The sequence below is a fragment of the Cuculus canorus genome, unplaced genomic scaffold, assembly GCF_017976375.1.
Source record: "Cuculus canorus isolate bCucCan1 unplaced genomic scaffold, bCucCan1.pri scaffold_73_arrow_ctg1, whole genome shotgun sequence".
In the NCBI taxonomy this organism is placed as follows: domain Eukaryota; kingdom Metazoa; phylum Chordata; class Aves; order Cuculiformes; family Cuculidae; genus Cuculus; species Cuculus canorus.
The window spans coordinates 136,107-207,652 of NW_026527850.1; positions in this window are offsets into that span (position 1 = coordinate 136,107).

The window sequence follows — 71,546 nt, forward strand, 5'->3', positions numbered from 1 at the left end:
GGGCCCACCTGGGGAGTCTAAAGGCATGGAGATCAGGACCTGTCAGCCTGATCTCTGTGCCTGGGAAGGTCATGGAACAGGTCCTCCTAGAAGCTTGCTAAAGCACACGGAGGTGACTGGAGACACCCAACATGGCTTCTCCAAGGGCAAGTCCTGCCTGACCAACACAGTGGCCTTGTGTGATGGAGTGACCATATCAGTGGATACAGGAAATGCAATGGATGTCATCTACCTGGACTTGTATAAAGCCTTTGAGATAGTCCATCCACTACATCCTTCTCTCTGAATTGGAGAGAGACAGATGGGGCGTTGATGGGTGCACTGATGGGAATCACAGGCACAACACATTCTTGGTGGAGAATGGATTGTGAGCAGCCTTTAGGAGAAGGACTTGAGGTGGTTTGGTGCTTGGTGCCCTGGGCTGCATCCAAAGCAGTGGGACAAGCTGGGCCAGGGAGGGGATTCTACCCCTCTGCTCCACTCTGGTGAGAGCCCAGCTGGAGCCCTGTGCTCATTTTCCTGTGAGCTTGGAGAGACCTTGGCGCAGGTGACCCAAAGAAGTCGTGGCGGCCCCACCCTGGAGGTGCTCAAGGCCAGGCTGGATGAGTCTTGGAGCACCATGATCCAGTGGCAGGTGTCCCTGCCTATGGCAACAGTGTGGCACTGGATGGGTTTGAGGTCTCTTCCAACCCAAACCATTCCAGGATTCTATGGATCATTTGGCTGGCAGGGCCTCATTGTCATTGCTTAGAGGGTTCCTGCTGTCCCCGAGCAGGGACGATGTGAGGGCTGCACTCCAGGGTCCCCGCAGCAGCTCCAGCCCCCAGCCCACCAGACAGCCCTGGCTCTCTCGAAAGCCAGCACACGGTGCCTGTGAGCCCAACCTTCTTCCCTCCCCCTGGAACATTCTTCTCCTCCTCCCCCAGGAAGCAACTGTAGTCCCTGCTGCCGGCTCCGCTGCGGGCGCTGCCAGGTGCCTCTCACCAGGGCTGCTTGTGCTGTCCAGCCACACAGCACGACCACGGCTCACGCTGGGACATCTCTACCATCTCTCCCTTCTCCAATAGGTACTTGCACAGTATCTCCCACCAGAAAAGAAGACCGATGTCGTCCTCATGGCCATCGAGGCGATGACAGATTTAAGCCCCTTTCAGAGGGAAGCAGCAAGACTCATGCAGAATGTCATCACGAAAGCCCCTGCCTTCTGGCTGGCGGAGGTAGGTGGCCCATGGAAGGTTGCCCTGCCCTTGAGCCCTGCCAGACCCTGTTCCTCCCTCCATACATCCCAAATCCAGGGGTCTCAGTTACTTGAAGCCACCCGAATAGGGCAGGGAGGGAGGGAAGGAAGGGACAGCTGTAGCTCCATGGGCAGAATGATCCTCACTTGTGTCTCCTCCAGGTATGCAAGATCATGACCTGCATCCATGAAAATATGGGACACCTAAACAGCGTGCCAGCCCCAGTGATCGTGGACTCACTCCTCTTCCTGATGACCAAACACTACTCCCGGGAAGTGGCCACGACGTTAGTGAAGATGTTTCCACCAACTGACAGGTACCAGCTCCAACACCCTTAAGGGCTGATCCCTGTGGGGAGAGGGACCCAGAGACTCTCTGGATGACAGAGCCAAGAATGTCCAGAGGAGGCCACGAGGATGATCCGAAGGCTGGAGCACCTCCCGTACATGGACAGGCGGAGAGAGCTGGAGTTGTTGAGCCTGGAGAAGAGAAGGCTCCAGGGAGAACTTAGAGCATCTTGCAGTCCTGAAATCGGGTTTCAGGAAAGCTGGGAGGGCCTCTTGATCAGGGAGTGCAGGGAGATGAAGAGGGGAAAGGTTTTTATCTTAAAGAGGGGAGACTGAGGTGAGACCTTAGGAAGAAATGTGTTCCTGTGAGGGTGTGGAGGCCCTGGCCAACACCCTCAGCCACACGGTGTGAATCATGGGGTTGTCCTGTTCTGGGACAGGAGTAAACTCGATGGTCCTTGTGGGTCCCCTCACACTCAGGACGTTCTAGGATTCTCCATGCTCCTCTCAGCCCAACAACAAACACCTCCATGGTCCTCTCCTGCTGCCCAGGCCAGTCAATCCAAGGGCAAGGTCCATGTCCTGCAGGGCTGCCCCAGGCCAGGCTGTGGTGGCCAAGGCCGCCCTGCTGATAAACTGCTCTGCCTTGCAGCTCTGCCCTGCCACTCTGGGAGCTCATGTTCTCCGTGCCCGAGACACTGGAGGAGGTTTTGAAGGGGCTGTCCCTGCTCCTGCAGGACAGACAGGAGGGGGAATGTGATGCCCTCCGTGAGGACTCTTGGATTCTTCTCTTGGCGGTGAGTTATCAGGAAAATCCCAAGTGCCATTGTCCTCATCTTCTGGTGGAACCAGGACCTTCATGGTGCCAGGTCAGTGACTGCTGCCTTTCTTCCAGGTGCTGGCCTTCAAGGACTGGGAAAATGAGGCTATTGCAGCAACGTACACTATCTGGCGGAGCCTGAGAGACTCAAACCCAGTGATGACCTTGCTGTTGCTCAGGGCCCTCCGGAGCCTGTCGGAGAGAGCTGAGATGGTAAGCAGGGATTCGGCAAGGGGAGCCACATTGGCAAGGAGGGCCTGAGACAGTGCAGACAGTGGGATTCAAGAGGTGGAGTGAGAGCTCCAAACACTCTCCTTGCCCCGGTGGGGCCTGGAGTCTGCCTGTGGTGTTTCTGGGCATGGACCTTTCAGCCTGACCACTATACCTGGGGAGGTCATGGAACTGCTCCACCTAAAGCTCTGCTAAAGCACCTGCAGGTGATTGGAGCCAACAAGGCTTCTCCAATGTCAAGTCCTGCCTTACCAACCCAGTGGCCTTGTAGACTGGAGTGGCCACATCAGTGGATATTGGAAATACAATGAACATCATCTGCCTCGACTTGAGTAGAGCCTTTGAGACAGTCCCTCACCACATCCATATCTCTCAACTGGAGAGAGAGAGATGGTGGTTTGATGGGTGGACTGTTTGGTGGATGAGGAATTAGTTGATGGTTGTATCCAAAGGATTGTGTTCAATGGCTCAATGTCCAAATGGAGATGAGCGATTTTTGGTGTCCCCCAGTGGTACATACTGATTTCAACGCTGTTTAATCTCTTCATTAACGACTATGAGACCGGGGGCAGCATCAGAAAGTTTGCTGATGACACCAAACTGTGTGGCACAGGTGACACCCCTGAGGGATGGGACATTATCCAGCGGGACATGATCAGGCTAGAGGGGTGGGGCTGTGTGAACGTCATAAAGTTCAACAAGGCGAAGTGCAAGGTCCTACACCTGGGACGGGGCAATCCCAATCACAAACTCAGGCTGGGAGATGAATGGAGTGAGTGGAGGCCTGAGGAGAAGGACCTGGGATGCTGGGGAATGAGAAGCTCCACATGAGCCAGAAACATGTGCTCGCAGCCCAGCATGTAGAACTGTGTCCTGGGCAGCATCCAAAGCAGTGGGACAAGCAAGGCCAGGGAGGGGTTTCTGCCCCTCTGTTCCACCCTGGTGAGACCCAACCTGGAGCCCTGCACTGTTTTCCTTTGAGGGTGGGGAGGTCTTGGCATAGCTTGACCAGAGAAATCATGCCCGCCCCATCCCTGGGGGTGTTCAAGGTCAGTCTGGATGGGTGTTGGAGCACCCTGATCCAGTGGGAGGTGTCCCCGCCATTGGCAGGGGATGGAAACTGAATGGGTTTGAGGTCCATTCCAAAGCAAACCATTCCAGGATTCTATGGATCATTGGGCTGGTGTGGCCTCACTATCCCTTCTTAGAAGGTTCGTGCTCTCCCCAAGCAGGGACGATGTGAGGGCTGCACTCCAGGGTCCCCGCAGCTGCTCCAGCCCCCAGGCCACCAGACAGCCCTGGCTCGTTCAAGGGCCAGAGCACGGTGCCCGTGAGCCCAACCTTCTTCCCTCCCCCTGAGACACCCTTCTCCTCCTGCCCCGGGCAGTGACTGCAGCCCCTGCTGCCGACTCCGCTGCGGGCGCTGCCAGGTGCCTCTTGCCAGGGCTGCTTGTGCTGTCCAGCCATGCAGCATGAAGACAGCTCCATCTGAGACATCTCTACCCTCCCTTCCTTCCTCCGTAGGTACTTGCACGGTATCTCGCACCGTTTGAGAACATGGAATTCATCCTGACGGCCATTGAGGCGATGTGGAACTCCAACATCTTTCAGAAGCAGGTGATAGGACTCATGGAAGATGTATTCCTGCGAGAACCTGCCTTCTGGGTGGCGGAGGTAGGTGGCCCATGGCAAGGCTGCCCAACCCTTGAGCCCTGCCAGACCCTGTTCCTCCCTCAATCCCCCCCAAATCCAGGGGTCTCAGGCACCTGAAGGCACCAATAGGGCAGGGAGGGATGGAAAGGGCAGCTGAGAGTCCAGCGGTAGCACCATCCTCACCTGGTTCCCCCTTTCAGATACCAAACATCATGACGTACATCCATGAAAGGCTGGAACACCTCCCCTCAAGCTCAGACCGGGAGACTGTGGAATCACTGCTTTTCTGGATGTATGAGCACTACCCTGTGGAAGTTGCCACAACATTGTGGAGGAGGTTTCCACCAACTGACAGGTACCACCTCCGACAGCCTTGAGGGCTGATCGCTGTGGGTAAAGGGACCTGGAGACTGTCTGGATGACAGAGCCAAGAATGTCCAGAGGAGGCCACGAGGATGATCCAAAGGCTGGAGCACCTCCTGTACACAGACAGACAGATAAAGTCGGGGTTGTTCAGCCCAGAGAAGAGAGGACTCCAGGGAGAACTTAGAGCATCTTGCAGTCCTGAAGTGGTCTCCAGGAAAGCTGGGAGGGCCTCTTGATCAGGGAGTGCAGGGAGATGAAGAGGGGAAAGGTTTTTATCTTAAAGAGGGGAGACTGAGGTGAGACCTTAGGAAGAAATGTGTTCCTGTGAGGGTGTGGAGGCCCTGTCCCAGGCTGCCCAGAGCAGTCGTGGCTGTCCCACCCTTGGAGGCCAGGATAGATGGGCCTTGGAGCACCCTGATCCAGTGGGAGGTGTCCCTGCCCATGGAAGGGGTTGGAACTAGATGGGCTGAAACCCCTTGAAGCTCAAACCATTCCATGATTCTGTCACTCTTAAACTGCAGGGCTGCCCTGGGGAGGAGGGCCCTCCTTCCCACCATGCTTTCCAGCCCCACAAAAGCCCTGCAGAAGACAAAGCTGGCAAAGCCAGCCCAGAGCTGAAGCCCTCAAAATTGATGAAGGATTTAGAGTGGAAGCAGTAAGACAAGAGGCTGAAGTTCCTTGGTCCGTTCAGCCTGGAGTAGAGGAGGTTGAGGGGAGACCTCATTGCGCTCTGCATCTTCTTCACATGAGGAGGATGAGAAGCAGGCACTGAGCTCTTCTCCCTGGATGTGAGGGCATGGCAGGAAGATGTCAGGAGACAGTTAGGTTGGACATTGGGAAAAAGTTCTTCTCCCAGAGAGCAATGGAGCACCAGAACAGCTCCCCAGGGAAGCAGTCATGGCACCAAGCCTGATAATAGTCAAGAAGCCTCTGGCCAACACCCTCAGCCACACGGTGTGAATCATGGGGTTGTCCTGTTCTGGGACAGGAGTAAACGCGATGGTCCTTGTGGGTCCACTCACACTCAGGACGTTCCAGGATTCTCCATGCTCCTCCCAGCCCAGTAAAGAGCACCTCCATGGTCCTCTCCCACTGCCCAGGCCAGCCAAGCCAAGGGCAATGTCCATGTCCTGTTGGGCTGACCCAGGCTGGGATGAGGTGGCCAAGGCCGCCCTGCTGATAGACCATTCTGCCTTGCAGCTCTGCCCTGCCACTCTGGGAGTTCATGTTCTCCATGCCCGAAACACTGGAGGAGGTTTTGAAGGGGCTGTCCCTGCTCCTGCAGGACGGACAGGAGAACGACTGTGATGTCCTCCCTGAGGACTCCTGCATCCTTCTCTTGGCAGTGAGTTATCAGGAAAAATCCCAAGTGCCCTTGTCTTCAGCTTCTGCTGGAACCAGCAGCTTCATGGTGCCAGGTCACTGACCGCTGCCTTTCTTCCAGGTGCTGGCCTTCAAGGACTGGGAAAATGAGGCTATTGCAGCAACGTACACTATCTGGCAGAGGCTGATGCTATCGAACACAGTGACGCTCTCACTGGTGCTCAGGGCCCTCCTGAGGCTGTCGGAGAGAGCCGAGATGGTGAGTAGGGCTTCGGCAAGGGAGCCACATTGGCAAGGAGGGTCTGGGACAGTGCAGACAGTGGGATTCAAGAGGTGGAGTGAGAGCTCCAAACACTCTCCTTGCCCTGGAGTGGCCTGTACGCTGTCTGGGGAGGTCATGGAACTGCTCCACCTAATGCTCTGCTAAAGCACCTGCAGGTGATTGGAGCCAACAAGGCTTCTCCAATGTCAAGTCCTGCCTTACCAACCCAGTGGCCTTGTAGACTGGAGTGGCCACATCAGTGGATATCGGAAATACAATGAACATCATCTGCCTCGACTTGAGTAGAGCCTTTGAGACTGTCCCGCACCACATCCTTCTCTCTGAAATGGAGCGAGAGAGAGATGGTGGTTTGAGGGGTGGACTGTTTCATGGATGAGGAATTGGTTGATAGTTGCATCCAGAGGTTCGTGTTCAATGGTTCGATGTCCAAATGGAGATGAGCAATGTCTGGTGTCCCTCAGTGGTACATACTGGTTTCAATGCTGTTTAATATCTTCATTAACGACTTTGAGATAGGGGGCACCGTCAGAGACTTTGCTGAGGACACCAAGCAGTGTGGTACAGGTGACACCCCTGAGGGATGGGACATTATCCAGTGGGACATGGACAGGCTAGAGAGGTGGGGCTGTGTGAACGTCATAAGGTTCAACAAGGCCAAGTGCAAGGTCCTTCACCTGGATGGGGCAATCCCAATCACAGATCCAGGCTGGGAGATGAATGGAGTGAGAGCAGCCCTGAGGAGAAGGACCTGGGATGCTGGGGAATGAGAAGCTCCACATGAGCCAGAAACATGCGCTCACAGCCCAGAAAGTAGAACCATGTCCTGAGCAGCATCCAAAGCAGTGGGACGAGCCAGGCCAGGGAGGGGATTCTGCCCCTCTGCTCCACTCTGGTGAGACCCAACCTGAAGCCCTGCACTGTATTCCTGTGAGGGTTGGGAAGCCTTGGCATAGGTTGACCAGAGAGATCATGGCTGCCCCATCCCTGGGGGTGTTCAAGGCCAGGCTGGATGGGTCTTTAAGCACCCTGATCCAGTGGGAAGTGTCCCTGCCATTGTCAGGGAATGATAACTGGATGGGTTTGAGGTCCCGTCCAACCTAAACTATTTCAGGATTCTATGGATCAGTGGGCTGGCGTGGCCTCACTATCCCTTCTTAGAAGGTTCCTGCTGTCCCCGATCAGGGATGATGTGAGGGCTGTACTACAGGGTCCCCGCAGCTGCTCCAGTCCCCAGGCCACCAGACAGCCCTGGCTCGCTCGAGGGCCAGCACACAGGGCCCATGAGCCCAACCTTCTTCCCTCCCCCTGGGACACCCTTCTCTTCCTCCCCCGGGCAGCGACTGCAGCCCCTGCTGCCGGCTCTGCTGCAGGTGCTGCTGGGCACCTCTCACCAAGCCTGCTTGTGCTGCCCAGCCACACAGCACGACCGCGGCTCCATCTGGGACATTTCTACCCTCCCTTCCTATCTCCTTAGGTACTTGCACGGTGTCTCGGATCAGCTGAGGACACAGAAGTCATCTTGGCGGCCATTGAGGCAATGTGGAACTCCAGCGTCTTTCAGAAGGAGGTGATAAGACTCATGTGGGATGCGTTCTTTCACAGACCTGCCTTGTGGGTGGCGGAGGTAGGTGACCCTGACAAGGTTGCCCTGTCCTTGAGCCCTGCCAGACCCTGTTCATCCCTCAATCTCTCCCAAATCCAGGGGTCTCAGGCACCTGAAGGCACCTGAATAGGGCAGGGAGGGATGGAAAGGGCAGCTGAGGCTCCAGGAGCAGCAACATCCTCTCTTGGGTCTGCCTTCCAGATACCAAACATCATGACGTACATCCGTGAAAGGCTGGAACACCTCAACTCGAGGTCAGACCGGGAGATTGTGGAACCACTGCTTTTCTGGATGTCCAAGCACTACCCCATGGAAGTTGCCACAACATTGTGGAGGAGGTTTCCACCAACTGACAGGTACCAGCTCCAACAGCCTTGAGGGTTGATCCCTGTGGGGAGAGAGACCTGGAGACTCTCTGGATGACAGAGCCAAGAATGTCCAGAGGAGGCCACAAGGAAGATCCGAAGGCTGGAGCACTTCCCGCACACAGACAGGTGGAGAGAGCTGGAGTTGTTGAGCCTGGAGAAGAGAAAGCTCCAGGGAGAACTTAGAGCATCTTCCAGCCCTGAAATGGGCTCCAGGAAAGCTGGGAGGGCCTCTTGATCAGGGAGTGCAGGGAAATGATGAGGGGAAAAGTTTTGATCTTGAAGAGGGGAAACTGAGATGAGACCTTAGGAAGAAATGTGTTCCTGTGAGGGTGTGGAGGCCCTGTCCCAGGCTGCCCAGAGCAGTCGTGGCTGTCCCATCCTTGGAGGCCAGGATAGATGGGCCTTGGAGCACCCTGATTCAGTGGGAGGTGTCCTTGCCCATGGAAGGGGTTGGAACTGGATGGGCTGAAACCCCTTGAAGCCCAAACCATTCCATGATTCTGTCACTCTAAAACTGCAGGGCCCCCCTGGGGAGCAGGGCCCTCCTTCCCACCACGCTTTCCACCCCGATATTGGGAGAAAGTTCTTCTCAGAGAGCAATGGAGCACAACAATGGAACAGGTCCCCAGAGAAGTAGTCATAGCACCAAACCTGATAATAGTCAAGAAGACTCTTGCCAACACCCTCAGCCACACGGTGTGAGTCGTGCGGTTGTCCTGTACAGGGACAGAGTTTGACTTGATGGTCCTTGTGGGTCTCTTCCCACTCAGGACATTCCATGATTCTCCATGTTCTCCCAGCCCAACAATGAACACCTCCTTCCTCCTCTCCTGCTGCCCAGGCCAGCCAAGCCAAGGGCAATGTCCATGTCCTGCTGGGCTGACCCAGGCTGGGATGAGGTGGCCAAGGCCGCCCTGCTGATAGACCATTCTGCCTTGCAGCTCTGCCCTGCCACTCTGGGAGCTCCTGTTCTCCATGCCCGATTCACTGGAGGAGCTTTTGAAGAGGCTGTCCCTGCTCCTGAAGGAGGGACAGGAGAACGACTGTGATGCCCTCCGTGAGGACTCTTGGATCCTTCTCTTGGCGGTGAGTTATCAGGAAAAGCCCAAGTGCCCTTGTCTTCAGTTTCTGTTGGAAACAGGAGCTTCACGGTGCCAGGTCACTGACCGCTGCCTTTCTTCCAGATGCTGGCCTTCGAGGATTGCGAAAATGAGGATATTGTTTCAAAGTACGGTATCTGGAGGATTCTGAAACACTCGAACCCAGTGATGCTCTCACTGGTTCTCAGGGCCCTTCTGACGCTGTCGGAGAGAGCCAAAATGGTGAGCATGACATCGGCAAGGGGAGCGACATTGGCTAGCAGAGGCTGCAGCTGCGACAATGCAGACAGTGGGATTCAAGAGGTGGAGTGAGAGCTCCAAACACTCTCCTTGCCCTGGTGGGGCCTGTACGCTGCCTGGGGAGGTCATGGAACTACTCCACCTAAAGCTCTGCTAAAGCACCTGCAGGTGATTGGAGCCAACAAGGCTTCTCCAATGTCAAGTCCTGCCTTACCAACCCAGTGGCCTTGTAGACTGGGGTGGCCACATCAGTGGACATTGGAAATACAATGACCATCATCTGCCTCGACTTGAGTAGAGCCTTTGAGACTGTCCCTCACCACATCCTTCTCTCTGAAATGGAGAGAGAGAGATGGTAGTTTGATGGGTGGACTGTTTGGTGGATGAGGGATTCCAGGCACAAGCATAGGCTTGGTGGAGAATGAATGGGGAGCAGCCTTGGGGAGGAGGACGACTTGGGGTGCTGGTGTGGATCCACATGAGCCACCAAGGCCAGAAGGAAGACATGGAGATGGTCTGAGGTCTGGAGCACCTCCCATATGAGGATAGGCTGAGAGAGTTGGAGTTGTTTGGCCTGGAGAAGAGTACCATGGAATCATAGAGTCATAGAATGACCAGGTTGGAAGGGACTCACTGGGTCATCAAGTCCAACCATTCCTAACACTCCCTAAATCATGCCCCTCAGCACCTTATCCACCCATCCCTTAAACACCTCCAGGGAGGATGACTCAATCACCTCCCTGGGCAGCCTATTCCAGTGCCCAATGACCCTTTCCATGAAAATTTTTTTCCTGGCAAAGCTTGAAGTCTTGCCCCTTGTCCTATCCTTTGTCACTTGGGATAAAAGGCCAGCTCCCTCCTCTCCACAACCTCCTTTCAGGTAGTTGTAGAGAGTAATAAGGTCTCCCCTCAGCCTCCTCTTCTCCAGGCTAAACAACCCCAGCTCTCTCAGCCGCTCCTCGTAAGACTTGTTCTCCAGCCCCCTCATCAGCTTCATTGCTCTCCTCTGGACATGCTCCCGAGTCACAACATCCTTCTTGTGGTGAGGGGCCCAGAACTGAACACTCAAGTTGCAGTCTCACCAGTGCCGAGTACAAAGGGAGAATAATCTCCCTGGACCTGCTGCTCACACCGTTTCTGATACAAGCCAAGATGCCATGGGCCTTCTTGGCCACCTGGTCACATTACTGGCTCATGTTCAGTCAGCTGTTAACCAACACCCCTAGGTCCTTCTCCTCTGGGCAGCTTTCCAGCCAGACTTCTCCTAGTCTGTAGCACTGCATAGGGTTGCTGTGCCCCAAGTGCAGGACCCGGCATTTGGCTTTGTTAAACCTCATGCCATTGGTCTCAGCCCAGCGGTCCAGACTGTTCAGATCCCTTCGCAGAGCCTCCCTACCCTCCAGGAGATCCACGCTTCCACCCAGCTTAGTGTCATCCGCAAACTTGCTGAGGGTGCACTCAATGCCTTCATCCAGGTCATTGATAAAGACATTGAACAGAGCTGGACCCAGTACTGAGCCCTGAGGAACCCCACTTGTAACTGGCCTCCAGCTGGAGTTAACTCCATTGACCACCACTCTCTAGGCCCGGCCATCCAACCAGTTTTCAACCCAGGAGAGTGTGCACCCATCCAGGCCAGAGGCTGACAGTTTCTGAAGCAGAATGCTGTGAGAAACTGTGTCAAAGGCTTTACTGAAGTCCAAGAAGACTACATCTACAGCTTTTAGAGCAGCCTCGAGTCCTGAAATGGGCTCCAGGAAAACTGGGGATGTGCTCTTGATCAGGGAGGGCAGGGAGATGACGAGGGGGAATATTTTTTGAGCTGAAAGAGGGGAGATTGAGATGAGGTCTTAGGAAGAAATGTTTTCTTGTGAGGGTGAGGAAGGCCCTGGCCCAGGTTGCCCAGAGCAGTGGTGGCTGCCCCTTCCCTGGAGGGGTTCAAGGACAGGTGCGATGGGGCTCGGAGCAACCGCATCTGGTTTAAAGACATCCCTGCTCCTGCAGGGGCTTGGACTGGATGACCTGTAAAGGTCCTTTCAAATACAAACAGTTCCATGATTCTGTAACCTTTTCACTACAAGGAAATTTGCTTTTTCATACAGGCACGAAAAATGCTGGGCCTCCTCCCATAACAGTGATGGAAGTCATGAATGATGGCAATAGCGACATCGTGTTGAAGGCCCTGCAGCATCATTTTAAGAGTGACGGGGTCACCCTGGAGATGGAAGCCAGACCTTTTGCTGTGCAGCTGACAGAGAAGCTCCTGCCTGTCTTTAATCATGTAAGGATGATGATGGAGCCTGGTCCTGCAGCTCAAACATGCCAGAACGCACCCGAGGCAGAAGCTTCTAGTCCCCCCGACGTCCTGTGGGAGGACTGAGAGGAGATCTGGGGAAGCCATGTTTTCCTGTGAGTGTGGGGTGGCCCTGGCGCAGGTTGCCCAGAGCAGTCACGGCTGCCCCATCCATGGAGGGGTTTCAAGGTCAATGTTGGCTTTGAGCAACCGCTGATCCAGTGGGAGGTGTCCCTGCCCGTGGCAGGCGGTTGGAACTGGATGGGCTTTGAGTTCCCCGCCAGCCCAAAGAATTCTATGATTTTATGATTTTGAGGTTGTCCTGTGCAGGGACAGGAATTGGACTCGATGACCCTTGTGGGTCTCTTCCAGCTGAGGACATGCTATCATTCCATGCTTCACTTTGGCAGAGAGCTACTGGTGCTGAAGTCCTGTATGTCCTTCTCCCTACCAGGAGTCTGCAAGGTCGAGACAGATCTCCATCATCCTCTTCAGAGACCAGATGAAAGAGCGTGGTGCGCAGGAACAAGAAACAGATGAAGAACAATGTGCGAATGGCCCTTCTCCCGCTCTTCTTTCATTTGAACGACGAAACAGAGAGGGTGGCCAAGGTATGGAGGGAAGAGACTCCAAGGCATTTGGGTCAGGGCACGTCCCAGCTTCCTATGGCCACTGGAACAAAGTCAAGAGGAGGGGAACACGTGGTTGTGGTGCCATCTCCCAGCTTCTACTGCTCCACAGGCATCCGAGGAAGCGCTCCTGGCTGCAGCACAGTTCCTCAGATGGGCGCAGCTCAGACATCTCATCCAGACGCAGCAGACGTGGAGTATTGCTGAATGCTTGGTAAGGACATATCCTAAAGTTTGGGCGAGGGCTGCCTCACGTGTCTGCAGTGTGGGCCTTGCCTGCCCTGCTCCAGGCTGGAGCCCACAGCCCCCTGATCCAGTGGGAAGATCCTGGCCATGGCAGGGGGATGGAACTGGATGGGATTGGAGGCCCCTTCCAGCCCAAGCTGTTCCAGGATTCCATTCCCATACCCCTGTGCTCTCTCCAGCTCGCGCGGCACAGGAGCAAGGCTGAGGAATACTTAGATCGGAGCGTGCCGTACCTGAAGGATGCTCGCAGAAGACTTGCGCTTGGCAGCCGTGAGGTTCATCGGTGAGCCACCACCCCTGGGTCTCTCTTTGGTACACCCTGGCCCCAGGTTCCTACCATGGCACTGCGGGAGCAAAGGGATCTGACGCGAGCTCTGTCCCTAGGGCTTGCTGCGCGACATCTCAGGGACCAAGCCCAGAGAAGACATCAAAGATCTGCTGCGGTGAGGAGGGGCCAAGGTTGGGTTAGCCAGGCCTGGTGGGGAACACGGAGACAGTGAGTGAGCAGGGCCGCCACCTTGCCTGGTCTGCTCCAGGAACGTGTCTGGGGCAGTTGGGGCATTCCTGCACAGCAGCTCTCTCCTGGCTGGGGCTGGTGGGTCTGGAGGGGATGCTCAGGGGGTCTCTGTAGACACGGGGCTTCATCTCGGCTCTGTTTGTTTCCACCACAGTCCTTGAGCCCACTGACAGAAGACAGCGACATCGCAGTCCGTTCCCTGGCTACACAGACCATCCCTCATCGTGAGCCGTCCAAGGCAGCAGTCAAGAGCCAGGCGCATTCTGCAAGCGCTGTGCTCCCTGGGGCCTCTGAGCCAGGCAGAGGTGCTGGAGGTGCTTGCAGAGAGAGAGGTCATGGAATCATAGAATCACAGAGTCATTAAAGACCTCTAAGCTCATCCAGCACAACCATCGGCCCCACCCACCGTGCTGAATAAACCACGTCCTGAAGAACCACCTCTATGTGGCACGGCGCTGTTGTGTCGAGGGTTGGACCAGATGGTCTTAGAGGTCTTTTCCAGCCTTAATGATTCCATGGTCCCATGATCTACACTCTGTCTGAACACCTCTGGGGATGGGGACTCCACACCTCCCTGGGCAGCCTCTACCTGTGCTTCATTCTTTCAATAAAGAAATTGTTCCTCATATCCAGCCTAATCCTCACCTGGTGCAACTTGAGGCCATTTCCTCTCATTCTGTCCATTCTGACTTGAGAGAAGAGCCCAGCACCCACCTCACCACAATTTCCTTTCCGGGAGCTGCAGAGAGCGATGAGGTCTCCCCTCAGCCGCCCCTTCTCCAGGTTAAACAGCCCCAGGTCCCAAAGCCATACCCAGAACCCTGGGGTTCCACCCCTTCGCCAGCTCTGTTCCCTTTTCTGGACATGCTCCAGCCCCTCCATGTCCTCCTTGGAGCGAGGGGCCCAACACTGAACATGGAGGGGACTCTTTGGCTGCTGCCCAGTTCCCAGGGGTTGCATGGGGCTGGGTTTGGCATGAGGGGGGCTCTTTCCCGAGGACACGGGGGAATCCACTCACCTGTGTGGGGCTGTCCTGGTGCCTGTGGGGATTTGGGGTGGAGGGGGTCCCCCACGTGCACGCTCACACCTCCTGCCCTTCCCGTCCTCCACGTGTGCTTGTGTCATGGAATGCGGGATGGGTGGCAAAAGGCGTGCAGGGAGGGAAGGGGGAGGGAAGGGGGAGGCACCATTTCTGGTGTTGGGGACACAACTTTATTTGAGGGAAAGGTTGCTATCACAAGAGGTAAAATGCTTCCTTAATGCTTCCCGCTTGGAAGTCAGCCCTGGCATTTTGTGGGCACTGTCGACAGCGACATCCATCAAGGGGAGAAGCACATCGTGTCCTACTCACATTATCACTCCCACAGTGGGATTTCCAAGTTGTCCCGCCCTGTGCCTTTATGCCAGGCATTTTTTTCTGATCTGGCAGACTGCACCGGCTTTGGGGGATGGAAGAAAAGGAAAGAGGTGAGCTCAAGAGTGCAACACGGGGCTGAGATGTTTCTTGGAAGCACTGCTGTTCATCTTCTTTGTTCCCCTCACAGATAAAACAGCCCAGAATTGTGATCCTTTTGCAGGACGGAGAGGAAGAACAGCATTGATGGATGATGGAGAGGAAGTACTATGGCTGGTGGAGAAGAAGAGTACTGTTGGGGGGCGAATGGGAGGAAGAGCAGTGGATGATTGAGAGGAAGAGCAGTACATATGGATGATAGAGAGGAAGAAACTGGACGACAGGTAGGAGGAGTGGCATGGACAGACAAAGGAGAGGAAGAGCAGCAGACAACGGCACTGCAGTTTTGTAGTAGACTGCGCCAAAATAACTCCCAGCAAGGTCCGACCAAGGCAGAATGCAATACAAACACAATTCTAATCCAGCCAACCCAGGGACAGAAACAAAGCCCAAAGCCCGGCCCCTCCCAGATAAATTCCTTGCCCTGGTCGTTTACAGTCAATGTACCCCCTTGGTGCACGGGCCAAGCCGCTGCTCTACCTACCCCTGCCTGCACATCACCCATCACCAGCAGAGCCTCTGCACCAGCTCAATCAGTTTGGAACTGGGAATGCTAGGACTCTGCGATGGGCTGGGAACTGGGCTGACCAAGCTGCTGCCTGGGAAGCATTATCTCAACAAAATTCCAGCCAAAAGGTGGGGGGGTCCCAACTTGCCAGGAGTCAAAAGCAATTTAAGGGTTCAGTTTCATCCCTGACACTCCTTAAATGCTGTTTTGTTTGGATATTTGTTTGGATATAATATAAAAATATCCAGCACGGTGTTTTGATTGGAGTTAAATCCCTGACTAATACTGGATCTGGGAGTGAAATTGGGATTGGCCGCAGGCCTGTGGCACACCATAGGATCATAGAATAGTTCGGGTTGGAGGGGAACTTAAAGATGATCCAGCTCCAACCCCCCTGCCATGGGCAGGAACACCTCCCACTAGATCAGGCTGTCCAAGGCCCATCCAACCTGGCCTTGAACACCTCCAGGGATGCGGCAGCCACCACTTCCCTGGGCAACCTGTTCCAGTGTCTCACCGCTCTCATGGTGAAGAAATTCTTCCTAATGTCTAGTCTCAATCTGCCCCTCTGCAGCTTATACCCATTCCCCCTGGTTCTGTCCCCACAAGCCTTTATGAACAGTCCCTCTCCAGCTTTCCTGTAGCCCATTCAGGTACTGGAAGATCACTATAAGATCTCCTCGGAGCCTTCTCTTCTCCAGGCTGAACAAGCCCAATTCTCTCAGCCTGTGCTGCTATGGAAGGTGCTCATCTTCGTAGCGTCCTCTGGACCCCTTCCAACAGCTCCGTCTCCTTCTTACTTTGAGGATTCCAGAACTGGACACAGTATTCCAGATGAGGTCTCCCAAGAGAGGAATAGAGAGGCAGAATCCCCTCCCTCGCCCAGCTGGCCATGCTTCTTTGGACGCAGCCCAGGATACGACTGGCCTTCTGGGCTGAGAGCCTAAATCTGCCCTTCTCCAGTTTATACCCACTGCCCCTAGTCCCATCACCACAAGCCTTGGTAAAAAGTCCTTCTCCAGCTTTCCTGCAGCCCCTTCAAGTACTGGAAGGTCGCTATAAGATCTCTTTGGACCCTTCTCTTCTCTAGGCTGAACAACCCCAGGTCTCTCAGCCTGTCCTCGTATGGGAGGTGTTCCAGCTTTCATTCATCCTTGTAGTCTCCTCTGGACCCATTCCAACAGCAACATCTCCTTCTTACATTGAGGATTCCAGAACAATACTCCAGATGAGGTATCACAAGAGAGGAACAGATGGATGGAATCACCCTAATTTTTAACGTTAAACAATAATTTAACAGAAGTCTGTGTATTGAACAAGCACTAATGCCAAAATACCTCTTAACTCAACGTAATTCTTATAAATGTGGGACACTTTCATAACCTGCCCCAACACTGAGGAATGTGTAGCATAGTTCCTATCGTCATACGCAGAAATCAGACCACACAATAAAGAGCCAAAGCACAATCACGCAAATTCCGGTCAAAGCAGTCATAACTTTGGGGTTTTAGCTTTAATTTTGAGCATCCTAATGACTGTAATCACAATCGCGCTATGTTTCAATCTCTTTGTTTGAATCTCCCACATTTGAGTCAGGCCTAGAAGACTTTTGATGGGGAAAAAACACCCAGAGCTGTGCCTGGGAAACCACTTGGAAAAGAGCACACAGCTCTGCAGAAACATAAAGTCACTGCCTTGTTCCCACCGTTCAGCAGAAGCAGAGTAGTAAGAGTTAAACCGAAAGATCATTATGGAAAATGGGGAGGGGGGGTGGAAGACTTCAACTGTCCAATTTTGCTCAGCAAATTTCACTTCCAGTTCTGTCACAGCAAGTGCAGACTAACCCTGCCCTCCCTTCAAGAGGCAATACGATTTCTGAAGTAAAAATCAATGCCTGTTTGCATATCTTGTCTGTTTTCTTTAAAAAGAAAACCTTGAACCGATTCACTCTTTCAATAGGGAAAGTAGAAAAATACATTCTTCTGAATCCAAGGAGAAAATGGATCAGTTGTGAAAAAGCAATTTAAACATATTTCATACTGCCATGTGTTCTGTTTTTCACTGGGAAGCATACACAGCTAGGTGTGGGGAGGGACAAGGGGCAATGGCTGTAAACTGGAGAGGGGCAGACGGAAGGAGGGATTTCTTCACCATGAGAGTGAAGAAACCATGAGGTTGCCCAGGGAAGTGGTGGCTGCCCCACCCCTGGAGGTGTTCAAGGCCAGGCTGGATGGGCCTTGGGCAGCTGATCCAGTGGGAGGTGTCCCTGCCCATGGCAGGGGTTTGCAACTGGATGATCTTTAAGGTCCTTTCCAACCCAAACCGTGATGCCACGATTCTACAATTCTGTGATTCTATATGTATGAACTAAGATGTCCAAATCAAGCTTCTGTATAAGCCAAGTTACCACACCCACAAACAGATACTAGTGAGTATAACTATGCCACAGCAGACACACACGCAGCTTGTGTGCTTATGAAAACTAGGAAACCAGACCTTGAAATCTGGTTTCTAGTACCCAGTACCCTAAAATTACCACAACTAATTCACATGCAAAAGTTTGCTGATCCAGTATAGTATCGTGGAACCACTAGGTTGGAAAGGACCTACTGGATCATCGAGTCCAACCATTCCTATCAATCCCTAAACCGTAGCATCCACTACAGACAATAATAGTATCTTCACTGGCACTGAAGCACACTGACAACAACTGAAGATAACAATAAGAAGTTCAGAACAAAACATAACAAGGCATCACATGAAATGCGAGCGTTAGTAAAACGATGGGGCTCATGTTTAAAGTTTTGCTCAAAAAAGGTTAAAAATAAGCTAACTCTAGCAGATGTGTACCACACAAAAGACAAGTACTCCAGGTAGAACAACAGCAAACATTTATTAATTCTATCTTCTTTTTATTTATTAATTTATCTACTAATTCTTCTTTTAATTCTAAGGAAACCTATGTAGGCCTTGCCGTTTGGTAGATAATCCGTCTTCACACTGAAAGCAGCATAGTTAAAAAATAATCTTTTACTGTGTTAAAACCGTTGCTATTAAGTAGACTAACATCCCTTCATTCCCATTCACTCTTGCACAGCAATGAAAGCTCAATTCTGGTTTAAGGTTTCACTCAATTGCAGAGATGCCAATGGCACTATTTCAGAACTCCATGGTATCAGAAATGTTTGTTGCTATTAGCATGCAGACTGTTAAGTTTATCAAAGGGTGTGTTATAAATAGCTTAGAGCTATTAGAAATGCAACGATTAGCTGATAAATTAATAAGACAGACAGGCAAATTATCAGCCATGGCACTCCTAACATAATTAGCATAAATTAAACAGGATCACAGATTACTGCAGCTGTTGCACAAAATAAGAGCATCTACTTCAGCTGTTCAATAACTCACATATTTTAACACAAAAAGTACACTAGACAATGCTCAAAAGATGAAAAAGGAGACCCCAAGATAACAATCACAAATATTCATTGGTAATTCTCTGCCCGCGAGTTGTTTATAGTAAATGGTATAGTAGATACTGGTTGAGATACAGGCAGAGAGAGCGGGGACGGGTTGAGATACGGGCAGAGAGAACGGATACGTGTGGGGATATGGGCAGAGAGACAGGATACGGGCGGGGACACAGGCAGAGAGACCAGATATGGGTAGGGATACAAGTAGGGACACGGGCAGAGAGACTGGAGATGGGTGGAGATAAGGGCAGAGAGACCAGATACAGGCTGGGACACAGGCAGAGGGACTGGATATGGGCGGGCATACAGGCAGAGAGACCAGAGACTAGTTGATATACGGGCAGAAATACCGGAAATGGGCGAGGATATGGGCAGAGAGACCAGAGACGCGTTGAAATACGGGTAGAGAGACCAGATACAGACAGACATATGGGCAGAGATACGCTTTGAGATATGCTTTGAGATAAGGGCATGTAAGGCTCCCTGCTAACCACTATTGTGAAAGACCCACGAAGCGAAGCAGGAAAATTAACGATGGGACTTACCACAGACCCATACCCCAACACAAGATGCGCAAGAACAAGCTCATCCAAAGTATAAGGTGATGATGACTACTAGCCTTCATCGGGGACCCCAAAATCGACCACTGATCCCAGGAGGAGCATGCAGGCATATGGGCAGGGATCATCTCCATGAGGTTCTTTGGCCTCTCACCTCCATGGTGCCATTCTCCCGTACCAGTACACACCAGTGGGTGGGCTCAGGTTTGTAGTGGTGTGGGTGGCGGTCGGTGGGGCAGAGGCTGCTGCACCGCGGTTCCTCCTTGGCCGGGCTGAAGAGCGTCCCCAAGTCCCCGTAGAGCATTCCTTGTCACCTTCCTGCTGCCCTGCCTGAAGACGGGACAAGAAAAGTGATTTTAATGCCCAGCTATTTTTCCAACAGGAAAAAGGACAGTGTGGGACAGCAGTGTCTCTGCCGGCTGAGGGAGGGAACATCAGGGATGGCTTCAGCCTGTTTCTCAGCAGGTTCCCCTGGAGCCCCAGGGACACCTCGAGGGAGCCCCGAGGGGGCAGAGAAAGGGCAGCGGAAAAGGCAGGCAGCCAGGGGAGAGGAGGGAGGCAGAGAGAGGGGAAAGGCAGGGGGGTGATTTCTGACTCAATTGTGCATATTTAAGCCCTTTTGCTTAAATATTTCTATTTGGGGAGAAAAAAGTGAACTTTGAGGGAAAAAAAAAGGGGAATTTGGGGAGAAAAGTGTCAATTTTGTGGGAAAATGGAAAATTTGGGGGGAAAATGTGAATTTAGGGGGAAAATGTGAGTTTTGAGGAAAAATGGGAATTGGGGCAAAAACAATTATTTTTATGAGAAAATGGGACATCATGCGGAGGAAAAGAGTGGAATTTGAGGAGAAAATGGGAAAATCCGTTGTGAAAAATAGAAATTTGGGGCAAAATATGTGAATTTTGAGTGAAAAATCGGGAATTTGAGGACAAAAATGTTAATTTTGAAGGAAAACAGAAATTTGTATGGAAAACAAGAATTTGTGGAGAAAATGGGAAATTTTTGGGGGGAAAATGGGAAATCTGGAGAGAAAACCAGGATATTTGGGAGAAAGGGGGAATTTTGAGGAGAAAATGGGTGGGAAAATGAATTTTGAGGGGGAAATGGAAACTTTGTGGGGAAAACCAGGAAATTTGGGGAAAAATGCATCCTAGTGCGACCCAGTGCCCTCCCAGCATGTCGCAGTGACTCCCAGTATGTCCCAGTGCCCTCCCAGTGCTCCCAGTATGGCAGCAGTAAGGTACCAGTGTGGGACCAGTGCTCCCAGTATGGTCACTAGGGACACCAGTATAGCACCAGTAAGGCACCAACACAGACCGGTGTGGCACCAGTGCTCCCAGTATGGACACAAGGCACACCAGTATGGACATCAAGGCTCCCAGTGCTCCCAGTATGGCACCAGTGAGGTACAAGTGTCGGACAAGTCCTCCCAGCATAGCACCAGTATGGACCAGTAAGGCCACCAGTCTGGGACCAGAGGCCTCCCAGTGACTCTCAGTGCATCCCGTGACTCCCAGTATCCTCCCAGTTTCTCCCAGTGACTCCCAGTGTGTCCCAGTGAGTCCCAGTGCATCCCCGTGCCCTCTCAGTGCATCCCAATGAACTCTCAGTGCCTTCCCAGTGCATCCCAGTAACTCCCAGTGCCTCCCAGTCTGTCGCAGTGCCCTCTCAGTGACTCCCAGTCCATCCCATGTCCTACTAGTGCCCCCAGTGATTCCCAGTTCATCCCAGTGCCCTCCCAGTATGTCCCAGTGACTCCCAGTGCTCCCAGTGTTGCAGCAGGAAGGTACCAGTGTGGAACCAGTACTCCCAGTATGGACCAGTAAGCATCAATGTGGGAACAGGATGGGATCCGTGCTCCCAGTACAAAACACAAGTCACACCAGTATGGACAAACAGTGCTCTCAGTATGGCACCATATGGACCAGTAAGACCCTAGTGTGGGACCAGGATGGGACCAGTGCTCCCAGCATGGACACCAGGATGGACACCAAGCTCCCAGTACAGCACCAGTATGGGCAAATTAGGGACAGCAGCCACACCAGCATTCCCAGTATGGGCCTCCAGTACAGCCCAGAAAGACATCGGTATGGACAACAGTGGTCCCAGTATGGACACCAGCACACCCGGTGTTCCCAGTTTTGGCACCAGTACAGACTAGTCGGAGACCAGCGGGGGCCCAGTGCTCCCAGGATGGACACAGGATGGACACTAGGGCTCCCAGTACAGACCTGTAAGGCACCAGTACGGACCAGTATGGCAACAGCATGGGACTAGGGCTCCTAGTGGCAGCACTGGGAGGGCACTGCGCCATACTGGGCTTCACTGGGAACACAGGCTTGGACTTTATTGCCCTGGTGGGGGGAAGGGGGGCATTAAAGGCAGTTGGGGAGGGAGTCCCCGTCCCTCCCAATCCAGACCAGTAAGGCACTAGTGCAGGACCTGTATTCCCAGCCTGGAAACCAAGACCGAAAGCAGGCCCTCCTAGCGCTCCCAGTCCCTTCCAGTCGCCTCCCAGTTCCTCCCAATCCCCTCCCAGGCCCTCCCAGTCCCCTCCCAGGCCCTCCCAGTCCCCTCCCAGGCCCTCCCAGTCCCCTCCCAGTCCTCCCAATCCCCTCCCAGGCCCTCCCAGTGCCCTCCCAGTCCCCACCCAGTTCCTCCCAATCCCCTCCCAGGCCCTCCCAGTCCCCTCCCAGGCCCTCCAATCCCCTCCCAGTGCCCTCCCAGTGCTCTCCCAGTCCCCACCCAGTTCCTCCCAATCCCCTCCCAGGCCCTCCCAGTCCCCTCCCAGGCTCTCCAATCCCTCCCAGTCCTTCCCAATCCCCTCCCAGTCACCTCCAATCCCCTCCCAATCCCACCCAGTTCCTTCACAATCCCCTCCCAGTCACCTCCATCCCCTCCCAATCCCTAACCCAGTCCTTCACAATTCCCCTCCCAGTCCCCTCCCAATCCCACCCAGTCCTTCACAATCCCTCCCAATCCCCTCCCAGTCACCTCCAATCCCCTCCCAATCTCCTCCCAGTCACCTCCAATCCCCTCCCAATCCCCTCCAGTTCCACCAATCCCTCCCAGTCCCCCAAATCCTAATGCCAGTCCCTCCCAGTCCCTTCCAATCTCCTCCCAGTCACACCCAATTTCCAGGGGGGAAAGGGAATAGAGGAGTGTGGTCACGTGACACAAGCAGTTCCCATGGGGGGTGTGTCACGTGACCTAAGCATGTTCAGTCCATATCACATGACCCAGGGAAGTCCACCAGGTCTCACATGACCTAAGCATGTCTGATTCATGTCACGTGACCTGCACACATCAAACGAGGTGTCACATGACCTAAGCGTGTCCACTTCATGTCCTACAAAGGTCACATGACCTAAGCATGTCCGATGGAGATCACGTGACCTAAGTATGTCCGATGGAGATCATGTGACCTAAGTGTGTCCAATGGAGGTCACTTGCCCTAAGCGTGTCCCATCCATGTGACGCCCCCCCCAGGCGTCTCTGCTGGCGCTCCCATGACGCAGGTGTGTTCCTCCCCCCATGCGTCGCCGGGGCTGCTCACGACCCCACCAGGCAGCTCGAGCCAAGCAGGCACCGGTTCCCAGCAAAGCCCAGAGCGCGTGGAGGGACCTGGCCCACAGCCACCAGCACCCCACCTGCCAAACCAGTACAAACCAATACGGACCAGTAGGGACAACTCACCTTCCCCCAGCAGCCTTTAACCCAGGGCCTCCCACTTCCCCCCACTTCCTCCCAGTTCCTCCAAGTGCTTCCCAGTTCCTCTCAGGGACAGCCTCACAGCCACCACGACCCCATCTGCCAAACACTACAAACCAGTATGGACCAATGAGAACCCCCAGTGCCCCCTCACTGCCTCCCAAGCCGCATACAGGGAGTGGGGGACCCACGCTTATGAGATTGGGACCCATATCTATGGGGCGGGGGGTCACCTATAAGGGACTGGGTACCCATATCCTTGGGGCTGGGACCCATATATGGGGGACTGGAGGTCACATACAGGGGACTGGGACCCACATCTGTGGGGCTGGGACCCATATATGGGGGGCTGGGGGTCACATATAGGAGACTGGGACACACATCTGTGGGGCTGGGACCCATATACAGGGGACTGAGTATCACATATAGGGGACTGGGACACACATCTATGGGGCTGAGACCTATACAGGGGGACTGAGGGTCACATATAGGGGACTGGGACGCACATCTGTGGGGCTGAGACCCATATAAGGGGGACTAGGTGCCACCTATAAGGGCCTGGGACCCACATCTGTGGGGCTGGGGGTCACATATATGGGGCTGTACCCCAATCTATGGGGCTGGGACCCACATCTATGGGTCAGGGCTCCGATCTACGGGCCCTACTCCCACATTGGGATTTGTGTCCCAGCTCCTGTTCCCAAGCCCCCAGGTCAGGATCCATGGCCTGGGTTTCCCACCTCAGCACCCAACCCTGCTCAGGAGTAAGGATCTGGATCCCAAAGCCCGGCCTCCTAGAATCATTTGCTTGGAAAAGACCTTGGAGATCATTGAGTACAACCATTCCTGTCCTCTACTGAACCAGCCCTGAGCACCTCATCTACCCGCCTTTTAAATCCCCCAGGCATGGTGACTCCACTGCCACGGCCCAAGAACACTTTCAGTGAAGACATTTTCCCTGATGTCCATCCTAAACGTGCCCTGGTGCAACGGGAGGGCCATTTCCTCTCGTCCTGTCACTGGGGAGGAGAGACCAGCATCCACCTCACCACGACCTCCTGTCGGGTGGTTGTAGACACTGATGAGGTCTCCCCTCAGCCTCCTCTTCTCCAGATTCAACAGCCCTCAGGTCTCTCACTGCTCCCGAAGCCCTGGGCTCCAGACCCTTCCCCGGCTCCAATCCCCTTCTCCAGGCACGCTCCAGACCCTCAATGTCCTTCCTGGCGCGACAGGCCCACACCTGAACCCACGATTCGAGGAGTGGGGACCTGAGGGTAGTTGAGAAGGCTTTGGACAAGGCCCTCAGACACAAGGGGCGAATGCTTGGGGGTTGTCCTGCGCAGGGACAGGAGTTGGACTCAATGACCCTTGTGGGGCCCTTCCAACTCAGGACATGCCACGATTCGGTGGTTTCTTGTCCTGCTGTGTTGGGCAGATTCAGGGCTGCTGTGCTGGGCCCTTCTCTCTTCCACCCTTTCTCCTCATGCTCCACTTGGTGCCTCTCACGCCCTTCCAGGGCCACCCTGCCCCTCCCTGCCATGTTGCCAAGTCACGGGGGTGACCCTCTGTGACCTCACTTTGGGACCACCCCCTGCACTGCATGTGGTAACAGTGGCTGCAGCCCTCAGCCCTCAGTGTCTGACAGGACAGTGCCGGGACAGGCAGCAGAGCTCACAGCTCCTGAGCAGAGCTCACGTCTCACCCCCGTGGTGCCAAAGTTTCTTCTCCCTTTCTCGGTCTGTACCGTGTCCCAAAGGATGGCAGAAGGACCTTCCAGCTGCCCCAGGGTGGCCCTGGAGGAGGAGGTTTCTGCGCAGGTGAGCAGCTCTGCACCGGGGCCCCATGGCGTGCATACGGAGCAGCCCCTAAAGATCAGGGGGTGAGGGGGCCTGGGGGGCTGGGCAGGACTCAACACCAGCATCAGGGAAGGGGATTCTGTCCCTCTGCTCTGCTCCCACCTGAGCCCTGCGTCCGGTTCTGGAGTCCTCAGCACAGGAAGGACTTGGAGATGTTGGAACGGGTAGAGAGGAGGCCATGAGGAGGACCCAAGGGCTGGAGCACCTGCTGTACAAGGACAGGCTGAGAGGGTTGAGGTTGTTCAGCCTGGAGAAGAGAAGGTTCCAGGGAGACCTTAGATCAGCTTCCAGTCCTGAAAGGGGCTCCAGGAAAATGGGGGAGGGGCAGGGACAGGATGAGGGGAGTGGTTTTGAGCTGAAAGAGGTAGATTCAGGGGGAGATCTTAGGAAGAAATGTTGCTACACTCGCTCGAGGGCCAGCACACGGTGCCCGTGAGCCCGACCTTCTTCCCTCCCCCTGGGACCCTTTTGTCCTCCTCCCCCGGGCAGCGACTGCAGCCCCTGCTGCCGGCGCCACTGCAGGCACTGCCTGGCGCCTCTCACCAGTGCTGCTTGTGCTGTCCAGCCACGCAGCATGACCACAGCTCCCACTGAGACATCTCTACCATCCCTTCCTCTGTAGGTACTTGCACAGTGTCTCCAAACAGCGAAGACAGATGTCGTCCTCAGGGCCATTGAGGCGATGACAGACTCAAATTCCTCTCAGAGAGAGGCAAACAACACTCATGCAGGATGTGATCATGCACGACCCTGCCATCTGGCTGGCAGAGGTAGTGCCCCATAGCAAGGTTGTCCTACCCTGAGCCCTGCCAAGACCCTGTTCCTCGCTCCATCCCTCCAGATCCAGGGGTCTTGGGTACCTGAATCCAGCAGAGGGATAGAAAGGGCAGCTGAGGCTCCAGGGGGCAGAACCATCTTCACTTGGGTCCCTTTCAGGTACCAAAGATCATGACCTGCATCCATGAAAATATGGATCACCTCAACACAGAGTCAGCCCAGGAGATTGTGGAGTCCCTGCTTTTCCTGATGACCAAGCACTACCCCAATGAAGTCGCCACAATGTTGTGGAAGATATTTCCACCAAAGCACAGGTACCAGCTCCAGCAGCCTTGAGGGTTAGTTCCTGCAGGGAGAGGGACCCAGAGACTCTCTAGGAGCCAGAGCCAAGAATGTCCAGAGGAGGCCACGAGGATGGGAGATTCTGTGATTCTCCATGCTCCTCCCAGCCCAACAACAAACACCTCCTTGCTCCTCTCCTGCTGCCCAGAGCAGACCAGCTAAGGGCAAGGTCCAAATCCTGCAAGGCTGCCCCAGGCAGGGTGGCAGTGGCCAAGGCCACCCTGCTGATGGACCTGCTCTGCCTTGCAGGTCTGCCCTACCATTCCGGGAGCTCATGTTCTCCATGCCCGAGACACTGGAGATTATTTTGAAGAAGATGTTCCTGCTCCCCCAGGACAGACAGAGGAGGACTGTGATGCCCTCCCTGAGGACTCCTGCATCCTTCTCTTGGCGGTGAGTTATCAGGAAAAGCCCCAGGTGCCCTTGTCCTCAGCTTCTGGTGGAACCAGGAGCTTCACAGTGCCAGGTCACTCACTGCTGCCTTTCTTCCAGATGCTGGCCTGCAAGGATTGGAAGAATGAGGATTTTGGGGCAAAGTACAACATCTGGAGGATTCTGAGGCACTCAAGCCTGGTGATGCTCTCGCTGGTATTCAGAGCCCTCCTGAGGCTGTCGGAGAGAGCTGAGATGGTGAGCAGGGCGTCAGCAAGGGGAGCCACATTGCAGCCATGGCCCAGGACAGTGGGATTCAAGAGGTGGAGTGAGAGCTCCAAACACTCTCCTTGCCCCCGGTGGGGGCCTGGGGCCTACCTGGGGAGTTTAAAGGCATGGGCCTGTCAGCCTGATCTCTGTGCCTGGGAAGGTCATGAACAGGTCCTCCTAGAAGCTTGCTAAAGCACATGGAGGTGACTGGAGGCACCCACCATGGCTTCTCCAATGTCAAAGTCCTGCCTTAGCAACCCAGTGGCTTTGTGTGATGGAGTGACCATATCAGTGGATACAGGAAATGCAATGGATGTCCATCTACCCTGGACTTGTGTAAAGCCTTTGAGACAGGCCATCCACTACATCCTTCTCTCTGAATTGGAGAGAGAACCCAAACCATTCCAGGATTCTATGGATCAGTGGGCTGGCATGGCCTCACTGTCATTGCTTAGAGGGATCCTGCTGTCCCCAGAGCAGGGACGATGTTGAGGGCTGCACTCCAGGGTCCCCACAGCAGCTCCAGCCCCCAGCCCACCAGACAGCCCTGGCTCTCTCGAGGGCCAGCACACGGTGCCCGTGAGCCCAACCTTCTTCCCTCCCCCTGGGACCCTCTTCTCCTCCTGCCCCGGGCAGTGACTGCAGCCCCTGCTGCCGACTCTGCTGCGGGCGCTGCCAGGTGCCTCTCGCCAGGGCTGCTTGTCCCTGTCCAGCCACACTGCACGACCAACGGCACTCACTGGGACATCCTCTACCCTCTCTCCCTTCCCCAATAGGTACTTGCACAGTATCTCCCACCAGAAAAGAAGACCGATGTCGTCCTCATGACCATCGAGGCGATGACAGATTTAAGCCCCTTTCAGAGGGAGGCAGCAAGACTCATGCAGAATGTCATCATGAAAGCCCCTGCCTTATGGCTGGCGGAGGTAGGTGGCCCATGGAAGGTTGCCCTGCCCTTGAGCCCTGCCAGACCCTGTTCCTCCCTTGATACATCCAAATCCAGGGGTCTCAGTTACTTGAAGCCACCCGAATAGGGCAGGGAAGGAGGGAAGGGGCAGCTTCGGTTCCACGGCAAAATGATCCTTACTTGTGTCCCCTCCAGGTATGCAAGATCATGGACCTGCATCCATGAAACTATGGAACACCTAAACAGCGTGCCAGCCCCGGAGATCGTGGACTCACTTCTCTTCCTGATGACCAAACATTACCCAGGGAAGTCCGCCACGACGTTAGTGACGATGTTTCCACCACTGACAGGGTACCAGCTCAAACACCCTTGAGGGCTGATCCTGTAGGGAGAGGGACCAGGAGACTCTCTGGATGACAGAGCCAAGAATGTCCAGAGGAGGCCATGAGGATGATCCGAAGTCTGCAGCACCTCCCATACACACACAGGCAGAGAGAGCTGGAGTTGTTGAGCCTGGAGAAGAGAAGGCTCCAGGGAGAACTTAGAGCATCTTCCAGTCCTGAAATGGGCTCCAGGAAAGCTGGGAGGGCCTCTTGATCAGGGAGTGCAGGGAAATGTCGAAGGAAAAAGTATTGATCTTAAAGAGAGGAGACTGAGGTGAGACCCGAGGGAGAAATGATTTCCTGTGAGGGTGGGGAGGCCTTGGGCCAGGTTTGCCCAGAGCAGTCCGTGGCTGTCCCACCCTTGGGAGGCCAGGATAGATGGGCCTTGAAGCACCCTGATCCAGTGGGAGGTGTCCCTGCCCATGGAAGGGATTGGAACTAGATGGGCTGAAACCCTTTGAAGCCCAAACCATTCCATGAATTCTGAACACTCTGAAACTGCAGGGCTGCCCAGGGGAGGAGGGCCCTCCTTCCCACCACGCTTTCCAGCCCCACAAAAGCCCTGCAGAAGACAAGCTGGCAAAGCCAGCCCAGAGCTGAGGCCCTTAAAAGTTTGATGAAGGATTTAGAGGGCAACCAATAAGACAAGAGGCAAGAAAATAAGACAATAAGAAACGGTCTCTTGGTCCGTTCAGCCTGGGGAAGAGGAGGTTGAGGGGAGACCTCATCACGCTCTACATCTTCTTCACTTGAGGAGGATGAGGAGCAGGCGCTGAGCTCTTCTCCCTGGACGTGAGGGCATGGCAGGAAGATGCCAGGAAAACAGTTAGGTTGGACATTGGGTAAATGTTCTTCTCCCAGAGAGCAATAGAGCACTGGAACAGCTCCCAGGGAAAGCAGTCATGGCACCAAGCATGATAATAGTCAGGAAGCCTCTGGCCAACATCCTCAGCCACATGGTGTGAATGAATAGGGTTGTCCTGTAACATGGAAAGGAGTAAACTTGATGGTCCTTGTGGGTCCCCTCACACTCAGGACATTCCAGGATTATCCATGCTCCTCTCAGCCCAACAAAGAACACCTCTGTGCTCCTCTCCTGCTGGCCCAGGCCAGCCAAGCCAAGGGCAAGGTCCATGTCCTGCAGGGCTGCCCCAGGCCAGGCTGTGGTGGCCGAGGCTGCCCTGCTGATAGACTGCTCTGCCTTACAGCCCTGCCCCTGCCACTCTGGGAGCTCATGTTCTCCGTGCCTGAGGCACTGGAGGAGCTTTTGAAGGGGCCTGTCTCTGCTCCTGCAGGACAGACAGGAGAACGACTGTGATGCTCTCCCAGAGGACTCCTACATCCTTCTCTTGGCGGTGAGTTATCAGGAAAAGCCCAAGTGTCCTTGTCCTCATCTTCTTGTGGAACCAGGAGCTTCATGGTGCCAGGTCACTGACCGCTGCCTTTCTTCCAGGTGCTGGCCTTCAAGGACTGGGAAAATGAGGCTATTGCAGCAACGTACACTATCTGGCCAGAGCCTGAGAGACTCAAACCCAGTGATGACCTTGCTGTTGCTCACGGCCCTCCTGAGCCTGTCCGGAGAGAGCCGAGATGGTGAGCAGGGATTCGGCAAGGGGAGACACATTGGCAAGCAGGGCCTGGGACAGTGCAGACAGTGGGATTCAAGAGGTGGGAGTGAATGCTTCAAACAGTCTTCTTGCCCTGGTGGGGCCTGAGGCTGCCTGGGGTGTTTCCGGGCATGGACCTTTCAGCCTGACCACTGTGCCTGGGGTGGTCATGGGAACTGCTCCACCTAAAGCTCTGCTAAAGCACCTGCAGGTGAACTGGAGCCAACAAGGCTTCTCCAGTATCTAGTCCTGCCTTACCAACCCAGTGGCCTTGTAGACTGGAGTGGCCACATCAGTGGATATTGGAAATACAATGAACATCATTTGCCTTGACTTGAGTAGAGCCTTTGAGACAGTCCCTCACCACATCCATATCTCTCAACTGGAGAGAGAGAGATGGTGGTTTGAGGGGTGACTGTTGTGGATGAGGAAGTAGTTGATGGTTGTATCCAAAGGGTCGTGTTCAATGGCTCGATGTCCAAATGGAGATGAGTGATGTTTGGTATCCCTCAGTGGTACGTACTGATTTCAACGCTGTTTAATATCTTCATTAACGACTATGAGACTGGGGGCAGCATCAGAAAGTTTGCTGATGACACCAAACTGTGTGGTACAGGTGACACCCCTGAGGGATGGGACATTATCCAGCGGGACATGGACAGGCTAGAGGGGTGGGGCTGTGTGAACGTCATAAGGTTCAACAAGGCCAAGTGCAAGGTCCTACACCTGGGATGGGGCAATCCCAATCACAGATCCAGGCTGCGAGATGAATGGATTGAGAGCAGCCCTGAAGAGATGGACCTGGGATGCTGGGGAATGAGAAGCTCCACATGAGCCAGAAACATGTGCTCGCAGCCTAGCATGTAGAACTGTGTCCCGGGCAGCATCCAAAGCAGTGGGACAAGCAAGGCCAGGGAGGGGATTCTGCCCTTCTGCTCCACCCTGGTGAGACCCAACGTGGAGCCCTGCACTGTTTTCCTTTGAGGGTGGGGAGGCCTTGGCATAGCTTGACCAGAGAAATCATGCCCGCCCCATCCCTGGGGGTGTTCTAGGTCAGTCTGGATGGGTCTTGGAGCACCCTGATCCAGTGGGAGGTGTCCCCGCCATTGGCAGGGAATGGAAACTGAATGGGTTTGAGGTCCCTTCCAACGCAAACCATTCCAGGATTCTATGGATCAGTGGGTTGGTGTGGCCTCACTATCACATCTTAGAAGGTTCCTGCTGTCCCCGAGCAGGGACGATGTGAGGGCTGCACTCCAGGGTCCCTGCAGCAGCTCCAGCCCCCAGGCCACCAGACAGCCCTGGCTCGCTCACGGGCCAGTGCACGGTGCCCGTGAGCCCAACCTTCTTCCCTCCCCCTGAGACACCCTTCTCCTCCTGCCCCGGGCAGTGACTGCAGCCCCTGCTGCCGACTCCGCTGTGGGCGCTGCCAGGTGCCTCTCGCCAGGGCTGCTTGTGCTGTCCAGCCATGCAGCATGATGACAGCTGCATCTGAGACATCTCTACCCTCCCTTCCCTCCTCCGTAGGTACTTGCACGGTATCTCCCACCGGCTGAGAACACAGAATTCATCCTGACAGCCATTGAGGTGATGTGGAACTCCAACATCTTTCAGAAGCAGGTGATAGGACTCATGGAAGATGTATTCCTGCGAGAACCTGCCTTCTGCCTGGTGGAGGTAGGTGGCCCATGGCAAGGCTGCCCAACCCTTGAGCCCTGCCAGACCCTGTTCCTCCCTCAATCCCTCCCAAATCCAGGAGTCTCAGGCACCTGAAGGCACCTGAATAGGGCAGGGAGGGATGGAAAGGGCAGCTGAGGGTCCAGCAGTAGCAACATACTCACCTGGTTCCCCCTTTCAGCTACCAAACATCTTGACGTACCTCCGTGAAAGCCTGAAACACCTCACCTCAAGCTCAGACCGGGAGCCTGTGGAATCACTGCTTTTCTGCATGTCCGAGCACTACGCCGCGGAAGTTGCCAAAACATTGTGGAGGACGTGTCCACCAACTGACAGGTACCACCTCCGACAGCCTTGAGGGCTGATTGCTGTGGGTAAAGGGACCTGGAGACTGTCTGGATGACGGAGACACGAATGTCCAGAGGAGGCCACGAGGATGATCCAAAGGCTGGAGCACCTCCCATATAGGGACAGGCAGAGAGAGCTGGGGTTGTTCAGCCCAGAGAAGAGAAGGTTTTAGGGAGAACTTAGAGCATCTTCCAGTCCTGAAGTGGGCTCCTGGAAACCTGGGAGGGTGTCTTGATCGGGGAGTGCAGGGAAATGACGAGGGGAAAGGTTTTGATCTTAAAGAGGGGAGACTGAGCTGAGACCTTAGGAAGAAATGCTTTCCTGTGAGGGTGAGGAGGCTCTGGGCCAGGTTGCCCAGAGCAGTTGTGGCTGCCCCATCCTTGGAGGCCAGGATAGATGGGCCTTGGAGCACCCTGATCCAGGTGTTCCTGCCCATGGAACTGGATGAGCTGAAACCCCTTGAAGCCCAAACCATTCCATGATTCTGTCACTCTAAAAATGCAGGGCCGCCCTGGGGAGGAGGGCCCTACTTCCCACCATGCTTTCCAGCCCCACAAAAGCCCTGCAGAAGATGAAGCTGGCAAAGCCAGCCCAGAGCTGAGGCCCTTAAAGTTGATGAAGGATTTAGAATGGAAGCAGTAAGACAAGAGGCTGAAGTCCCTTGGTCTGTTCAGCCTGGAGAAGAGGATATGAGGGCATGGCAGGAAGATGCCAGGAGAGGGTTAGGTTGGACATTGGGAAAAAGTTCTTCTCCCAGAGAGCAATGGAGCACCAGAACAGCTCCCTAGGGAAGCAGTCATGGCACCAAGCCTGATAATAGTCAGGAAGCCTCTGGCCAACACCCTCAGCCACACGGTGTGAATCATGGGGTTGTCCTGTGCAGGGAAAGGAGTAAACTCGATGGTCCTTGTGGGTCCCCTCACACTCAGGATGTTCCATGATTCTCCATTCTCCTCCCAGCCCAATAAAGAACACCTCCATGGTCCTCTCCTGCTGCCCAGGCCAGCCAAGCCAAGGGCAAGGTCTATGTCCTGCAGGGCTGCCCCAGGCCAGGCTGCGGTGGCCGAGACCACCCTGCTGATAGACTGCTCTGCCTTGCAGCTCTGCCCTGCCACTCTGGGAGTTCTTGTTCTCTATGCCCGAAATACTGGAGGAGCTTTTGAAGGGGCTGTCCTTGCTCCTGCAGGACAGACAGGAAAAGGGCTGCTATGCCCTCCCTGAGGACGCCTGCATCCTTCTCTTGGCGGTGAGTTTTCAGGAAAAATCCCAAGTGCCCTTGTCTTCAGCTTCTGTTGGAACCAGGAGCTTCACGGTGCCAGGTCACTCACTGCTGCCTTTCTTCCAGGTGCTGGCCTTCAAGGACTGGGAAAATGAGGCTATTGCAGCAACGTACAGTATCTGGCGGAGCCTGATGCTCTCAAAGCCAGCGATGCTCTCACTGGTGCTCACGGCCCTTCTGAAGCTGTCGGAGAGAGCCGAGATGGTGAGTAGGGCATCGGCAAGGGAGCCACATTGGCAAGGAGGGCCTGGGACAGTGCAGACAGTGGGATTCAAGAGGGGGAGTGAATGCTTCAAACACTCTTCTTGCCCTGGTGGGGCCTGGATGCTGCCTGGGGAGGTCATGGAACTGCTCCACCTAAAGCTCTGCTAAAGCACCTGCAGGTGATTGGAGCCAACAAGGCTTCTCCAATATCAAGTCCTGCCTTACCAACCCAGTGGCCTTGTAGACTGGAGTGGCCACATCAGCGGATATTGGAAATACAATGACCATCATCTGCCTCGACTTGAGTAGAGCCTTTGAGACTGTCCCGCACCACATCCTTCTCTCTGAAATGGAGCGAGAGAGAGATGGTGGTTTGAGGGGTGGACTGTTTGATGGATGAGGAATTGGTTGATAGTTGCATCCAGAGGTTCGTGTTCAATGGTTCGATGTCCAAATGGAGATGAGCAATGTCTGGTGTCCCTCAGTGGTACATACTGGTTTCAACGCTTTTTAATATCTTCATTAACGACTGTGAGATAGGGGGCACCCTCAGAGAGTTTGCTGAGGACACCAAGCAGTGTGATACAGGTGACACCCCTGAGGGATGGGACATTATCCAGCGGGACATGGACAGGCTAGAGGGGTGGGCTGTGTGATCGTCATAAGGTTAACAAGGCCAAGTGCAAGGTCCTACACCTGGGATGGGGCAATCCCAATCACAAACCCAGGCTGGGAGATGAATGGAGTGAGAGCAGCCCTGAGGAGAAGGACCTGGGATGCTGGGGAATGAGAAGCTCCACATGAGCCAGAAACATGCGCTCACAGCCCAGAAAGTAGAACCATGTCCTGAGCAGCATCCAAAGCAGTGGGACGAGCCAGGCCAGGGAGGGGATTCTGCCCCTCTGCTCCACTCTGGTGAGACCCAACGTGGAGCCTTGCACTGTATTCCTGTGAGGGTTGTGAAGCCTTGGCATAGGTTGACCAGAGAGATCATGGCTGCCCCATCCCTGGGGGTGTTCAAGGCCAGGCTGGATGGGTCTTGGAGCACCCTGATCCAGTGGGAGGTGTCCCCGCCATTGTTGGGGAATGATAACTGGATGGGTTTGAGGTCCCGTCCAACCTAAACTGTTCTAGGATTCTATGGATCATTGGGCTGGTGTGGCCTCACTATCCCTTCTTAGAGTTTTCGTGCTCTCCCTGAGCAGGGATGATGTGAGGGCTGTATTACAGGGTCCCCGCAGCAGCTCCAGTCCCCAGGCCACCAGACTCGAGGGCCAGCACACAGGGCCCATGAGCCCAACCTTCTTCCCTCCCCCTGGGACACCCTTCTCTTCCTCCCCCGGGCAGCGACTGCAGCCCCTGCTGCCGGCTCCGCTGCAGGTGCTGCTGGGCACCTCTCACCAGGGCTGCTTGTGCTACCCAGCCACACAGCACGACCGCGGCTCCATCTGGGACATTTCTACCCTCCCTTCCTATCTCCTTAGGTACTTGCACGGTGTCTCGGATCAGCTGAGGACACAGAAGTCATCTTGGCGGCCATTGAGGCAATGTGGAACTCCAGCGTCTTTCAGAAGCAGGTGATAAGACTCATGTGGGATGCGTTCTTTCACAGTCCTGCCTTCTGGGTGGCGGAGGTAGGTGGCACTGACAAGGTTGCCCTGCCCTTGAGCCCTGCCAGACCCTGTTCGTCCCTCAATCCCTCCCAAATCCAGGGGTCTCAGGCACCTGAAGGCACCTGAATAGGGCAGGGAGGGATGGAAAGGGCAGCTGAGGCTCCAGGAGCAGCAACATCCTCTCTTGGGTCTGCCTTCCAGATACCAAACATCATGACGTACATCCGTGAAAGGCTGGAACACCTCAACTCGAGGTCAGACCGGGAGATTGTGGAACCACTGCTTTTCTGGATGTCCGAGCACTACCCCACAGAAGTCGCCACAACGTTATGGAGGAGGTTTCCACCAACTGACAGGTACCAGCTCCAACAGCCTTGAGGGTTGATCCCTGTGGGGAGAGAGACCTGGAGACTCTCTGGATGACAGAGCCAAGAATGTCCAGAGGAGGCCACAAGGAAGATCCGAAGGCTGGAGCACTTCCCACACACAGACAGGCGGAGAGAGCTGGAGTTGTTGAGCCTGGAGAAGAGAAGGCTCCAGGGAGAACTTAAAGCATCTTCCAGCCCTGAAATGGGCTCCAGGAAAGCTGGGAGGGCCTCTTGATCAGGGAGTGCAGGGAAATGATGAGGGGAAAAATTTTGATCTTGAAGAGGGGAGACTGAGATGAGACCTTAGGAAGAAATGTGTTCCTGTGAGGGTGTGGAAGCCCTGGCCCAGGCTGCCCAGAGCAGTCGTGTCTATCCCACCCTTGGAGGCCAGGATAGATGGGCCTTAGAGCACCCTGATCCAGTGGCAGGTGTCCTTGCCCATGGAAGGGGTTGGAACTGGATGGGCTGAAACCCCTTGAAGCCCAAACCATTCCATGATTCTGTCACTCTAAAACTGTAGGGCCCCCCTGGGGAGGAGGGCCCTCCTTCCCACCACGCTTTCCACCCCGATATTGGGAGAAAGTTCTTCTCAGAGAGCAATGGAGCACAACAATGGAACAGGTCCCCAGAGAAGCAGTCATAGCACCAAACCTGATAATAGTCAAGAAGACTCATGCCAAAACCCTCAGTCACACGGTGTGAGTCGTGCGGTTGTCCTGTACAGGGACAGAGTTTGACTTGATGGTCCTTGTGGGTCTCTTCCCACTCAGGACATTCCATGATTCTCCATGCTCCTCTTAGCCCAACAATGAACACCTCCTTGCTCCTCTCCTGCTGCCCAGGACAGCCAAGCCAAGGGCAAGGTCCATGTCCTGCAGGGCTGACCCAGGCTGGGATGAGGTGGCCAAGGCTGCCCTGCTGATAGACCATTCTGCCTTGCAGCTCTGCCCTGCCACTCTGGGAGCTCCTGTTCTCCATGCCCGATTCACTGGAGGAGCTTTTGAAGAGGCTGTCCCTGCTCCTGAAGGAGGGACAGGAGAACGACTGTGATGTCCCCCCTGAGGACTCCTGCATCCTTCTCTTGGCGGTGAGTTATCAGGAAAAGCCCAAGTGTCCTTGTCCTCAGCTTCTGGTGGAACCAGGAGCTTCATGCCACCAGGTCACTCACTGTTGCCTTTCTTGCAGATGCTGGCCTTCGAGGATTGTGAAAATGAGGATATTGTGGCAAAGTACAACATCTGGAGGATTGTGAGACACTCGAACCCAGTGATGCTCTCGCTGATGCTCAGGGCCCTTCTCACACTGTTGGAGAGGGCCGAGATGGTGAGCAGAACATCGGCAAGGGGAGCCACATTGGCAAGCAGAGGCTGGGACAATTGGGACAGTGGGATTCAAGAGGTGGAGTGAGAGCTCCAAACACTCTCCTTGCCCTGGTGGGGCCTGGAGGCTGCCTGGGGAGTTTCCAGGCATGGACCTTTCAGCCTGACCACTGTGCCTGGGAAGCTCCACCTAAAGCTTTGCTAAAGCACCTGCAGGTGATTGGAGCCAACAAGGCTTCTCCAATGTCAAGTCCTGCCTTACCAACCCAGTGGCCTTGTGTGATGGAGTGACCACATCAGTGGATACGGGAAATGCAATGGATGTCGTCTGCGTGGACTTGTGTAGAGCCTTTGAGACAGTCCCTCACCACATCCTTCTCTCTAAACTGGAGAGAGAGAGATGGTGGTTTGATAGGTGAACTGTTTGGTGGATGTGGAATTGCAGGCAGAAGCACAGGCTTGGTGGAGAATGAATGGGGAGCAGCCTTGGGGAGGAGGACTTTGGGTGCTGTGGGATGAGAAGATCCACGTGAGGCACCAATATGTGCTCGCAGCCCAGAAAGCCAAATGTGTCTTCTGCTGCATCCAAAGCAGTGGGAACAGCAGGGAGCGGGAGGGTATTCTGCACCTCTGCTACGCTCCAGTGAGAGCCCAGCTGGCATCCTGTGTCCAGTTCCAGACTCCTCAACACAGGAGGGACATGGATCTTTTGGAGCAAGGCCTAAAGGAAGACACGGAGATGGTCTGAGGTCTGGAGCACCTCCCATATGAGGATAGGCTGAGAGAGTTGGAGTTGTTTGGCCTGGAGAAGAGTACCATGGAATCATAGAGTCATAGAATGACCAGGTTGGAAGGGACTCACTGGGTCATCAAGTCCAACCATTCCTAACACTCCCTAAATCATGCCCCTCAGCACCTTATCCACCCATCCCTTAAACACCTCCAGGGAGGATGACTCAATCACCTCCCTGGGCAGCCTATTCCTGTGCCTAATGACCCTTTCCATGAAAAATTTTTTCCTGGCAGAGCTTGAAGACTTGCCCCTTGTCCCGTTCCCTGTCACTTGGGATAAAAGGCCAGCTCCCTCCTCTCCACAACCTCCTTTCAGGTAGTTGTAGAGAGCAATAAGGTCTCCCCTCAGCCTCCTCTTCTCCAGGCTAAACAACTCCAGCTCTCTCAGCCGCTCCTCGTAAGACTTGTTCTCCAGCCCCCTCATCAGCTTCATTGCTCTTCTCTGGACACGCTCCCGAGTCACAGCATCCTTCTTATGGTGAGGGGCCCAGAACCGAACACTCAAGTTGCGGTCTCACCAGTGCCGAGTACGAAGGGAGAATAATCTCCCTGGACCTGCTGCTCACACCGTTTCTGATACAAGCCAAGATGCCATGGGCCTTCTTGGCCACCTGGTCACATTACTGGCTCATGTTCAGTCAGCTGTTAACCAACACCCCTAGGTCCTTCTCCTGTGGCCAGCTTTCCAGCCAGACTTCTCCTAGTCTGTAGCACTGCATAGGGTTGCTGTGCCCCAAGTGCAGGACCCGGCATTTGGCTTTGTTAAACCTCATGCCATTGGTCTCAGCCCAGCGGTCCAGACTGTTCAGATCCCTTCGCAGAGCCTCCCTACCCTCCAGGAGATCCACGCTTCCACCCAGCTTAATGTCATCCGCAAACTTGCTGAGGGTGCACTCAATGCCTTCATCCAGGTCATTGATAAAGACATTGAACAGAGCTGGACCCAGTACTGAGCCCTGAGGAACCCCACTTGTAACTGGCCTCCAGCTGGAGTTAACTCCATTGACCACCACTCTCTAGGCCCGGCCATCCAACCAGTTTTCAACCCAGGAGAGTGTGCACCCATCCAGGCCAGAGGCTGACAGTTTCTGAAGCAGAATGCTGTGAGAAACTGTGTCAAAGGCTTTACTGAAGTCCAAGAAGACTACATCTACAGCTTTTAGAGCAGCCTCGAGTCCTGAAATGGGCTCCAGGAAAACTGGGGATGTGCTCTTGATCAGGGAGGGCAGGGAGATGACGAGGGGGAATATTTTTGAGCTGAAAGAGGGGAGATTGAGATGAGGTCTTAGGAAGAAATGTTTTCTTGTGAGGGTGAGGAGGCCCTGGCCCAGGTTGCCCAGAGCAGTGGTGGCTGCCCCTTCCCTGGAGGGGTTCAAGGACAGGTGCGATGGGGCTCGGAGCAACCGCATCTGGTTTAAAGACATCCCTGCTCCTGCAGGGGCTTGGACTGGATGACCTGTAAAGGTCCTTTCAAATACAAACAGTTCCATGATTCTGTAACCTTTTCACTACAAGGAAATTTGCTTTTTCATACAGGCACGAAAAATGCTGGGCCTCCTCCCATACGTGATGGAAGTCATGAATGATGGCAATAGCGACATCGTGTTGAAGGCCCTGCAGATCATTTTAAGAGTGACGGGTCACCTGGAGATGGAAGCCAGACCTTTTGCTGTGCAGCTGACAGAGAAGCTCCTGCCTGTCTTTAATCATGTAAGGATGATGATGGAGCCTGGTCCTGCAGCTCAAACATGCCAGACGCACCCGAGGCAGAAGCTTCTAGTCCCCCCGACTCCTGTGGGAGACTGAGAGGAGATCTGGGGAAGCCATGTTTTCCTGTGAGTGTGGGGTGGCCCTGGCGCAGGTTGCCCAGAGCAGTCACGGCTGCCCCATCCATGGAGGGGTTCAAGGTCATGTTGGCTTTGAGCAACCTGATCCAGTGGGAGGTGTCCCTGCCCGTGGCAGGCGGTTGGAACTGGATGGGCTTTGAGTTCCCCGCCAGCCCAAAGAATTCTATGATTTTATGATTTTGAGGTTGTCCTGTGCAGGGACAGGAATTGGACTCGATGACCCTTGTGGGTCTCTTCCAGCTGAGGACATGCTATCATTCCGTGCTTCACTTTGGGCAGAGAGCTACTGGTGCTGAAGTCCTGTTGTCCTTCTCCCTACCAGGAGTCCTGCAAGGCGAGACAGATCTCCATCATCCTCTTCAGAGACCAGATGAAGAGCGTGGTGCGCAGGAACAAGAAACAGATGAAGAACAATGTGCGAATGGCCCTTCTCCCGCTCTTCTTTCATTTGAACGACGAAACAGAGAGGGTGGCCAAGGTATGGAGGGAAGAGACTCCAAGGCATTTGGGTCAGGGCACGTCCCAGCTTCCTATGGCCACTGGAACAAAGTCAAGAGGAGGGGAACACGTGGTTGTGGTGCCATCTCCCAGCTTCTACTGCTCCACAGGCATCCGAGGAAGCGCTCCTGGCTGCAGCACAGTTCCTCAGATGGGCGCAGCTCAGACATCTCATCCAGACGCAGCAGACGTGGAGTATTGCGGAATGCTTGGTAAGGACATATCCTAAAGTTTGGGCGAGGGCTGCCTCATGTGTCTGCAGTGTGGGCCTTGCCTGCCCTGCTCCAGGCTGGAGCCCACAGCCCCCTGATCCAGTGGGAAGATCCTGTCCATGGCAGGGGGATGGAACTGGATGGGATTGGAGGCCCTTTCCAGCCCAAGCTGTTCCAGGATTCCATTCCCATACCCTTCTGTTCTTTCCAGCTGGCATGGCACAGGAGCAAGGCTGAGGAATACTTAGATCGGAGCGTGCCGTACCTGAAGGATGCTCAGAAAGACTTGCGCTTGGCAGCCGTGAGGTTCATCGGTGAGCCACCACCCCTGGGTCTCTCTTTAGGTACACCCTGGCCCCAGTTCCTACCATGGCACTGGGGAGCAAAGGGATCTGACGGAGCTCTGTCCCTAGGGCTTGCTGCGCGACATCTCAGGGACCAAAGCCCAGAGAAGACATCAAAGATCTGCTGCGGTGAGGAGGGGCAAGGTTGGGTTAGCCAGGCCTGGTGGGAAAGGAGACAGTGAGTGAGCAGGGCGCCACCTTGCCTGGTCCTGCTCCAGGAAACGTGTCTGGGGCAGTTGGGGCATTCCTGCACAGCAGCTCTCTCCTGGCTGGGGCTGGTGGGGTCTGGAGGGGATGCTCAGGGGTCTCTGTAGACACGGGGCTTCATCTCGGCTCTGTTTGTTTCCACCACAGTCCTTGAGCCCATGACAGAAGACAGCGACATCGCAGTCCGTTCCCTGGCTACACAGACCATCCTCATCGTGAGCCGTCCAAGGCAGCAGTCAAGAGCCAGGCGCATTCTGCAAGCGCTGTGCTCCTGGGGCCTCTGAGCCAGGCAGAGGTGCTGGAGGTGCCTGCAGGGAGAGAGGTCATGGAATCATAGAATCACAGAGTCATCAAAGACCTCTAAGCTCATCCAGCACAACCATCGGCCCCACCCACCGTGCTGAATAAACCACGTCCTGAAGAACCACCTCTACGTGGCACGGCGCTGTTGTGTCGAGGGTTGGACCAGATGGTCTTAGAGGTCTTTTCCAACCTTAACGATTCCATGGTCCTATGATCTACACGCTGTCTGAACACCTCTAGAGATGGGGACTCCACATCTCCCTGGGCAGCCTCTACCTGTGCTTCTTCATTCTTTCAATAAAGAAATTGTTTCCCATATCCAACCTGATCCTCCCCCGGTGCAACTCAAGGCCGTTTCCTCTCATTCTGTCCATTCTTACTTGGGAGAAGAGCCGAGAACCCACCTCACCACAATTTCCTTTCTGGGAGCTGCAGAGAGCGATGAGGTCTCCCCTCAGCCGCCCCTTCTCCAGGTTAAACAGCCCCAGGTCCCAAAGCCATACCCAGAACCCTGGGGTTCCACCCCTTCGCCAGCTCTGTTCCCTTTTCTGGACATGCTCCAGCCCCTCCATGTCCTCCTTGGAGCGAGGGGCCCAACACTGAACATGGAGGGGGCTCTTTGGCTGCTGCCCAGTTCCCAGGGGTTGCACGGGGTTGGGTTTGGCATGAGGGGGGCTCTTTCCCGAGGACACGGGGGAATCCACTCACCTGTGTGGGGCTGTCCTGGTGCCTGTGGGGATTTGGGGTGGAGGGGGTCCCCCACGTGCACGCTCACACCTCCTGCCCTTCCCGTCCTCCACGTGTGCTTGTGTCATGGAATGCGGGATGGGTGGCAAAAGGCGTGCAGGGAGGGAAGGGGGAGGGAAGGGGGAGGCACCATTTCTGGTGTTGGGGACACAACTTTATTTGAGGGAAAGGTTGCTATCACAAGAGGTAAAATGCTTCCTTAATGCTTCCCGCTTGGAAGTCAACCCTGGCATTTTGTGGGCACTGTCGACAGCGACATCCATCAAGGGGAGAAGCACATCGTGTCCTACTCACATTATCACTCCCACAGTGGGATTTCCAAGTTGTCCCGCCCTGTGCCTTTATGCCAGGCATTTTTTTCTGATCTGGCAGACTGCACCGGCTTTGGGGGATGGAAGAAAAGGAAAGAGGTGAGCTCAAGAGTGCAACACGGGGCTGAGATGTTTCTTGGAAGCACTGCTGTTCATCTTCTTTGTTCCCCTCACAGATAAACAGCCCAGAATTGTGATCCTTTTGCAGGACGGAGAGGAAGAACAGCATTGATGGATGATGGAGAGGAAGTACTATGGCTGGTGGAGAAGAAGAGTACTGTTGGGGGGCGAATGGGAGGAAGAGCAGTGGATGATTGAGAGGAAGAGCAGTGCATATGGATGATAGAGAGGAAGAAACTGGACGACAGGTAGGAGGAGTGGCATGGACAGACAAAGGAGAGGAAGAGCAGCAGACAACGGCACTGCAGTTTTGTAGTAGACTGCGCCAAAATAACTCCCAGCAAGGTCCGACCAAGGCAGAATGCAATACAAACACAATTCTAATCCAGCCAACCCAGGGACAGAAACAAAGCCCAAAGCCCGGCCCCTCCCAGATAAATTCCTTGCCCTGGTCGTTTACAGTCAATGTACCCCCTTGGTGCACGGGCCAAGCCGCTGCTCTACCTACCCCTGCCTGCACATCACCCATCACCAGCAGAGCCTCTGCACCAGCTCAACCAGTTTGGAACTGGGAATGCTAGGACTCTGCGATGGGCTGGGAACTGGGCTGACCAAGCTGCTGGCTGGGAAGCATTATCTCAACAAAATTCCAGCTTAAAGGTGGGGGGGGTCCCAACTTGCCAGGAGTCAAAAGCAATTTAAGGGTTCAGTTTCATCCCTGACGCTCCTTAAATGCTGTTTTGTTTGGATATAATATAAAAATATCCAGCACAGTGTTTTGATTGGAGTTAAATCCCTGACTAACACTGGATCTGGGAGTGAAATTGGGATTGGCCGCAGGCCTGTGGCACATCATATGATCATAGAATAGTTCGGGTTGGAGGGGAACTTAAAGATGATCCAGCTCCAACCCCCCTGCCATGGGCAGGAACACCTCCCACTAGATCAGGCTGTCCAAGGCCCATCCAACCTGGCCTTGAACACCTCCAGGGATGCGGCAGCCACCACTTCCCTGGGCAACCTGTTCCAGTGTCTCACCGCTCTCATGGTGAAGAAATTCTTCCTAATGTCTAGTCTCAATCTGCTCCTCTGCAGTTTATACCCATTCCCCCTGGTTCCGTCCCCACAAGCATTTATGAACAGTCCCTCTCCAGCTTTCCTGTAGCCCATTCAGGTACTGGAAGATCACTATAAGATCTCCTCGGAGCCTTCTCTTCTCCAGGCTGAACAAGCCCAATTCTCTCAGCCTGTGCTGCTATGGAAGGCGCTCATCTTTGTAGCGTCCTCTGGACCCCTTCCAACAGCTCCGTCTCCTTCTTACTTTGAGGATTCCAGAACTGGACACAGTATTCCAGATGAGGTCTCCCAAGAGAGGAATAGAGAGGCAGAATCCCCTCCCTCGCCCAGCTGGCCATGCTTCTTTGGATGCAGCCCAGGATACGACTGGTCTTCTGGGCTGAGAGCCTAAATCTGCCCTTCTCCAGTTTATACCCACTGCCCCTAGTCCCATCACCACAAGCCTTGGTAAAAAGTCCTTCTCCAGCTTTCCTGCAGCCCCTTCAAGTACTGGAAGGTTGCTATAAGATCTCTTTGGACCCTTCTCTTCTCTAGGCTGAACAACCCCAGGTCTCTCAGCCTGTCCTCGTATGGGAGGTGTTCCAGCTTTCATTCATCCTTGTAGTCTCCTCTGGACCCATTCCAACAGCAACATCTCCTTCTTACATTGAGGATTCCAGAACAATACTCCAGATGAGGTATCGCAAGAGAGGAACAGATGGATGGAATCACCCTAATTTTTAACGTTAAACAATAATTTAACAGAAGTCTGTGTATTGAACAAGCACTAATGCCAAAATACCTCTTAACTCAACGTAATTCTTATAAATGTGGGACACTTTCATAACCTGCCCCAACACTGAGGAATGTGTAGCATAGTTCCTATCATCATACGCAGAAATCAGACCACACAATAAAGAGCCAAAGCACAATCACGCAAATTCCGGTCAAAGCAGTCATAACTTTGGGGTTTTAGCTTTAATTTTGAGCATCCTAATGACTGTAATCACAATCGCGCTATGTTTCAATCTCTTTGTTTGAATCTCCCACATTTGAGTCAGGCCTAGAAGACTTTTGATGGGGAAAAAACACCCAGAGCTGTGCCTGGGAAACCACTTGGAAAAGAGCACACAGCTCTGCAGAAACATAAAGTCACTGCCTTGTTCCCACCGTTCAGCAGAAGCAGAGTAGTAAGAGTTAAACCGAAAGATCATTATGGAAAATGGGGAGGGGGGGTGGAAGACTTCAACTGTCCAATTTTGCTCAGCAAATTTCACTTCCAGTTCTGTCACAGCAAGTGCAGACTAACCCTGCCCTCCCTTCAAGAGGCAATACGATTTCTGAAGTAAAAATCAATGCCTGTTTGCATATCTTGTCTGTTTTCTTTAAAAAGAAAACCTTGAACCGATTCACTCTTTCAATAGGGAAAGTAGAAAAATACATTCTTCTGAATCCAAGGAGAAAATGGATCAGTTGTGAAAAAGCAATTTAAACATATTTCATACTGCCATGTGTTCTGTTTTTCACTGGGAAGCATACACAGCTAGGTGTGGGGAGGGACAAGGGGCAATGGCTGTAAACTGGAGAGGGGCAGACGGAAGGAGGGATTTCTTCACCATGAGAGTGAAGAAACCATGAGGTTGCCCAGGGAAGTGGTGGCTGCCCCACCCCTGGAGGTGTTCAAGGCCAGGCTGGATGGGCCTTGGGCAGCTGATCCAGTGGGAGGTGTCCCTGCCCATGGCAGGGGTTTGCAACTGGATGATCTTTAAGGTCCTTTCCAACCCAAACCGTGATGCCACGATTCTACAATTCTGTGATTCTATATGTATGAACTAAGATGTCCAAATCAAGCTTCTGTATAAGCCAAGTTACCACACCCACAAACAGATACTAGTGAGTATAACTATGCCACAGCAGACACACACGCAGCTTGTGTGCTTATGAAAACTAGGAAACCAGACCTTGAAATCTGGTTTCTAGTACCCAGTACCCTAAAATTACCACAACTAATTCACATGCAAAAGTTTGCTGATCCAGTATAGTATCGTGGAACCACTAGGTTGGAAAGGACCTACTGGATCATCGAGTCCAACCATTCCTATCAATCCCTAAACCGTAGCATCCACTACAGACAATAATAGTATCTTCACTGGCACTGAAGCACACTGACAACAACTGAAGATAACAATAAGAAGTTCAGAACAAAACATAACAAGGCATCACATGAAATGCGAGCGTTAGTAAAACGATGGGGCTCATGTTTAAAGTTTTGCTCAAAAAAGGTTAAAAATAAGCTAACTCTAGCAGATGTGTACCACACAAAAGACAAGTATTCCAGGTAGAACAACAGCAAACATTTATTAATTCTATCTTCTTTTTATTTATTAATTTATCTACTAATTCTTCTTTTAATTCTAAGGAAACCTATGTAGGCCTTGCCGTTTGGTAGATAATCCGTCTTCACACTGAAAGCAGCATAGTTAAAAAATAATCTTTTACTGTGTTAAAACCGTTGCTATTAAGTAGACTAACATCCCTTCATTCCCATTCACTCTTGCACAGCAATGAAAGCTCAATTCTGGTTTAAGGTTTCACTCAATTGCAGAGATGCCAATGGCACTATTTCAGAACTCCATGGTATCAGAAATGTTTGTTGCTATTAGCATGCAGACTGTTAAGTTTATCAAAGGGTGTGTTATAAATAGCTTAGAGCTATTAGAAATGCAACGATTAGCTGATAAATTAATAAGACAGACAGGCAAATTATCAGCCTGTTATCAGTTAGGCACTCCTAACATAATTAGCATAAATTAAACAGGATCACAGATTACTGCAGCTGTTGCACAAAATAAGAGCACCTACTTCAGCTGTTCAATAACTCACATATTTTAACACAAAAAGTACACTAGACAATGCTCAAAAGATGAAAAAGGAGACCCCAAGATAACAATCACAAATATTCATTGGTAATTCTCTGCCCGCGAGTTGTTTATAGTAAATGGTATAGTAGATACTGGTTGAGATACAGGCAGAGAGAGCGGGGACGGGTTGAGATACGGGCAGAGAGAACGGATACGTGTGGGGATATGGGCAGAGAGACAGGATACGGGCGGGGACACAGGCAGAGAGACCAGATATGGGTAGGGATACAAGTAGGGACACGGGCAGAGAGACTGGAGATGGGTGGAGATAAGGGCAGAGAGACCAGATACAGGCTGGGACACAGGCAGAGGGACTGGATATGGGCGGGCATACAGGCAGAGAGACCAGAGACTAGTTGATATACGGGCAGAAATACCGGAAATGGGCGAGGATATGGGCAGAGAGACCAGAGACGCGTTGAAATACGGGTAGAGAGACCAGATACAGACAGACATATGGGCAGAGATACGCTTTGAGATATGCTTTGAGATAAGGGCATGTAAGGCTCCCTGCTAACCACTATTGTGAAAGACCCACGAAGCGAAGCAGGAAAATTAACGATGGGACTTACCACAGACCCATACCCCAACACAAGATGCGCAAGAACAAGCTCATCCAAAGTATAAGGTGATGATGACTACTAGCCTTCATCGGGGACCCCAAAATCGACCACTGATCCCAGGAGGAGCGTGCAGGCATATGGGCAGGGATCATCTCCATGAGGTTCTTTGGCCTCTCACCTCCATGGTGCCATTCTCCCGTACCAGTACACACCAGTGGGTGGGCTCAGGTTTGTAGTGGTGTGGGTGGCGGTCGGTGGGGCAGAGGCTGCTGCACCGCGGTTCCTCCTTGGCCGGGCTGAAGAGCGTCCCCAAGTCCCCGTAGAGCATTCCTTGTCACCTTCCTGCTGCCCTGCCTGAAGACGGGACAAGAAAAGTGATTTTAATGCCCAGCTATTTTTCCAACAGGAAAAAGGACAGTGTGGGACAGTCTCTGCCGGCTGAGGGAGGGAACATCAGGGATGGCTTCAGCCTGTTTCTCAGCAGGTTCCCCTGGAGCCCCAGGGACACCTCGAGGGAGCCCCGAGGGGGCAGAGAAAGGGCAGCGGAAAAGGCAGGCAGCCAGGGGAGAGGAGGGAGGCAGAGAGAGGGGAAAGGCAGGGGGGTGATTTCTGACTCAATTGTGCATATTTAAGCCCTTTTGCTTAAATATTTCTATTTGGGGAGAAAAAAGTGAACTTTGAGGGGAAAAAAAAGGGGAATTTGGGGAGAAAAGTGTCAATTTTGTGGGAAAATGGAAAATTTGGGGGGAAAATGTGAATTTAGAGGGAAAATGTGAATTTTGAGGAAAAATGGGAATTGGGGCAAAAAACAATTATTTTTTTATAGAAAATGGGACATGTGGGAGGAAATATGGAATTTGAGGAGAAAATGGGAAAATCGTTGTGAAAAATAGAAATTTGGGGCAAAATATGTGAATTTTGAGTGAAAAATCGGGAATTTGAGGACAAAAATGTTAATTTTGAAGGAAAACGGAAAATTTGTATGGAAACAAGAAATTTGTGGAGAAAATGGGAAATTTTTTGGGGGAAAATGGGAAATCTAGGGAGAAACTCGGGATATTTGGGAGAAAAGGGGAATTTTGAGGAGAAAATGGGTGGGAAAATGAATTTTGAGGGGGAAATGGAAACTTTGTGGGGAAAACCAGGAAATTTGGGGAAAAATGCATCCTAGTGCCACCCAGTGCCCTCCCAGCATGTCCCAGTGACTCCCAGTATGTCCCAGTGCCCTCCCAGTGCTCCCAGTATGGCAGCAGTAAGGTACCAATGTGGGACCAGTGCTCCCAGTATGGTCACTAGGGACACCAGTATAGCACCAGTAAGGCACCAACACAGACTGGTGTGGCACCAGTGCTCCCAGTATGGACACAAGGCACACCAGTATGGACACCAAGGCTCCCAGTGCTCCCAGTATGGCACCAGTGAGGTACAAGTGTCGGACAAGTCCTCCCAGCATAGCACCAGTATGGACCAGTAAGGCACCAGTCTGGGACCAGGGCCTCCCAGTGACTCTCAGTGCATCCCAGTGACTCCCAGTTCCTCCCAGTGACTCTCAGTGTGTCCCAGTGAGTCCCAGTGCATCCCAGTGCCCTCTCAGTGCATCCCAATGACTCTCAGTGCCTTCCAGTGCATCCCAGTAACTCCCAGTCCCTCCCAGTCTGTCCCAGTGCCCTCCCAGTGACTCCCAGTCCATCCCAGTGTCCTACTAGTGCCTCCCAGTGATTCCCAGTTCATCCCAGTGCCCTCTCAGTATGTCCCAGTGACTCCCAGTGCTCCCAGTGTTGCAGCAGGAAGGTACCAGTGTGGAACCAGTACTCCCAGTATGGACCAGTAAAGCATCAATGTGGGACCAGGATGGGATCCGTGCTCCCAGTACAAACACAAGTCACACCAGTATGGACAACAGTGCTCTCAGTATGGCACCAGTATGGACCAGTAAGACGCTAGTGTGGGACCAGGATGGGACCAGTGCTCCCAGCATGGACACCAGGATGGACACCAGAGCTCCCAGTACAGCACCAGTATGGGCAAATAGGGACACCAGCCACACCAGCACTCCCAGTATGGCTCCAGTACAGCCCAGAAAGACATCGGTATGGACAACAGTAGTCCCAGTATGGACACCAGCACACCCGGTGTTCCCAGTTTGGCACCAGTACAGACTAGTCGGAGACCAGCGGGGGCCCAGTGCTCCCAGGATGGACACAGGATGGACACTAGGGCTCCCAGTACAGACCTGTAAGGCACCAGTACGGACCAGTATGGCAACAGCATGGGACTAGGGCTCCTAGTGGCAGCACTGGGAGGGCACTGCGCCATACTGGGCTTCACTGGGAACACAGGCTTGGACTTTATTGCCCTGGCGGGGGGAAGGGGAGCATTAAAGGCAGTTGGGGAGGGAGTCCCCGTCCCTCCCAATCCAGACCAGTAAGGCACTAGTGCAGGACCTGTATTCCCAGCCTGGAAACCAAGACCGAAAGCAGGCCCTCCTAGCGCTCCCAGTCCCTCCCAGTCGCCTCCCAGTTCCTCCCAATCCCCTCCCAGGCCCTCCCAGTCCCCTCCCAGGCCCTCCCAGTCCCCTCCCAGTCCTTCCCAATCCCCTCCCAGTGCCCTCCCAGTCCCCACCCAGTCCCCACCCAGTTCCTCCCAATCCCCTCCCAGGCCCTCCCAGTCCCCTCCCAGGCCCTCCAATCCCCTCCCAGTGCCCTCCCAGTGCTCTCCCAGTCCCCACCCAGTTCCTCCCAATCCCCTCCCAGGCCCTCCCAGTCCCCTCCCAGGCTCTCCAATCCCCTCCCAGTCCTTCCCAATCCCCTCCCAGTCACCTCCAATCCCCTCCCAATCCCCACCCAGTCCTTCACAATCCCCTCCCAGTCACCTCCAATCCCCTCCCAATCCCTACCCAGTCCTTCCCAATCCCCTCCCAGGCCCTCCCAGTGCCCTCCCAGTCCCCACCCAGTTCCTCTCAATCCCCTCCCAGGCCCTCCCAGTCCCCTCCCAGGCCCTCCAATCCCCTCCCAGTGCCCTCCCAGTGCTCTCCCAGTCCCCACCCAGTTCCTCCCAATCCCCTCCCAGGCCCTCCCAGTCCCCTCCCAGGCCCTCCAATCCCCTCCCAGTCCTTCCCAATCCCCTCCCAGTCACCTCCAATCCCCTCCCAATCCCCACCCAGTCCTTCACAATCCCCTCCCAGTCACCTCCAATCCCCTCCCAATCCCTACCCAGCCCTTCACAATCCCCTCCCAGTCCCCTCCCAATCCCCACCCAGTCCTTCACAATCCCCTCCCAATCCCCTCCCAGTCACCTCCAATCCCCTCCCAATCTCCTCCCAGTCACCTCCAATCCCCTCCCAATCCCCTCCCAGTTCCACCAATCCCCTCCCAGTCCCCCAAATCCTATGCCAGTCCCTCCCAGTCCCTTCCAATCTCCTCCCAGTCACACCCAATTTCCAGGGGGGAAAGGGAATAGAGGAGTGTGGTCACGTGACACAAGCAGTTCCCATGGGGGGTGTGTCACGTGACCTAAGCATGTTCAGTCCATATCACATGACCCAGGGAAGTCCACCAGGTCTCACATGACCTAAGCATGTCTGATTCATGTCACGTGACCTGCACACATCAAACGAGGTGTCACATGACCTAAGCGTGTCCACTTCATGTCCTACAAAGGTCACATGACCTAAGCATGTCCGATGGAGATCACGTGACCTAAGTATGTCCGATGGAGATCATGTGACCTAAGTGTGTCCAATGGAGGTCACTTGCCCTAAGCGTGTCCCATCCATGTGACGCCCCCCCAGGCGTCTCTGCTGGCGCTCCCATGACGCAGGCGTGTTCCTCCCCCCATGCGTCGCCGGGGCTGCTCACGACCCCACCAGGCAGCTCGAGCCAAGCAGGCACCGGTTCCCAGCAAAGCCCAGAGCGCGTGGAGGGACCTGGCCCACAGCCACCAGCACCCCACCTGCCAAACCAGTACAAACCAATACGGACCAGTAGGGACAACTCACCTTCCCCCAGCAGCCTTTAACCCAGGGCCTCCCACTTCCCCCCACTTCCTCCCAGTTCCTCCCAAGTGCTTCCCAGTTCCTCTCAGGGACGGCCTCACAGCCACCACGACCCCATCTACCAAACCACTACAAACCAGTATGGACCAATGAGACCCCCCAGTGCCCCCTCACTGCCTCCCAAGCCGCATACAGGGAGTGGGGGACCCACGCTTATGAGACTGGGACCCACATCTATGGGGCGGGGGGTCACCTATAAGGGACTGGGACCCATATCCTTGGGGCTGGGACCCATATATGGGGGACTGGAGGTCACATACAGGGGACTGGGACACACATCTGTGGGACTGAGACCTATACAGGGGGGACTGAGGGTCACATAAAGGGGACTGGGACGCACATCTGTGGGGCTGAGACCCATATAAGGGGGACTGGGTGCCACCTATAAGGGCCTGGGACCCACATCTGTGGGGCTGGGGGTCACATATATGGGGCTGTACCCCAATCTATGGGGCTGGGACCCACATCTATGGGTCAGGGCTCCGATCTACGGGCCCTACTCCCACATTGGGATTTGTGTCCCAGCTCCTGTTCCCAAGCCCCCAGGTCAGGATCCATGGCCTGGGTTTCCCACCTCAGCACCCAACCCTGCTCAGGAGTAAGGATCTGGATCCCAAAGCCCGGCCTCCTAGAATCATTTGCTTGGAAAAGACCTTGGAGATCATTGAGTACAACCATTCCTGTCCTCTACTGAACCAGCCCTGAGCACCTCATCTACCCGCCTTTTAAATCCCCCAGGCATGGTGACTCCACTGCCACGGCCCAAGAACACTTTCAGTGAAGACATTTTCCCTGATGTCCATCCTAAACGTGCCCTGGTGCAACTGGAGGCCATTTCCTCTCGTCCTGTCACTGGGGAGGAGAGACCAGCATCCACCTCACCACGACCTCCTGTCGGGTGGTTGTAGACACTGATGAGGTCTCCCCTCAGCCTCCTCTTCTCCAGATTCAACAGCCCCAGGTCTCTCACTGCTCCCGAAGCCCTGGGCTCCAGACCCTTCCCCGGCTCCAATCCCCTTCTCCAGGCACGCTCCAGACCCTCAATGTCCTTCCTGGCGTGACAGGCCCACACCTGAACCCACGATTCGAGGAGTGGGGACCTGAGGGTAGTTGAGAAGGCTTTGGACAAGGCCCTCAGACACAAGGGGTGAATGCTTGGGGTTGTCCTGCGCAGGGACAGGAGTTGGACTCAATGACCCTTGTGGGGCCCTTCCAACTCAGGACATGCCACGATTCGGTGGTTTCTTGTCCTGCTGTGTTGGGCAGGTTCAGGGCTGCTGTGCTGGGCCCTTCTCTCTTCCACCCTTTCTCCTCATGCTCCACTTGGTGCCTCTCACGCCCTTCCAGGGCCACCCTGCCCCTCCCTGCCATGTTGCCAAGTCACGGGGGTGACCCTCTGTGACCTCACTTTGGGACCACCCCCTGCACTGCATGTGGTAACAGTGGCTGCAGCCCTCAGCCCTCAGTGTCTGACAGGACAGTGCCGGGACAGGCAGCAGAGCTCACAGCTCCTGAGCAGAGCTCACGCCTCACCCCGTGGTGCCAAAGTTTCTCCCTTTCTCGGTCTGTACCGTGTCCCAAAGGATGGCAGAAGGACCTTCCAGCTGCCCCAGGGTGGCCCTGGAGGAGGAGGTTTCTGCGCAGGTGAGCAGCTCTGCACCGGGGCCCCATGGCGTGCATACGGAGCAGCCCCTAAAGATCAGGGGGTGAGGGGGCCTGGGGGGCTGGGCAGGACTCAACACCAGCATCAGGGAAGGGGATTCTGTCCCTCTGCTCTGCTCCCACCTGGAGCCCTGCGTCCGGTTCTGGAGTCCTCAGCACAGGAAGGACTTGGAGATGTTGGAACGGGTAGAGAGGAGGCCATGAGGAGGACCCAAGGGCTGGAGCACCTGCTGTACAAGGACAGGCTGAGAGGGTTGATGTTGTTCAGCCTGGAGAAGAGAAGGTTCCAGGGAGACCTTAGATCAGCTTCCAGTCCTGAAAGGGGCTCCAGGAAAACGGGGGAGGGGCAGGGACAGGATGAGGGGAGTGGTTTTGAGCTGAAAGAGGTGAGATTCAGGGGAGATCTTAGGAAGAAATGTTGCTCACTCGCTCGAGGGCCAGCACACGGTGCCCGTGAGCCCGACCTTCTTCCCTCCCCCTGGGACCCTTTTGTCCTCCTCCCCCGGGCAGCGACTGCAGCCCCTGCTGCCGGCGCCACTGCAGGCACTGCCTGGCGCCTCTCACCAGTGCTGCTTGTGCTGTCCAGCCGCGCAGCATGACCACAGCTCCCACTGAGACATCTCTACCATCCCTTCCTCTGTAGGTACTTGCACAGTGTCTCCAAACAGCGAAGACAGATGTCGTCCTCAGGGCCATTGAGGCGATGACAGACTCAAATTCCTCTCAGAGAGAGGCAACAACACTCATGCAGGATGTGATCATGCACGACCCTGCCATCTGGCTGGCAGAGGTAGGTGCCCCATAGCAAGGTTGTCCTACCCCTGAGCCCTGCCAGACCCTGTTCCTCGCTCCATCCCTCCCAGATCCAGGGGTCTTGGGTACCTGAATCCAGCAGAGGGATAGAAAGGGCAGCTGAGGCTCCAGGGGCAGAACCATCTTCACTTGGGTCCCTTTCAGGTACCAAAGATCATGACCTGCATCCATGAAAATATGGATCACCTCAACACAGAGTCAGCCCAGGAGATTGTGGAGTCCCTGCTTTTCCTGATGACCAAGCACTACCCCAATGAAGTCGCCACAATGTTGTGGAAGATATTTCCACCAAAGCACAGGTACCAGCTCCAGCAGCCTTGAGGGTTAGTTCCTGCAGGGAGAGGGACCCAGAGACTCTCTAGGAGCCAGAGCCAAGAATGTCCAGAGGAGGCCACGAGGATGGGAGATTCTGTGATTCTCCATGCTCCTCCCAGCCCAACAACAAACACCTCCTTGCTCCTCTCCTGCTGCCCAGAGCAGACCAGCTAAGGGCAAGGTCCAAATCCTGCAAGGCTGCCCCAGGCAGGGTGGCAGTGGCCAAGGTCACCCTGCTGATGGACCTGCTCTGCCTTGCAGGTCTGCCCTACCATTCCGGGAGCTCATGTTCTCCATGCCCGAGACACTGGAGATTATTTTGAAGAAGATGTTCCTGCTCCCCCAGGACAGACAGGAGGAGGACTGTGATGCCCTCCCTGAGGACTCCTGCATCCTTCTCTTGGCGGTGAGTTATCAGGAAAAGCCCCAGGTGCCCTTGTCCTCAGCTTCTGGTGGAACCAGGAGCTTCACAGTGCCAGGTCACTCACTGCTGCCTTTCTTCCAGATGCTGGCCTGCAAGGATTGGAAGAATGAGGATTTTGGGGCAAAGTACAACATCTGGAGGATTCTGAGGCACTCAAGCCTGGTGATGCTCTCGCTGGTGTTCAGAGCCCTCCTGAGGCTGTCGGAGAGAGCTGAGATGGTGAGCAGGGCGTCAGCAAGGGGAGCCACATTGCAGCCATGGCCCAGGACAGTGGGATTCAAGAGGTGGAGTGAGAGCTCCAAACACTCTCCTTGCCCCCGGTGGGGGCCTGGGGCCTACCTGGGGAGTTTAAAGGCATGGGCCTGTCAGCCTGATCTCTGTGCCTGGGAAGGTCATGGAACAGGTCCTCCTAGAAGCTTGCTAAAGCACATGGAGGTGACTGGAGGCACCCACCATGGCTTCTCCAATGTCAAGTCCTGCCTTAGCAACCCAGTGGCTTTGTGTGATGGAGTGACCATATCAGTGGATACAGGAAATGCAATGGATGTCATCTACCTGGACTTGTGTAAAGCCTTTGAGACAGGCCATCCACTACATCCTTCTCTCTGAATTGGAGAGAGAACCCAAACCATTCCAGGATTCTATGGATCAGTGGGCTGGCATGGCCTCACTGTCATTGCTTAGAGGGATCCTGCTGTCCCCGAGCAGGGACAATGTGAGGGCTGCACTCCAGGGTCCCCACAGCAGCTCCAGCCCCCAGCCCACCAGACAGCCCTGGCTCTCTCGAGGGCCAGCACACGGTGCCCGTGAGCCCAACCTTCTTCCCTCCCCCTGGGACCCTCTTCTCCTCCTCCCCCGGGCAGTGACTGCAGCCCCTGCTGCCAACTCTGCTGCGGGCGCTGCCAGGTGCCTCTCGCCAGGGCTGCTTGTCCTGTCCAGCCACACTGCACGACCACGGCACTCACTGGGACATCTCTACCCTCTCTCCCTTCCCCAATAGGTACTTGCACAGTATCTCCCACCAGAAAAGAAGACCGATGTCGTCCTCATGACCATCGAGGCGATGACAGATTTAAGCCCCTTTCAGAGGGAAGCAGCAAGACTCATGCAGAATGTCATCACGAAAGCCCCTGCCTTATGGCTGGCGGAGGTAGGTGGCCCATGGAAGGTTGCCCTGCCCTTGAGCCCTGCCAGACCCTGTTCCTCCCCCCATACATCCCAAATCCAGGGGTCTCAGTTACTTGAAGCCACCCGAATAGGGCAGGGAAGGAGGGAAGGGGCAGCTTCGGTTCCATGGGCAAAATGATCCTTACTTGTGTCCCCTCCAGGTATGCAAGATCATGACCTGCATCCATGAAACTATGGAACACCTAAACAGCGTGCCAGCCCCGGAGATCGTGGACTCACTTCTCTTCCTGATGACCAAACATTACCCCAGGGAAGTCGCCACGACGTTAGTGACGATGTTTCCACCAACTGACAGGTACCAGCTCAACACCCTTGAGGGCTGATCCCTGTAGGGAGAGGGACCCGGAGACTCTCTGGATGACAGAGCCAAGAATGTCCAGAGGAGGCCATGAGGATGATCCGAAGTCTGCAGCACCTCCCATACACACACAGGCAGAGAGAGCTGGAGTTGTTGAGCCTGGAGAAGAGAAGGGACCAGGGAGAACTTAGAGCATCTTCCAGTCCTGAAATGGGCTCCAGGAAAGCTGGGAGGGCCTCTTGATCAGGGAGTGCAGGGAAATGTCGAGGGAAAAAGTATTGATCTTAAAGAGAGGAGACTGAGGTGAGACCCGAGGGAGAAATGATTTCCTGTGAGGGTGGGGAGGCCTTGGGCCAGGTTGCCCAGAGCAGTCGTGGCTGTCCCACCCTTGGAGGCCAGGATAGATGGGCCTTGAAGCACCCTGATCCAGTGGGAGGTGTCCCTGCCCATGGAAGGGATTGGAACTAGATGGGCTGAAACCCTTTGAAGCCCAAACCATTCCATGAATCTGACACTCTGAAACTGCAGGGCTGCCCAGGGGAGGAGGGCCCTCCTTCCCACCACGCTTTCCAGCCCCACAAAAGCCCTGCAGAAGACAAAGCTGGCAAAGCCAGCCCAGAGCTGAGGCCCTTAAAGTTGATGAAGGATTTAGAGGGCAACCAATAAGACAAGAGGCAAGACAATAAGACAATAAGAACGGTCCCTTGGTCCGTTCAGCCTGGGGAAGAGGAGGTTGAGGGGAGACCTCATCACGCTCTACATCTTCTTCACTTGAGGAGGATGAGGAGCAGGCGCTGAGCTCTTCTCCCTGGACGTGAGGGCATGGCAGGAAGATGCCAGGAGACAGTTAGGTTGGACATTGGGTAAATGTTCTTCTCCCAGAGAGCAATAGAGCACTGGAACAGCTCCCCAGGGAAGCAGTCATGGCACCAAGCATGATAATAGTCAGGAAGCCTCTGGCCAACATCCTCAGCCACATGGTGTGAATGATAGGGTTGTCCTGTACAGGGAAAGGAGTAAACTCGATGGTCCTTGTGGGTCCCCTCACACTCAGGACATTCCAGGATTATCCATGCTCCTCTCAGCCCAACAAAGAACACCTCTGTGCTCCTCTCCTGCTGCCCAGGCCAGCCAAGCCAAGGGCAAGGTCCATGTCCTGCAGGGCTGCCCCAGGCCAGGCTGTGGTGGCCGAGGCTGCCCTGCTGATAGACTGCTCTGCCTTACAGCCCTGCCCTGCCACTCTGGGAGCTCATGTTCTCCGTGCCTGAGACACTGGAGGAGCTTTTGAAGGGGCTGTCTCTGCTCCTGCAGGACAGACAGGAGAACGACTGTGATGCTCTCCCAGAGGACTCCTACATCCTTCTCTTGGCGGTGAGTTATCAGGAAAAGCCCAAGTGTCCTTGTCCTCATCTTCTTGTGGAACCAGGAGCTTCATGGTGCCAGGTCACTGACCGCTGCCTTTCTTCCAGGTGCTGGCCTTCAAGGACTGGGAAAATGAGGCTATTGCAGCAACGTACACTATCTGGCAGAGCCTGAGAGACTCAAACCCAGTGATGACCTTGCTGTTGCTCAGGGCCCTCCTGAGCCTGTCGGAGAGAGCCGAGATGGTGAGCAGGGATTCGGCAAGGGGAGACACATTGGCAAGCAGGGCCTGGGACAGTGCAGACAGTGGGATTCAAGAGGTGGAGTGAATGCTTCAAACAGTCTTCTTGCCCTGGTGGGGCCTGGAGGCTGCCTGGGGTGTTTCCGGGCATGGACCTTTCAGCCTGACCACTGTGCCTGGGGTGGTCATGGAACTGCTCCACCTAAAGCTCTGCTAAAGCACCTGCAGGTGACTGGAGCCAACAAGGCTTCTCCAGTATCTAGTCCTGCCTTACCAACCCAGTGGCCTTGTAGACTGGAGTGGCCACATCAGTGGATATTGGAAATACAATGAACATCATCTGCCTTGACTTGAGTAGAGCCTTTGAGACAGTCCCTCACCACATCCATATCTCTCAACTGGAGAGAGAGAGATGGTGGTTTGAGGGGTGGACTGTTTGGTGGATGAGGAATTAGTTGATGGTTGTATCCAAAGGGTCGTGTTCAATGGCTCGATGTCCAAATGGAGATGAGTGATGTTTGGTATCCCTCAGTGGTACGTACTGATTTCAACGCTGTTTAATATCTTCATTAACGACTATGAGACCGGGGGCAGCATCAGAAAGTTTGCTGATGACACCAAACTGTGTGGTACAGGTGACACCCCTGAGGGATGGGACATTATCCAGCGGGACATGGACAGGCTAGTGGGGTGGGGCTGTGTGAACGTCATAAGGTTCAACAAGGCCAAGTGCAAGGTCCTACACCTGGGATGGGGCAATCCCAATCACAGATCCAGGCTGCGAGATGAATGGATTGAGAGCAGCCCTGAAGAGATGGACCTGGGATGCTGGGGAATGAGAAGCTCCACATGAGCCAGAAACATGTGCTCGCAGCCTAGCATGTAGAACTGTGTCCCGGGCAGCATCCAAAGCAGTGGGACAAGCAAGGCCAGGGAGGGGATTCTGCCCTTCTGCTCCACCCTGGTGAGACCCAACGTGGAGCCCTGCACTGTTTTCCTTTGAGGGTGGGGAGGCCTTGGCATAGCTTGACCAGAGAAATCATGCCCGCCCCATCCCTGGGGGTGTTCTAGGTCAGTCTGGATGGGTCTTGGAGCACCCTGATCCAGTGGGAGGTGTCCCCGCCATTGGCAGGGAATGGAAACTGAATGGGTTTGAGGTCCCTTCCAATGCAAACCATTCCAGGATTCTATGGATCAGTGGGTTGGTGTGGCCTCACTATCACATCTTAGAAGGTTCCTGCTGTCCCCGAGCAGGGACGATGTGAGGGCTGCACTCCAGGGTCCCTGCAGCAGCTCCAGCCCCCAGGCCACCAGACAGCCCTGGCTCGCTCACGGGCCAGCGCACGGTGCCCGTGAGCCCAACCTTCTTCCCTCCCCCTGAGACACCCTTCTCCTCCTGCCCCGGGCAGTGACTGCAGCCCCTGCTGCCGGCTCCGCTGCGGGCGCTGCCAGGTGCCTCTCGCCAGGGCTGCTTGTGCTGTCCAGCCATGCAGCATGATGACAGCTGCATCTGAGACATCTCTACCCTCCCTTCCCTCCTCCGTAGGTACTTGCACGGTATCTCCCACCGGCTGAGAACACAGAATTCATCCTGACAGCCATTGAGGTGATGTGGAACTCCAACATCTTTCAGAAGCAGGTGATAGGACTCATGGAAGATGTATTCCTGCGAGAACCTGCCTTCTGCCTGGTGGAGGTAGGTGGCCCATGGCAAGGCTGCCCAACCCTTGAGCCCTGCCAGACCCTGTTCCTCCCTCAATCCCTCCCAAATCCAGGAGTCTCAGGCACCTGAAGGCACCTGAATAGGGCAGGGAGGGATGGAAAGGGCAGCTGAGGGTCCAGCAGTAGCAACATACTCACCTGGTTCCCCCTTTCAGCTAACAAACATCTTGACATACCTCCGTGAAAGCCTGAAACACCTCACCTCAAGCTCAGACCGGGAGCCTGTGGAATCACTGCTTTTCTGCATGTCCGAGCACTACGCCGCGGAAGTTGCCAAAACATTGTGGAGGACGTGTCCACCAACTGACAGGTACCACCTCCGACAGCCTTGAGGGCTGATTGCTGTGGGTAAAGGGACCTGGAGACTGTCTGGATGACGGAGACACGAATGTCCAGAGGAGGCCACGAGGATGATCCAAAGGCTGGAGCACCTCCCATATAGGGACAGGCAGAGAGAGCTGGGGTTGTTCAGCCCAGAGAAGAGAAGGTTTTAGGGAGAACTTAGAGCATCTTCCAGTCCTGAAGTGGGCTCCTGGAAACCTGGGAGGGTGTCTTGATCGGGGAGTGCAGGGAAATGACGAGGGGAAAGGTTTTGATCTTAAAGAGGGGAGACTGAGCTGAGACCTTAGGAAGAAATGCTTTCCTGTGAGGGTGAGGAGGCTCTGGGCCAGGTTGCCCAGAGCAGTTGTGGCTGCCCCATCCTTGGAGGCCAGGATAGATGGGCCTTGGAGCACCCTGATCCAGGTGTTCCTGCCCATGGAACTGGATGAGCTGAAACCCCTTGAAGCCCAAACCATTCCATGATTCTGTCACGCTAAAAATGCAGGGCCGCCCTGGGGAGGAGGGCCCTACTTCCCACCATGCTTTCCAGCCCCACAAAAGCCCTGCAGAAGATGAAGCTGGCAAAGCCAGCCCAGAGCTGAGGCCCTTAAAGTTGATGAAGGATTTAGAATGGAAGCAGTAAGACAAGAGGCTGAAGTCCCTTGGTCTGTTCAGCCTGGAGAAGAGGATATGAGGGCATGGCAGGAAGATGCCAGGAGAGGGTTAGGTTGGACATTGGGAAAAAGTTCTTCTCCCAGAGAGCAATGGAGCACCAGAACAGCTCCCTAGGGAAGCAGTCATGGCACCAAGCCTGATAATAGTCAGGAAGCCTCTGGCCAACACCCTCAGCCACACGGTGTGAATCATGGGGTTGTCCTGTGCAGGGAAAGGAGTAAACTCGATGGTCCTTGTGGGTCCCCTCACACTCAGGACGTTCCATGATTCTCCATTCTCCTCCCAGCCCAGTAAAGAACACCTCCATGGTCCTCTCCTGCTGCCCAGGCCAGCCAAGCCAAGGGCAAGGTCTATGTCCTGCAGGGCTGCCCCAGGCCAGGCTGCGGTGGCCGAGACCACCCTGCTGATAGACTGCTCTGCCTTGCAGCTCTGCCCTGCCACTCTGGGAGTTCTTGTTCTCTATGCCCGAAATACTGGAGGAGCTTTTGAAGGGGCTGTCCTTGCTCCTGCAGGACAGACAGGAAAAGGGCTGCTATGCCCTCCCTGAGGACGCCTGCATCCTTCTCTTGGCGGTGAGTTTTCAGGAAAAATCCCAAGTGCCCTTGTCTTCAGCTTCTGTTGGAACCAGGAGCTTCACGGTGCCAGGTCACTCACTGCTGCCTTTCTTCCAGGTGCTGGCCTTCAAGGACTGGGAAAATGAGGCTATTGCAGCAACGTACAGTATCTGGCGGAGCCTGATGCTCTCAAAGCCAGCGATGCTCTCACTGGTGCTCACGGCCCTTCTGAAGCTGTCGGAGAGAGCCGAGATGGTGAGTAGGGCATCGGCAAGGGAGCCACGTTGGCAAGGAGGGCCTGGGACAGTGCAGACAGTGGGATTCAAGAGGGGGAGTGAATGCTTCAAACACTCTTCTTGCCCTGGTGGGGCCTGGATGCTGCCTGGGGAGGTCATGGAACTGCTCCACCTAAAGCTCTGCTAAAGCACCTGCAGGTGATTGGAGCCAACAAGGCTTCTCCAATATCAAGTCCTGCCTTACCAACCCAGTGGCCTTGTAGACTGGAGTGGCCACATCAGCGGATATTGGAAATACAATGACCATCATCTGCCTCGACTTGAGTAGAGCCTTTGAGACTGTCCCGCACCACATCCTTCTCTCTGAAATGGAGCGAGAGAGAGATGGTGGTTTGAGGGGTGGACTGTTTGATGGATGAGGAATTGGTTGATAGTTGCATCCAGAGGTTCATGTTCAATGGTTCGATGTCCAAATGGAGATGAGCAATGTCTGGTGTCCCTCAGTGGTACATACTGGTTTCAACGCTTTTTAATATCTTCATTAACGACTGTGAGATAGGGGGCACCCTCAGGGAGTTTGCTGAGGACACCAAGCAGTGTGATACAGGTGACACCCCTGAGGGATGGGACATTATCCAGCGGGACATGGACAGGCTAGAGGGGTGGGCTGTGTGATCGTCATAAGGTTAACAAGGCCAAGTGCAAGGTCCTACACCTGGGATGGGGCAATCCCAATCACAAACCCAGGCTGCGAGATGAATGGAGTGAGAGCAGCCCTGAGGAGAAGGACCTGGGATGCTGGGAATGAGAAGCTCCACATGAGCCAGAAACATGCGCTCACAGCCCAGAAAGTAGAACCATGTCCTGAGCAGCATCCAAAGCAGTGGGACGTGCCAGGCCAGGGAGGGGATTCTGCCCCTCTTCTCCACTCTGGTGAGACCCAACGTGGAGCCTTGCACTGTATTCCTGTGTAGGGTGGAAGCCTTGCATAGGTGACCGAGAGATCATGGCTGCCCCATCCCCTGGGGGTGTTCAAGACCAGGCTGGATGGGTCTTGGAGCACCCTGATCCAGTGGGAGGTGTCCCGCCATTGTCGGGGAATGATAACTGGATGGGTTTTGAGGTCCCGTCCAACCTAAACTGTTCTAGGATTCTATGGATCATTGGGCTGGTGTGGCCTCACTATCCCTTCTTTAGAGTTTTTCATGCTCTCCCTGAGCAGGGATGATGTTGAGGGCTGCAGTCCCAGGTCCCCGCAGCAGCTCCAGTCCCCAGGCCACCAGACAGCCCTGGCTCGCTCGAGGGCCAGCACACAGGGCCCATGAGCCCAACCTTCTTCCCTCCCCCTGGGACACCCTTCTCTTCCTCCCCCGGGCAGTGACTGCAGCCCCTGCTGCCGGCTCCACTGCAGGTGCTGCTGGGCACCTCTTACCAGGGCTGCTTGTGCTGCCCAGCCACACAGCACGACCGCGGCTCCATCTGGGACATTTCTACCCTCCCTTCCTATCTCCTTAGGTACTTGCACGGTGTCTCGGATCAGCTGAGGACACAGAAGTCATCTTGGCGGCATTGAGGCAATGTGGAACTCCAGCGTCTTTCAGAAGCAGGTGATAAGACTCATGTGGAATGCGTTCTTTCACAGTCCTGCCTTCTGGGTGTTTGAGGTAGGTGGCCCTGACAAGATTGCCCTGCCCTTGAGCCCTGCCAGACCCTGTTCGTCCCTCAATCCCTCCCAAATCCAGGGGTCTCAGGCACCTGAAGGCACCTGAATAGGGCAGGGAGGGATGGAAAGGGCAGCTGAGGCTCCAGGTGCAGCAACATCCTCTCTTGGGTCTGCCTTCCAGATACCAAACATCATGACGTACATCCGTGAAAGGCTGGAACACCTCAACTCGAGGTCAGACCGGGAGATTGTGGAACCACTGCTTTTCTGGATGTCCGAGCACTACCCCACAGAAGTCGCCACAACGTTATGGATGAGGTTTCCACCAACTGACAGGTACCAGCTCCAACAGCCTTGAGGGTTGATCCCTGTGGGGACGAGAGACCTGGAGACTCTCTGGATGACAGAGCCAAGAATGTCCAGAGGAGGCCACAAGGAAGATCCGAAGGCTGGAGCACTTCCCACACACAGACAGGCGGAGAGAGCTGGAGTTGTTGAGGCCTGGAGAAGAGAGCTCCAGGGAGAAACTTAGAGCATCTTCCAGCCCTGAAATGGGCTCCAGGAAAGCTGGGAGGGCCTCTTGATCAGGGAGTGCAGGGAAATGAGAGGGGAAAAATTTTGATCTTGAAGAGGGGAGACTGAGATGAGACCTTAGGAAGAAATGTGTTCCTGTGAGGGTGTGGAAGCTCCTGGCCCAGGCTGCCCAGAGCAGTCGTGTCTATCCCCACCCTTGGAGGCCAGGATAGATGGGCCTTGGAGCACCCTGATCCAGTGGCAGGTGTCCTGCCAATGGAAGGGTTGGCACTGGATGGGCTGAAACCCCTTGAAGCCCAAACCATTCCATGATTCTGTCACTCTAAAACTGTAGGGCCCCCTGGGAGCAGGGGCCCTCCTTCCCACCACGCTTTCCACCCCCGATATTGGGAGAAATTTCTTCTCAGAGAGCAATTGGAGCACAACAATGGAACAGGTCCCCAGAGAAGCAGTCATAGCACCAAAACCTGATAATAGTCAAGAAGACTCATGCCAAACCCTCAGTCACACGGTGTGAGTCATGAGGTTGTGTCCTGTACAGGGACAGAGTTTGACTTGATGGTCCTTGTGGGTCTCTTTCCCACTCAGGACATTCCATGATTCTCCATGCTCCTTAGCCCAACAATGAACACCTCCTTGCCTCCTCTCCTGCTGCCAGGACAGCCAAGCCAAGGCAAGGTCCATGTCCTGCAGGGCTGCCCAGGCTGGGATGAGGTGGCCAAGGCTGCCCTGCTGATAGACCATTCTGCCTTGCAGCTCTGCCTGCCACTCTGGGAGCTCCTGTTCTCCAATGCCCGATTCACTGGAGGAGCTTTTTGAAGAGCTGTCCCTGCTCCTGCAGTACAGACAGGAGAACGACTGTGATGTCCCCCCTGAGGTCTCCTGCATCCTTCTCTTGGCGGTGAGTTATCAGAAAAGCCCAAGTGTCCTTGTCTCAGCTTCTGGTGGAAACCAGGAGCTTCATGCCACCAGGTCACTCACTGTTGCCCTTTCTTGCAGAATGCTGGCCTTCGAGGATTGTGAAAATGAGGATATATGTGGCAAAGTACAACATCGGGAGGATTGTGAGACACTCGAACCCGTGATGCTCTCGCTGATGCTCAGGGCCCTTCTCACACTGTTGGAGAGGGCCGAGATGGTGAGCAGAACATCGGCAAGGGGAGCCACATTGGCAAGCAGAGGCTGGGACAATTGGGACAGTGGGATTCAAGAGGTGGAGTGAGAGCTCCAAACACTCTCCTTGCCCTGGTGGGGCCTGGAGGCTGCCTGGGGAGTTTCCAGGCATGGACCTTTCAGCCTGACCACTGTGCCTGGGAAGCTCCACCTAAAGCTTTGCTAAAGCACCTGCAGGTGATTGGAGCCAACAAGGCTTCATCCAATGTCAAGTCCTGCCTTACCAACCCCGTGGCCTTGTGTGATGGAGTGACCACATCAGTGGATATCGGGAAATGCAATGGATGTCGTCTGCGTGGACTTGTGTAGAGCCTTTGAGACAGTCCCCTCACCACATCCTTCTCTCTAAAACTGGAGAGAGAGAGATGGTAGTTTGATAGGTGAACTGTTTGGTGGATGTGGAATTGCAGGCAGGAAGCACAGGCTTGGTGGAGAATGAGTGGGGTAGCAGCCTTGGGGAGGAGGACTTTGGGTGCTGTGGGATGAGAAGATCCACGTGAGGCACCATATGTGCTCGCAGCCCAGAAAGCCAAATGTGTCTTCTGCTGCATCCAAAGCAGTGGGAAACAGCAGGGAGCGGGAGGGTATTCTGCACCTTCTGCTACGCTCCAGTGAGAGCCCAGCTGGCTCCTGTGTCCAATTCCAGACTCCTCAACACAGGAGGGACATGGATCTTTTGGAGCAAGGCCCTAAAGGAAGACACGGAGATGGTCTGAGGTCTGGAGCACCTCCCATATGAGGATAGGCTGAGAGAGTTGGAGTTGTTTTGGCCTGGAGAAGAGTACCATGGAATCATAGAGTCATAGAATGCCAAGGTGGAAGGGACTCACTGGGTCATCAAGTCCAACCATTCCCTAACACTCCCTAAATCATGCCCCCTCAGCACCTTATCCACCATCCCTTAAACACCATCCAGGGAGGATGACTCAATCACCTCCCTGGGCAGCCTATTCCTGTGCCTAATGACCCTTTCCATGAAAAATTTTTTCCTGGCAGAGCTTGAAGACTTGCCCCTTGTCCCGTTCCCTGTCACTTGGGATAAAAGGCCAGCTCCCTCCTCTCCACAACCTCCTTTCAGGTAGTTGTAGAGAGCAATAAGGTCTCCCCTCAGCCTCCTCTTCTCCAGGCTAAACAACTCCAGCTCTCTCAGCCGCTCCTCGTAAGACTTGTTCTCCAGCCCCCTCATCAGCTTCATTGCTCTTCTCTGGACACGCTCCCGAGTCACAGCATCCTTCTTATGGTGAGGGACCCAGAACCGAACACTCAAGTTGCGGTCTCACCAGTGCCGAGTACAAAGGGAGAATAATCTCCCTGGACCTGCTGCTCACACCGTTTCTGATACAAGCCAAGATGCCATGGGCCTTCTTGGCCACCTGGTCACATTACTGGCTCATGTTCAGTCAGCTGTTAACCAACACCCCTAGGTCCTTCTCCTGTGGCCAGCTTTCCAGCCAGACTTCTCCTAGTCTGTAGCACTGCATAGGGTTGTTTTGCCCCAAGTGCAGGACCCGGCATTTGGCTTTGTTAAACCTCATGCCATTGGTCTCAGCCCAGTGGTCCAGACTGTTCAGATCCCTTCGCAGAGCCTCCCTACCCTCCAGCAGATCCACGCTTCCACCCAGCTGAGTATCATCCGCAAACTTGCTGAGGGTGCACTCAATGCCTTCATCCAGGTCATTGATAAAGACATTGAACAGAGCTGGACCCAGTACTGAGCCCTGAGGAACCCCACTTGTAACTGGCCTCCAGCTGGAGTTAATTCCATTGACCACCACTCTCTAGGCCCGGCCATCCAACCAGTTTTCAACCTGGAGAACAACAGGAGAGTGTGCACCCATCCAGGCCAGAGGCTGACAGTTTCTGAAGCAGAATGCTGTGAGAAACTGTGTCAAAGGCTTTACTGAAGTCCAAGAAGACTACATCTAAAGCTTTTAGAGCAGCCTCGAGTCCTGAAATGGGCCCCAGGAAAACTGGGGATGTGCTCTTGATCAGGGAGGGCAGGGAGATGACGAGGGGGAATATTTTTGAGCTGAAAGAGGGGAGATTGAGATGAGGTCTTAGGAAGAAATGTTTTCTTGTGAGGGTGAGGAGGCCCTGGCCCAGGTTGCCCAGAGCAGTGGTGGCTGCCCCTTCCCTGGAGGGGTTCAAGGACAGGTGCGATGGGGCTCGGAGCAACCGGATCTGGTTTAAAGACATCCCTGCTCCTGCAGGGGCTTGGACTGGATGACCTGTAAAGGTCCTTTCAAATACAAACAGTTCCATGATTCTGTAACCTTTTCACTACAAGGAAATTTGCTTTTTCATACAGGCACGAAAAATGCTGGGCCTCCTCCCATACGTGATGGAAGTCATGAATGATGGCAATAGCGACATCGTGTTGAAGGCCCTGCAGATCATTTTAAGAGTGACGGGTCACCTGGAGATGGAAGCCAGACCTTTTGCTGTGCAGCTGACAGAGAAGCTCCTGCCTGTCTTTAATCATGTAAGGATGATGATGGAGCCTGGTCCTGCAGCTCAAACATGCCAGACGCACCCGAGGCAGAAGCTTCTAGTCCCCCCGACTCCTGTGGGAGACTGAGAGGAGATCTGGGGAAGCCATGTTTTCCTGTGAGTGTGGGGTGGCCCTGGCGCAGGTTGCCCAGAGCAGTCACGGCTGCCCCATCCATGGAGGGGTTCAAGGTTATGTTGGCTTTGAGCAACCTGATCCAGTGGGAGGTGTCCCTGCCCGTGGCAGGCGGTTGGAACTGGATGGGCTTTGAGTTCCCCGCCAGCCCAAAGAATTCTATGATTTTATGATTTTGAGGTTGTCTTGTGCAGGGACAGGAATTGGACTCGATGACCCTTGTGGGTCTCTTCCAGCCTGTTGTCCTTCTCCCTACCAGGAGTCCTGCAAGGTGAGAGAGATCTCCATCATCCTCTTCAGAGACCAGATGAAGAACGTGGTGCGCAGGAACAAGAAACAGATGAAGAACAATGTGCGAATGGCCCTTCTCCCGCTCTTCTTTCATTTGAACGACGAAACAGAGAGGGTGGCCAAGGTATGGAGGGAAGAGACTCCAAGGCATTTGGGTCAGGGCATGTCCCAGCTTCCTATGGCCACTGGAACAAAGTCAAGAGGAGGGGAACACGTGGTTGTGGTGCCATCTCCCAGCTTCTACTGCTCCACAGGCATCCAAGGAAGCACTCCTGGCTGCAGCACAGTTCCTCAGATGGGCGCAGCTCAGACATCTCATCCAGACGCAGCAGACGTGGAGTATTGCGGAATGCTTGGTGAGGACATCTCCTAAAGTTTGGGCGATGGCTGCCTTACGTGTCTGGAGTGTGGGTCTCGCCTGCCCTGCTCCAGGCTGGAGCCCACAGCCCCCTGATCCAGTGGGAGGATCCTGTCCATGGCAGGGGTATGGAACTGGATGGGATTGGAGGCCCCTTCCAGCCCAAGCCATTCCAGGATTCCATTCCCATACCCCTTGTGCTCTTTCCAGCTGGCGCGGCACAGGAGCAAGGCTGAGGAATACTTAGATTGGAGCGTGCCGTACCTTAAGGATGCTCAGAAAGACTTGCGCTTGGCAGCCGTGAGGTTCATCGGTGAGCCACCACCCCTGGGTCTCTCTTTTGGTACACCCTGTCCCCAGTTTCTACAATGGCACTGGGGAGCAAAGGGATCTGACGGAGCTCTGTCCCTAGGGCTTGCTGCGCGACATCTCAGGGACCAAAGCCCAGAGAGGACATCAAAGATCTGCTGCGGTGAGGAGGGGCAAGGTTGGGTTAGCCAGGGCTGGTGGGAAAGGAGACAGTGAGTGAGCAGGGCGCCACCCTGCCTGGTCCTGCTCCAGAAAACATGTCTGGGGCAGTTGGGGCATTCCTGCACAGCGGCTCTCTCCTGGCTGGGGCTGGTGGGGTCTGGAGGGGCTGCTCAGGGGTCTCTGTAGACACGGGGCTTCATCTCGGCTCTGTTTGTTTCCACCACAGTCCTTGAGCCCATGACAGAAGACAGCGACATCGCAGTCCGTTCCCTGGCTACACAGACCATCCTCATCGTGAGCCGTCCAAGGCAGCAGTCAAGAGCCAGGCGCATTCTGCAAGCGCTGTGCTCCTGGGGCCTCTGAGCCAGGCAGAGGTGCTGGAGGTGCTTGCAGAGAGAGAGGTCATGGAATCATAGAATCACAGAGTCATCAAAGACCTCTAAGCTCATCCAGCACAACCATCGGCCCCACCCACCGTGCTGAATAAACCACGTCCTGAAGAACCACCTCTACGTGGCACGGCGCTGTTGTGTCGAGGGTTGGACCAGATGGTCTTAGAGGTCTTTTCCAACCTTAACGATTCCATGGTCCTATGATCTACATGCTGTCTGAACACCTCTAGAGATGGGGACTCCACATCTCCCTGGGCAGCCTCTACCTGTGCTTCTTTATTCTTTCAATAAAGAAATTGTTCCTCATATCCAGCCTAATCCTCGCCTGGTGCAACTTGAGGCCATTTCCTCTCATTCTGTCCATTCTGACTTGAGAGAAGAGCCCAGCACCCACCTCACCACAATTTCCTTTCCGGGAGCTGCAGAGAGCGATGAGGTCTCCCCTCAGCCGCCCCTTCTCCAGGTTAAACAGCCCCAGGTCCCAAAGCCATACCCAGAACCCTGGGGTTCCACCCCTTCCCCAGCTCTGTTCCCTTTTCTGGACATGCTCCAGCCCCTCCATGTCCTCCTTGGAGCGAGGGGCCCAACACTGAACATGGAGGGGACTCTTTGGCTGCTGCCCAGTTCCACTGGGCTGGGTTTGGGATGAGGGGGGCTCTTTCCCGAGGACACGGGGGAATCCACTCACCTGTGTGGGGCTTTCCTGGTGCCTGTGGGGATTTGGGGTGGAGGGGGTCCCCCATGTGCACGCTCACACCTCCTGCCCTTCCCGTCCTCCACGTGTGCTTGTGTCATGGAATGCGGGATGGGTGGCAAAAGGCGTGCAGGGAGGGAAGGGGGAGGGAAGGAGGAGGCACCATTTCTGGTGTTGGGGACACAACTTTATTTGAGGGAAAGGTTGCTATCACAAGAGGCAAAATTCTTCCTTAATGCTTCCCGCTTGGAAGTCAACCCTGGCATTTTGTGGGCACTGTCGACAGCAACATCCATCAAGGGGAGAAGCACATCGTGTCCTACTCACATTATCACTCCCACAGTGGGATTTCCAAGTTGTCCCACCCTGTGCCTTTATGCCAGGCATTTTTTTCTGATCTGGCAGACTGCACCGGAATTGGGGGATGGAAGAAAAGGAAAGAGGTGAGCTCAAGAGTGCAACACGGGGCTGAGATGTTTCTTGGAAGCACTGCTATTCATCTTCTTTGTTCCCCTCACAGATAAAACAGCCCAGAATTGTGATCCTTTTGCAGGACGGAGAGGAAGAACAGCATTGATGGACGATGGAGAGGAAGTACTATGGCTGGTGGAGAAGAAGAGTACTGTTGGGGGGCGAATGGGAGGAAGAGCAGTGGATGATTGAGAGGAAGAGCAGTGCATATGGATGATAGAGAGGAAGAAACTGGACGACAGGCAGGAGGAGTGGCATGGACAGACAAAGGAGAGGAAGAGCAGCAGACAACGGCACTGCAGTTTTGTAGTAGACTGCGCCAAAATAACTCCCAGCAAGGTCCGACCCAGGCAGAATGGAATACAAACACAATTCTAATCCAGCCAACCCAGGGACAGAAACAAAGCCCGAAGCCCGGCCCCTCCCAGATAAATTCCTTGCCCTGGTCGTTTACAATCAATGTACCCCCTTGGTGCACGGGCCAAGCCGCTGCTCTACCTACCCCTGCCTGCACATCACCCATCACCAGCAGAGCCTCTGCACCAGCTCAACCAGTTTGGAACTGGGAATGCTAGGACTCTGCGATGGGCTGGGAACTGGGCTGACCAAGCTGCTGCCTGGGAAGCATTATCTCAACAAAATTCCAGCTTAAAGGTGGGGGGGGTCCCAACTTGCCAGGAGTCAAAAGCAATTTAAGGGTTCAGTTTCATCCCTGACACTCCTTAAATGCTGTTTTGTTTGGGTATAATATAAAAATATCCAGCACGGTGTTTTGATTGGAGTTAAATCCCTGAGTAACACCGGATCTGGGAGTGAAATTGGGATTGGCCGCAGGCCTGTGGCACACCATAGGATCATAGAATAGTTCGGGTTGGAGGGGAACTTAAAGATGATCCAGCTCCAACCCCCCTGCCATGGGCAGGAACACCTCCCACTAGATCAGGCTGTCCAAGGCCCATCCAACCTGGCCTTGAACACCTCCAGGGATGCGGCAGCCACCACTTCCCTGGGCAACCTGTTCCAGTGTCTCACCGCTCTCATGGTGAAGAAATTCTTCCTAATGTCTAGTCTCAATCTGCCCCTCTGCAGCTTATACCCGTTCCCCCTGGTTCTGTCCCCACAAGCCTTTATGAACAGTCCCTCTCCAGCTTTCCTGTAGCCCATTCAGGTACTGGAAGATCACTATAAGATCTCCTCGGAGCCTTCTCTTCTCCAGGCTGAACAAGCCCAATTCTCTCAGCCTGTGCTGCTATGGAAGGTGCTCATCTTCATAGCGTCCTCTGGACCCCTTCCAACAGCTCCGTCTCCTTCTTACTTTGAGGATTCCAGAACTGGACACAGTATTCCAGATGAGGTCTCCCAAGAGAGGAATAGAGAGGCAGAATCCCCTCCCTCGCCCAGCTGGCCATGCTTCTTTGGACGCAGCCCAGGATATGACTGGCCTTCTGGGCTGAGAGCCTAAATCTGCCCTTCTCCAGTTTATACCCACTGCCCCTAGTCCCATCACCACAAGCCTTGGTAAAAAGTCCTTCTCCAGCTTTCCTGCAGCCCCTTCAAGTACTGGAAGGTCGCTATAAGATCTCTTTGGACCCTTCTCTTCTCTAGGCTGAACAACCCCAGGTCTCTCAGCCTGTCCTCGTATGGGAGGTGTTCCAGCTTTCATTCATCCTGGTAGTCTCCTCTGGACCCATTCCAACAGCTCCATCTCCTTCTTATATTGAGGATTCCAGAACAATACTCCAGATGAGGTCTCGCAAGAGAGGAACAGATGGATGGAATCACCCTAACTTTTAACGTTAAACATTAATTTAACAGAAGTCTGTGTATTGATCAAGGACTAATACCAAAATACCTCTTAACTCAACGTAATTCTTATAAATGTATGTAATGATCTTGCTGGTACAGCACACCCAGTGAAAGCTTCCATATTTCTATTTGTCAAATATTTGGTGTTTATGTTTCTGTCAACACATATTTTATCAGCTGAAATTTAACTACATTCAAAGGGCCATAACCCAGTAATTACGGTAGCTCTCACACAATATATTAGCATTACACATTTTTAAATTATCCTTAAAATCCTAGGAGAACAGAGAACAAGCCAAATGTGGGACACTTTCATAACCTGCCCCAACACTGAGGAATGTGTAGCATAGTTCCTATCGTCATACGCAGAAATCAGACCACACAATAAAGAGCCAAAGCACAATCACGGAAATTCAGGTCAAAGCAGTCATAACTTTGGGCTTTTAGCTTTAATTTTGAGCATCCTAATGACTGTAATCACAATCGCGCTGTGTTTCAATCTCTTTGTTTGAATCTCCCACATTTGAGTCAGGCCTAGAAGACATTTGATGGGGAAAAAACACCCAGAGCTGTGCCTGGGAAACCACTTGGAAAAGAGCACACAGCTCTGCAGAAACATAAAGTCACTGCCTTGTTCCCACCATTCAGCAGAAGCAGAGTAGTAAGAGTTAAACCGGAAGATCATTATGGAAAATGGGGAGGGGGGGTGGAAGACTTCAACTGTCCAATTTTGCTCAGCAAATTTCACTTCCAGTTCTGTCACAGCAAGTGCAGACTAACCCTGCCCTCCCTTCAAGAGGCAATACGATTTCTGAAGTAAAAATCAATGCCTGTTTGCATATCTTGTCTGTTTTCTTTAAAAGAAAACCTTGAACCCATTCACTCTTTCTATAGGGAAAGTAGAAAAATACACATTCTTCTGAATCCAAGGAGAAAATGGATCAGTTGTGAAAAAGCAATTTAAACATATTTTATACTGCCATGTGTTCTGTTTTTCACT